Below are 72089 nucleotides of genomic sequence, written 5' to 3'. Positions count from 1 at the left end.
CCGGCTGGCGACTCTGGACGGTTGGGTAGCGCCGTCGTCTCCGGCTCCGCGGGATCTGTCTCCCTGTTCTTTGGGGGGTTCTTGTCGCCAGTCCGTCCATGTTTAAAAGTAAGGTGGGTCTCTAGATGCGTAATTTACGACTGCCACACAAGTTGCCAACGTAATAGCTTCGCATTTTAATATGAATATGCTACAAAACATAATTCCACCGCGCCGAAACTGCAAGAAAATGCCGTTTTCCAGCTGCACTTTGAGATCTGTCCGTCTCAGTGGCCGCGGGTGCTAGGTGGCTTTAGCAGTAGTGCGCCATACATCCTCATTCTTGTAGGTCTTCTGCCTAGCGCAAGTTCATTAATGGATTTACTCAATTCCTCAGAGTAAAATGCCTGAGAAAATAATTAAAACACGACTCACACACAACGTACAAATATGGTAGCATGGGATTGTAATTAGAATATAGCATAAAATATAATTCTGTTACGAGGATACTCAAACACAAACCCCCTTTCCATCTGTCATTCGAGGTTTGATTAGTTACGGCCGAGTGTTTTTTGAGTGAGCACACCACGCAAAATGCCGGCCAACTAGAGGCTAAAGCTTCGCTGTAAGAAGGGCGAAGAACTACTATAGGAACGTGTAGCGTTGCGCTAAACCTTCTCGGACGTTGTTCCAATGCAGACGCAATATACGCGGTTGCGCCAAAATTTGCGGCACCTGTAAAAGTGTTCCGACACTGCGTAGGCCGTGTAATGGCATCGCAGAGGCGCGGGCTCGCTGCGCGCAATGAGTTGCGCCAGTAAAATTACATCACGCGAACGTTTCACCCTTCATATTGTTTCGCAATTTTATTATTTAATAGTCTGAGAAAATTTAAGATAAAAGGTGCGTGCTGTGAGTCATGTTTCATGACATTTGTTTGTAGGATGTCATTCTCAAAGACCTGAAAAATGTTAAGGGAAGAATGTAAGATCCGTTATGAACACCTTTGGTGATGCAATAGTGTACCACAACCCACATATACAGCATGATATAGTATGGGATGGCATATAGCATTTTGCCAGGAATAAGGCCCGAAAAAGGCATGGCATAGAGCGTACCTATACCTATATATATGCGACGATGATAACAAAGAATTACTTGGAGCGGCCATATAATCGCTGTCGAAATTAAGGAACTGGTCACTGGCCCATGGGAACTAGTGAAATGAATATGGAAACAATGATCTTCGACAACTTCCTTGATTCCTGACAGCTGTGCCAGTAGTGTTACCAGCTCGGTGTAGCGGAGGCAAGTAATACATGTTTTGACAGGCTGAGACCCGACAGTCGACTGGCTTTATTTTAAAGTAAAAGCATGTTTACCGAGTGGCTGCGGTGGAGCCCCGTGCGGGCAGCAACCTCACTTCCAAGAAAGAGCACAGGGGAATGACCCCCATGTGGATGCAACGTGAGGTGAAATGCATTTCCCAGAATTGAGGACAATGTACAGTGACGGTTGGTCAGTACAATAGCAGTGCACTTTCTGTTTTTCATACTTTACTGTTTGTCAGTGTGCATTATTCAGTTAGTAAATTCTTCTTGTTGTACACTGCTCTTAGCTTCTTTGTTGAGCGTCTGATTGGGCAGAGCCCTAAAGCTGGTGATAACCCGCGCTACCTCCGTTTCCCATAAATAAGGAGCCATTCCTGGTGCTTCCGCAATGTCCGGTCTACACAGCAGAAGACGATAAGACGCAGACGTAATGAACACTTGTAAGATCATCCAAACCATTTATTTGAAGACTTCAGCATTAAATTGCCCTATCAAGCGTTCCTGTATACAGTTTAACATGTTCTGCATGGTCATAATAATGTTACGAAAAATGCAATGCCATTCCGCCCTGCCAAGGTAGATGACCAACAGTGCTGTGAACATCGTGGTAGCAAAACTTCTGGTGAAGATTTCATTGCATTACTCAATGTCACTTAGTAATGACGGTCCCAATGGCTTTGCGGTCGCTACGATATGCGTTGATCGACATGCATACTTGCAACTGCAGGCACATTAATTCATAATGTCAAATCGAGGCCCGTACGCGCTAGGTGGTGGTGTTGGCCGGAACGCTTTCGCAACCAAAGCGATATGTCTGCTACATGAAACGCGTAAACCACTCCCTTTTCTGTCCCGACGCATCCACACTGAAATCACCGGCAACGACCATAATGTGGGGTCATCGCAACTAACCCACGCAAAGTGGGTAGCCATGATCCTTACGGCGCTATGAACCAATGCAATTTTTGCTTGCTTAAGGGAGTACGATTCATTCCTTATGGGGTTATCAGCCAATGATTATTACAGTTTTCCACATGCTGTTTTGCGTGTTGTATGCTTCACTCAAAAGAATCTAAGCGTTCTTCGTTTAACTTTGCTGAATGCTTACTTACGGGGTTATGAGTTATTGCTGATGGAAATTTTCGACATGCTGTTCTGTATGTTTTATGCGTGATTCGAAAGAATTTAAGCACTTTTCGCTGCGCTTGGCCGGGCGCGTGTTGCCTCTGCCTTGTGGGGTTTCCAGCCAAAGCATTTTTTCAGTCACGGGGCAGGAGTGCTTATTCGGGTATGAGCCATTGATCATAACAGTTTTCGTGTGTGGACACAAACATTTTAAGATACCTTAGCCATGTATTGCTACGCTATAATAAAGAAATGCAGCAAGGACCGTGCCGCTGTACTTGCTGCACGTCGCATTACACAAATTTTGCGGCTCCAGATGACTACATCGCAAGAGTGGAGATTTGATCGCAAACATGACCTGCGCAGCAGCGACGATATACCGATTCTACTTTTTCAAGCCAAGCAAAACAATATTGGAAAACAAGAGTATTGTTATGTGCAAGTTGGTAACACGTGATTTAGAGCAAGTGGCGCATGAAAAATGGAGAAGAGGAAAGCAGTAACGCTTTATGTGTCGCATTTTTTTTTCTCCTCCATTGTGCTCGCTCTAGACCGACTTTGGACATGATAAATATAAGCAAAACACAAAATCCAAACAAAAAGTAAGAAAAGAACCTCGGCACATAAACCCGAGCCTTTATTTTTTTAAATCGAGGGGTGTTTTCAGCCTGTTCACTTCTGTTGAAGGAAATGCCCCAGAGCGACCCTGTGCTTTAGAATTTATAGGTGTCTCTGAACTGGAACGCATTCTTCTGAGAAAGTAAACCATGTTGCCGCCAGGATTCTAGCTGTTTGCAAGTAACCCATATTGTGGCTACTATATTTTGTGTACTTTGTTCGCCACAAATCAGCAGGATAGTCAATGGCGTTATTTCTTTCTGCACGTCGCAAGGTATGTAGAATTACTTTACCAGGAAAGGTGTGCGCTGTCTTTTTACTATTGCCCTGTCCAGCTATGCAAGCTCTTGGCGACTTAGCTTTCTTTATCAAGTCAGCATCCCTGGAATTATATGCTTTCCCTAAGTTTACTGTTTTGAGTGCGTATGTATAAGGACAGCTCCGCTCATTTCACGAGTGTTCACATTTAGTGGCAAAATTTAGTAGCCGTTCGCTTCAAATGCAGCTTTTTTATTGAATCACTTTAACGTTGCCACGCTGGAGTTTGTTCCACTGTCTGAGATCTATTTTGCGGTGAGGCCTCGTGTATGGCGGTAATATTTAACCATGCTTCTGGTTTAGGCAGCGATATTGCCGCTCTAGTCCCAAAAGTTGGAACATGATTACCAGCGTCCCCCTGCGTGCGGCTCACAATATCCAAATTATTTCAAAGTGAAGTTTTTTTTATTCCTCCTCGCTTTATACAGGTGCTCGAGCTGCTGTCATGAAGACTTGGGCCCCTGGCTATGTGTCATTCGGTGTGCGCGCGAATAGCGACGTAAGAAGACGGCAATAGAAAATGGAAGAAGTTGGTTCCAGAAAAGTGAAAAAGTCAGCAACAACCGCCGAGTTAGAAAAAAAAAGGATGCAAAGACAACATTGGATTAGTGCGTGCATTGAGCCAGGATCCCTTAATAAGGTGGAGACAGGAAAGTGAAAGGAAGTCACTTGTCTAAGCCCCGATGAGAGCCTTAGTTATCAGCTGCTCTCGCATCCGCGTCAGGTACACAAATTGTTTGTTATTTATCTGAGCGGAATACCACCTGTGACGGTATCAGATAACTGTCACGTTGCAGTGAATTGAACTTTTGGAACCTCGACGTCTTTTTGGATGTATTTCGCCAGCTATATTCTGAGGGAAGCAAAGAATGCTTGACCATACTGGCGAGGAAACTTCGTTTTCCCACCATGGGATTCACAAAGTTTCATGCGTGTTCCACTTTTTCACAATAACTGCGTTTATTTTTCCCCCTCTAAGAATGCTATATTTCTAATGCCCTTCAAAGAAGCCTTCGTACGGTCAAATGCTTCGAATTTTGTATTGCTATAGGCTTCAAGAGACATTCTTCTCATAGCAGAACTTTTTCGCTCCTGGAGAGATACAGAAAGAATGAACCACCGCTACAGCACCAACTAGAGCTCGCCTATCAACCCTTCTCTTTCTGTCTTCGGGTGAAAACATTCTGCTGCATAAATACATCCTTTGAGCCCAAACCAGCAAGTCCAGCTCATTGCATTTACTTCTTAGAGGCCCCATCCTGTCTCACCGTATGGGCTGTCGCACACCAAGAAATATTTCGATGTTTTTGAGAGAGAGAGAGAGAGAGAGAAAGGCAAAGCAAAGACAGGGAGGTTAACCAGAGATTATCTCCGGTTGGCTACCCTGTTCTGGGGGAAGGGAAAGGGGATGCAATAGGTGAGAAAGAAGGATAAAAATGGCTGTGGCTTAGGTAAGGTTAAGCCCAGGATGCGAAGCATACTAGCCTTTATTTTAGTTGTTGAACCACTGTTTAGCCTGGTGAACTGCTGTTGCTTGGCTATATTTGGTTCGGCTAGACGAAGAAACAACTCATGCATTACTGCTTCGCCTTCAAGAGTGGAACGCGACAGCGTTCCCGTCGACCCGCCAAGGGGTGTAAGACAATGGGCTACAGGGCAGCGACTACGCGCCCCGCATTGGACGCGGTGAGCGTCGAGCAAAGCAGCGTTCGGCCCGGCAACGAAATGTGCGCCTGAGCAAGAGACGCACGCCTTAGAAACAGCTCGTTTCTAAGGCAACACCGCATTCACTAGAGGCGCTTTTGTACCGCTATGAAGCATCGTACTCGTGGCTCAGTGGTAGCGTCTCCGTCCCACACTCCGGAGACCCTGGTTCGATTCCCACCCAGCCCGTCTTGCAAGAGTTGAGCCAAAGCCACTTCTCCTCTGTCGTGACGTCACGGTGTCACGTGGTTTCATGGCGACACCGCCGCGCCTGAGGAGCTGGGTTGAACTCTCGTAATATGCTTCGCATAAAAAAGGAGAAAAACAACCTAAGCACACACACGCACGTACACACGAACTATTTCTGTGGGCACTGTCACGCAACCCGCAAAGGCATTCCTAGTCTTACGCAGTGTCACCGTACAGTCCTGCGCCACACAGTGTATTGTCACAATTTGTCAGAAAGTCCCGTGTCTTTCAAGTATCGCAGCAGCGCCTTCATAGCGGATCGCGCTGATGTTCGCGTAGGCCAGGTTCCAAGGATCTTGTCTTCTGTCATTGGGCGCTTGTCCAGTTTGTCTAAGGTGGCTGAGAGGACAGTTCTTTGTAGGTTAAAACGAGAGCACTGACAAAGAAGATGCTCGATCGTTTTGTTGCACCCGCAGAAGTCACACAGTGGGCTGTTGGCCATTCCGATAAGGAAAGAGTAGGCATTTGAAAATGCTACTCCAAGCCATAGACGGATAAGAAGGGTGCAGTCACGTCGTGGAAGCTCGGACGGAATATGGAGCCGTAAATTAGGGTCCAGAGTATGGAGGCGTGCACTTGTGAAATCGGATGAATTCCACTGGGCTAATGTCAAGTCACGCGCAAGTGTGGCAAGTTTTTTCGCTGCGTCGGCTCTCGAAAGAGGAATGGCAACGCAGTTGACGCCGTCATGGGCAGATCGGGCAGCTGCGTCTGCTCGATCATTGCCATGTATGCCACAGTGACTAGGCAACCACTGATATATTATATCGTGTCCTTCGTCAACTAGTCGATGGTGGACTTCTCTGATCTCTGCGGCGAGCTGCTCATGTGATCCATGGCGCAGTGCTGAGAGTACACTCTGTAGGGCTGCCTTGGAATCACAGAAGATTGACCATGCCTGGGATGGTTCCTCCTTAATAAAATGAAGAGCCGCACGCAGGGCTACGAGTTCAGCAGCTGTCGTTGATGATACATGTGACGTCTTTAGCTGTATCTTGACGGATCTTCTTGGTATCAGCACAGCGGCAGCTGCGCTTGCAGATGTAACTGAACCGCCGATGTAAACGTGTACGCGGCCACTGTGCACCTCATTTAAATGTTCTAACGTGGCCTGCTTAAGGGCAAACGAGGACATGTTGGCTTTCTTCATGATTCCTGGGATGGTGAGGCGTATGTCAGGTCTGTGCAGGCACCATAAAGGTAAGGATGGTCTTGCTGCAGGCATGTAGTTCGATGGCAATGAGGGGCGATTGGCATCAATTAAACGACTGAAAGTTATGTGTGGCCTTTCTGTGGGTAGAGCGGCAAGATGGTGAGAAGGTAATCGGGCAACGTGCCGAATATGCGCCCTGAGAGCGTCGGTTGCCAAGTACGTTGATATTGGGTATTCTCGAGCTATGACGATCGTTGCCGCTGTAGACGCACACCTCGGAAGACCGAGACACGTCCTTAGGGCCTGAGCTTGTAGTCCCTGGAGTACACGCAGGTTTGTTTTGCAGGTGTTGCCAATCACAGGGAGGCTGTATCTTGCGAAGCCGAGGAACAAGGCGTTATACAGCTGCAGCATTGACCGCACCGAAGTGCCCCATGACTTTCCGCCGAGAAATTTGAGGAGATGTATTATTGTCAATAATCTCTTCTTCAGGTATGAAACATGCGGGCTCTCCATGATAGGTCTCGGTCAATAATTACCCATAAAAGCGGTGTTTTCGTGCATTTGCTACTGCTTGCCCATTGACCTTTACACTGTAACGCTTCATTTCCTTCCGAGTGAATGTAACAAGGCAGCATTTCTCTGAAGACAGCTCTAAGTTCTGTTTTCGCAAGTACAGAGATGTTATCGTAGCTGCCTTTTGCATCCGTGCTCGTACCTGCAGCCGTGTTACGGCAGACGCCCAAATGCAGATATCGTCGGCATATATTGATACCTGAACTGTGTTGGGCAAGGATCGGACTAGGCCAACGAGCACTAGGTTGAAAAGCGTCGGGCTTAACACTCCGCCTTGTGGTACTCCACGGCACGTTTGGTGTTGAGTCGTGGCGCCATCCTCGGTCATCACGAAGAAATGCCTGTCGGTCAGATAACTGCACAGCCACTGAAAAGTGCGGCCACCGATTCCGGCTTCAGTAATAGCATTTATAATGGCATAATGTGCTATATTATCATAGGCGCCTTTTATGTCTAGGAATAATGCAGCAGTGAGTCGTTTCCGGCGTTTTTGATGCTGAACGAATGTAACCAAATCGATGACATTATCTATGGATGAGCGCCCACGCCGGAAGCCAGCCATAGCATCTGGGTACACGTTGTAACTTTCCAGGTACCATTCCAGGTGAGTCAAAATCAGTCGTTCCATTATTTTCCCTATGCAGCTGGCCAGAGCGATGGGGCGGTACGATGACAAGTTTAACGGTGATTTGCCAGGCTTGAGAAGTGGAACCAAGCGGCTGCATTTCCAGTCACGTGGAACCAAACCGTTGCGCCAAGACTCGTTGTAATGGTTTAGTAGCATGAGTCGTGCTGTCTGGCCAAGATTGGCGAGCGCCGCATAGGTAACCCCGTCCGGGCCAGGTGACGAAGAGCGCCTGCAAGTCGCCAGTGCCGCTTCAAGCTCCTCCAGCGAAAAAATTACATCCATGCGGGAATCCCGTGGCACAGGAGTAGGACATGGTGTAATTGCGCGTTGGGACTGCAAGCTGGAAAGTCTTGAGCAAAATTCTTCAGCAATGTCAATTTCGCTGCGACCTTGGTGCAAAGCGAGGGCTTTGAAAGAGACACGCTGTTGTGGTGATACGCGAAGCCCACGCACGGTTCTCCATATTTGAGATAATCGCTGAGGTGGATCCAAGGACTCACAGAAACGTTTCCATCTTTGAGATTGTAGTGCATCGATGCTACGTTGAATCTTCTTTTGCATCCGCCTTGCCTCTCGGAGATCATGGATGGATTTAGTTCTCCTGTATCTTCGTTCAGCCCGCCGGCGAATTGCTCGTAGTCGCTGCAGTTCTGCTTCAAATTCTGCATATTTCGGGAAAGGCTGGAAACTACGCGTAGCCTCTTGCATGGCTTTTTGAATTTCGTGTTCCGGACTTGAAGGGTTCCCTTGCTGACATACTCCCTCCATGTGCGACCGAAACGCCGACCAGTCAATTCGCCGGAGCGTCATGGAGGAGTATTTCGATAGTCCCTTGATCTTCAGGTACGTCGGAATATGGTTGCTTCCATGTGTTTCAATGTCTGTAAACCATTGCACGTTTCTTTCAAAAAGCCGAGAAACCAGGGTCAAGTCTAGGCAGCTGCTGTAGGTAGACCCGCGTAAATATGTCGGACTACCATCGTTGAGGCAGTAAAGGTCGTGCTGTGTGGCAAAGGATGCTATTCGCCTTCCCCTGGAGTCCATCTTCAGGCTCCCCCAAAGCGGATGGTGAGCATTAAAATCTCCTGTGAGAATCGTAGGGCCGGGTGTCGCTGATAGCACGTCGTGTAGTCGTTTAGAGTCGAAGCCACTTGAAGGAGCAATGTACACAGCAACGAGTGTGAACGTAAGCTTATTCGATTTCACGATTAAACAAACGTACTGGTTGTCGTCGTGAGGCGGAACTGGGTGCAACACGTAAGTCAGATCACTTCTAATATATACAATTACCTTGCTTACATCACCACAGGTAGAGGACATGAATGCCTCATAGTCAGAAATATGTATAACATTCTGCACGTTCGGTTCGCAAATTACAAGGGTGGGAAAACGGTTTTCGAAGACAAAATGTCTAAAATCTGAAATTCTTGATTTGAGACCACGGGCATTCCACTGCAGTAAAGATGCTTTCTTGACTTCCTTGTGGAAGGGCAGCGAGGGGCGGGCCATGGTGCTATGCGATGCTTTCAAGTACTGGAGTCAGCGTGTCCAATAGTTGCAGTGCGCTACGAGCAGCTGGAGTGTCCATGTTCGTCAGTAGCAGACGCATGACATTCGTGAGCGATTTGAGCATGGCAATCACTTGTGAGTCCTTGTCTTGCATTTGGTCAAGTGTAGTGAGATTTGACTGTAAATGGCGAGTCATTTGCTGTGGCTCTGGCGCGTGGCATGTTCTCGGCAGTGCCGGCCACGCATCACTTGATGAAGCATGGCCACTTCTTTCGTTGACATTCGTGCTCTTACTCGAGACAGATGGAACAGCAGGTGGCGTTGCCGGACGAGACATTTCCCTTGAACCGGAAGAGGGTTTCATGGACTTTCGTTTCCGGGAGCGATGTCGCCTTATCGCTTCAGAAGCATCTCTGTGTGACGATCCGTCTCTGGCCATTTTTCTCAAGATTTTCTGCTCTTTCTTTAGGCGTGGACAGTCTTTTGAGCACGCAGCATGCGATCCTTGACAATTTGGGCACTTGAGCTCTGTTGCACGGCAAGTTTCGGTGTCGTGATGTTCGGAACATCGTGGGCATATCGTTGTATTTCGGCAGACAGCACTCACATGTCCAATTCTTTGACACCTTCTGCACTGAAGTGGTTTTGGTACGAAAGGTCGTACCACATGACGAAAGTGGCCGACCTTTACATGTGATGGTAGGCAGTCACCTTTAAACACGAGCCTTACACAGGTCGACTTGCCAAGGCGCCGAGCTTGTAGTAAGGCAACACCATGTGTCGCAGGTTTGATTAAAATTGGCAGGTCGCTGTCGTTAATGGATGTGTCAATGTCATAAACAACACCGGCCGTTGTTTCGTTGTCTTGGGGAATGAGGTAGTGGACATTAATGTTGCCCAGGAGCTTGACTACCATCAAAGCATTGATTGCGCTTCGGTTGTGGACGTCAATAGCCAGGATGTTCTTTCGAGTATTAATTCTGATATCTTTGATTTCTCCTGGGACAAGAGCCTCCAGAGAAACGGAAATCGCTTGTCGATTAAGGCGGTTGAGGTTGTCGGCGGGTGCGTCCGGCACAAAAAGAATTGTGTGCGCCGATGGCCTGCGCTGTGGAATGACGGTAGACTTACTTGACGAAGACCGTCCGCTGATGTTTCTTCTCTTGGCCTTCCGGTGTACCACTCTTTCGAAGCCTTCGTCATTTGAGGCGTCATCGCTTGAGTAGGAGTACAGCGCAGTGTCCTCGCTGTCAGCTTGACTCGGTGGGCAATTTCTCTTCCTCGGGCCGGTACCTGACGAAGCAGTCACGTCGCGTCGGCATTCTGCCGACTCCACTTCCATTGCCGTGGCAATGAGAGCGGCGTCTCCCAGTAAAACACGGGAAAAAGCCGAAAATACTGCAGCGCGAAGGAATAGTGGTCTCTACGAGAATCACTTCGTCTTCCTCCGTTTGAGGCTCTTCGAGGTGGCCTGCATGGTCTTCTGGTGGCAAAGAGCAGTAATAAAGAAGAGTGCGCTAATTGTACGTTTGAGTGAAACAATGCTTAAGAAGCGAATTTGCCTTGTGATGTATGCTCAAAAAATGCCCAAATTTAAGCCCTTGCTGTCTATTTGCTTTTTTTCTGCCTCTATGGTGGCCCATAATTGCTTGTCTGTAACTATCGTAAAGTGGCACAAGCAATTTCTTCTCTGTGAAAAATATGTGTAATTCTATAAAGAAGTAATAATAATAAAAAATACATTGCTCTAAAAGCAGTGTCAACAGTACCATCACTGTATCTGCGCCTCCTAATTTTTTTTTTTGCTCGCTCACAACTTTACAAATAGAAATACTCATACCTTGTGGCATTATTCTGAATTCTGGAGCTAGAACTGCGTAAGCTATGCTTTTTTAACTACCCGCCTCGCTCTTAGCAGGATAGATATTGCTTCTTTGTGTTATTATTCCATGCGAATAAAGCGAGTGCAGAAAATAATGCACTTCTCTTTTAGAAATACATATATACGCACTGGACTACATATAATGTTGCATGACAAGCTTTCCTGCGAACGACTATGGGCCTATTGCGGCATTTCCTGTATTCTAACTCGCATTAATTACGTGCGATAAGGGCTATGTCTTCTCAACAAATTGTAATATTCGTACGGTACATATAATAGCAATTTTCTGGAAAATGGATGTTCTGCGTAGTGAATGGATGATTCATTTATTGATAAGTCTGTCTGCGCGCCCACAACTGCTCCAAGAGAAGCTTTACAGCAACATTCTATTCGTCTAGTGGGATAGGAGTCATTGTGATAGAACAAGTAAGCAAAGACGACGAGAGAAAAAGGCATGCACCTACGACTATATAAATTTCAGAAGATCAACGCATATATCAAAGCGTGCTCAAATCAGGGAGCTCTCTCATCATCATCAGCATAATTATATTCCTCTATACTGATAGAGAGAAATAACATTGTCGCTATTACTCAGTCATCAAAAGAACATCAACAAAAGAACATTAAGAAATGTTGAGAAAACAGCTTGGTACGAAAGAAATAAAGACTCGAAGAAAATCAAGCACATGAATGAAACATTATCTTTCCGGTAGAGCTTGCTATATTAGATACATAGCTAAAGCGGGATGCATCGTCAAGTCCAAAATTTTCAGTCACAGCGTGTGTCACCAGGCAGTCACTACCTGTCGAGGAGATGCGCAAATAGCGTGAAAAGAATGCTTAGTAAGGTGAAGCAAAAAACGCATTATTAAACGCATTATTAGGATTGCTGCAGTCTACAATTAAGATATTTACAGTGCATTCGAAGAAAAAAGATGGTAAGAAATTGCTGAAAACAATAGGTGTAAGCTGACTTAAGCATGCATGAAGTCAGGCTATATTGGTTAGAATTAAGTTTTTATAATCCAAGCGTTGAAGAATAGAAGAATATACACAATGATTTAAACGTAGAAACAGCTCTGCTGAAGTTGGAACTACCTCTGAACGCCACCTTGAGAAGACAATCATCTTATGAACGCCAAAGACCAGTGCTTGATTAAGTTTCTGGCAGGCTAAAGCATTAAGCGGAAAGACAAATGAGTGCGTGAGCACAGAAGGCCCAATCTATCCACATAACAGTAGTATAGTCAGCATTGATGCTACGCCGTACAAATTAAATTCGCACGTGGGCTCCGCTTACACTGTGCTTTGTTCAATGATTTCTTCTCAACTCGGTGTATTTCTCGTTAGAGGCACTTGGCATTTTACGCTCCCCGTGTCCGGATTCCATTCTTTGTGCTTCGTTGCTCTCCCACTTAGCGCGGCTAGCCAATATAATGTGTAACAGGGTGGCGCTGATCAGAGGTACAGGTGTCAGGCGAGTCGGACAAGTAGTACGCGAAGTGCGGTGCATAATTATAAGGGGGCATCTCGCGTAGCTCAAGCGCACAGACGCATGGTACTTCCATTCGAACGGAGGCCCCCGGTGGTTGAAGAGCTAGTGTCGTCGTTTCGCTTGACGAAGGCCCGCGAGACCGAGCGCAACTGCTTGTGGCTGTATAATGGAAGCGGCGAGGACACAAAAAAGTAACCATGTCCGGAGCGAACCGAAAGGAGCAGCGACGCGTGAACGTGTTCAGGGCAAGCCTGTTACTTGTTGGCGCACTCTCTCAGTCGGTGCTTTGCCAGAGGCTTTTCTTGTCTGTTTATTTTTCTTTTCGACGTTCGCTACGTTGCAGTGACGAGCCGTAATGTTATACTCGAGATAACGCAGCGCCATATATCAGCGCTTAATGCTTCTCAAAGGTAGGACAGCAAGCAAGGACACAACAAGAACGAAAGGGCGTTTCTGTTGGCCCTTTTCGCTCTGTACTTGTCGCGGGGTTCGCACGCCTTCCTTTCCGTAGAATGGATGCTTACCAACTTGCTCTAGGCCTAACATTAGTTTTTTGTATTGTGATAGCATTGATACGAATTTCGGCGTTGGCATTGGCGTGCTGTTATGCTATTGATGTCGCTTGCGCAGATGGCGCGTGAACGATTACAAAGCCTCCAGAGACGCTGAGCAGTGTGATTGGCTGCAAAACCCACGAAGCTTATTGTACGCGCCCCCACGCTCCACTCAATCTGCTCTGCCTGGCCACGGCAGCATTCTGACTGCTGTCGGAATCGTCCTGTGCACACATGTTAGCGTTCGCGCTTGCGCATCTGTGTGCATACCACGCAACGGTGAACATCTAGGCGAATTTATGTGATTAATTCTTTGGAGGATGACGAACTTTGACGGTTTTTTATTGCCCTCATCTCGTGCATACCCGAGTATGGATGCATGGATGGATGATGTGAGCGTCACTTTTGAAATGGGGTGGTGGGTTGCGCCACCAAGCTTTTGTTCTTATTTGCCTAATGCCCCACCCATCTCATTGGAGAAAACACACCCACACACACACAAAAAATTTCCCCCATCAAACGTTATGAACCACTACTAGGAACTTAATTTTTGTACGCCTCCATTGTTTGTGATCTCCTTACTATTGAGCCACAAAATTTCCAATCACTTCTTACTAATCTCTCCGCGAATATGTTTACTTTATCCACGCTTTCACTGGACTTAGCGGCTTCAATGAGGCCAGAGGAGCCTAAATCTACAGCTGGACAGATATATTCACATCCTAATAAAACAGGTTTCATCATTTCCCTAGCTTTAGCGCAGGAAGCTCATGCTTCTTCCTTGGTGTACCTCGCTTAATAAATACGCGTTATAAGGCATCCTGATCTCCTTCCGAGAACTAAGGAGCTTCCCTTTGAGTTATCATGAGTTGTTTCTTTCCTAATTACACTTCTTCCTCTAGTTCCTCATAGCAGGTTTGTTTTTCATTAACACCCATGACATTGTTTCAGCCTGTCTGACTGTGCGTTAGCGTTCCTAGTTGTCATCTTGCTTACTCTATCGGTCGCATACTTGTTGGTAAGCTTCCTAGTTTATTTCCTGCACTGTGAGATTTTCCTGTACAAACACCTGAATGCACTCGCAATCCATTTACTTTCGTTGATATTACTCAGTTGTCCACAAAAATCAATTTCGCTCGCAACTTCCCTCACTTGAAAACTTGTCCGTCACATATCACTCTGCACTCATTTGTAGTCTTCCCGTTAGTGCCCCATGCGAGGCGTCCCATTAACCTTCATTTGCAATCGAGTCATGATTGTACCCTTGACTTCAGTCAAACAACTGCATTTCCGTATGTAAGTGGTGGAACCATTACATCTTTCTACATACTCCCGAGCACGCCGTACTAATTGTATCCTCATAACTCTCTATGTTGTATTGTGGCCGCATTCTTCTGCCCCTTTGTTATTACTCTTTTTTTCTGTGTTCCCATATAGGTTTCGCCTTCGTTTACGCGTGTACCAACGTATTTGTATTTGTTTACATGCGGCAATTCGTCGTCCTCTATTGTCACTGTCCGTTCGCTGTTTTCATTGAACAACGTAAAACCTGATGTTTTAGCGCTACATTTCAATCCTAGATAGTCACATTCCTGTCCACATATATTAACCAGACGCTACATATCACTTGTAAGCAAGCAACACAATGCCGTCCGCATAAAACAAACTCGGAAGCTGCTACTCTACTATTGTGCCAACCTGTTTGTATGAGAGAGTTAACCCGATATTCATATCACTTCCTTCTAGTGCTCTCTCCATCCTTACCATGTACATCAAAAACAACAAAGGGGATAAAGGCACCCTGCTCTAGTACATTAGTGATATCAACTTCTTCCTAGCTCTGCATCCCTTTCCATTGAATGCAAACGGTATTTTATGGGTAAATTTCCCTAAAAAGCTGTCTACAGCTGTTGCCTAAGTCCTGTCCTTCCAGAATATTCCAAAAAATGTTGTGGTTACGTCGTGTTCTCATATGGTTCGGTAATGTATGAAAACTTTACTAGTAACAGTCCCCTTCCTTGTCTGAATATTTTAATACACTAACTAAGAACAAATCAGTTATACAGATGTCCAACCATTGTCAATCTTTTTCTTCTTTACCTTTACAAATAAGCTTGCTCAATTTTATTGCCCCCACTCTGGTATTCGCGTATGTTGTGAGCCTTTTTCGACAGCTCTCAACAAAGCTTCCGCAGTTTTTGGTCCTTGTTAATGAATCAGCCTAACGGGAACCTCGTCTAACCATGTGTCTGTGCGTTAAGGACATTTATATTCAGCTTTCTTCCTGGTAAAATTTCTCAGCATCAGCTTTCTTTCCATGTGGCTCTCGTGCAAGCTTTCCTTGTTCTCAGAAACCACTTCGCGTTGCCTTGAAATGATTCGTCTTTCTTCGAATGTAATCTAATTCCGCGTCCCCTTCCAATTTGTGTCCATCTTTGTCTAGCATGTGTTGCCGTATTGTTTAAGACTTCCTGCCTAATGAGTTAATGTTATAGCAAAATATTGTAGGTGCGGCCTTCCTTTTCTCACGCATTTCTGACAACCAATGTTGACTTTCACCTTTAATTTTTCGTTGAAGCAGCAGTTGAGGAATAGTGTCTTCTCATGGTATAGTTCCCATTTTCTGCACTCGACTTCATCCTGCGGCAACTGCGTTTTTTTTTTACCTACCTATGCTTTAGTGATGCTTCCTGTAGTTCATGGATCTCTTCCCATATCTCGCTTTTCCACCAGCTTTCCAATTAACTTTTTTCCTTTTCTACAAACATGTTCTTTCTGTTACCTCATTTCTAACGTCATTACATTTAGAAGCTCACTATATTCCTAGTCCTTGTTTGGGCATTTGACAGGTTCTTTCTCGACTCTTGTTACTATAAATTGTTATTTGTTTAGCTTTCAAATTTGGACTGGCCATTGTTCGTTCCTTTTTCCCTTTCCCAACTGCATATCCCGTTTTCAAAACTATGCATTTATGGTCACTCCCTATTTTGCAATACCCTTCCTCTTCAATGACCATTTCTCTCAACTTATGATAATTTGCTGCTGTCATCATATTCGTTCTGTCGTCATAACTCCGAGTGGCGGCATGTGCACACCGTTCGCTCTCTGCACATTGCACCCACGTTCTTAAACACTGTGAGCGCTACACTAAACCTAGTTATCGCATTGAGTACTTCACCTTCGGGCAAAACGGAAAAAAAAATTTGCGTCCTTACTTAGTGTTCTTTACATTCGGCGCGCTAGTTGGGATTGAGGAGTGCGGGTTGTCAGAAAACACGCGTGCATACAAAACGTCCCACGAGCATTCGCGATAAAACGTCTTGGATTCGAAATGACACCCGGATGGTAAAAAATCTGTAGTACGTGAAAAAAAGGACAAAACGGTGCTGGAATAGTCGGTGGAAGTCTAGGAAGATGTACTTATTTTGTGTATCAAAGCACTCCAAAGGACACATTTGGACACTGGTTGTGATGCTATAAAGCAAAATTGTACGACGAAGTTTAACGCGGAACAATGAGAGGCGAGGAATAGCGGACTGAAGAGGCACTGGATGAGTGAAAGTGGGGATATCGTTGCTAGAAAGCAGAGTGTAAGAAATCGGGATGTTTTACTTGCCGAAACCACGATCTAATTAGGAGGCACGCCGTAGTAGGAGACTCTGGAAATTTGGACCGCCTGTGATTCTTTAACGTGAACCTAAATCTGAGTATAAGGGTGTTTTCGCATTGCGCCCCAATCGAAATGCGGCCGCCGTGGCCGGGATCGGATCCCGCGAACTCATGCAGAGGAAATTAATTTAATTTAGTGTTTATTATCATGTGTTGTACGTAAAGGCTGGCAGGATAAGCAGCTTCACAAAAGCAGTTTGACTAGCTCCCAATACCTAAATATGATCGGAAACATTGACATCTAGTAGTAAAAATAAGATATCAAACATGAGATGAGGTAATTATTACAATAATGCAGAATTACTGCAAAATTAAATTGGACAGGATACAATAGTTATTGCTCAAGTCTTTAAAAAACCTAGACGGTAAAATATACCCATACGTTGAAAAGACATAGAATTGGATTATTGTTGTTCAATTGGATAAACCACCCTTATAATGAATGGCTGCTGTAAATTACCACTAACATTATGAAAAACGATGCTATAACATCTGTTGAAGACACATTTTCTATGTTCACAGCGATACCAATAAGACAATCTAGCATCTTTGGAATAACATTGCATAGCATCTGGTCTACATACCTAGTGGGTGATGGAGGCACTAACCTGCGACTATGCTGGCGTGTATCATATTTATTTCCAGTGGGCTTTACGTTGGCCAGTTCAGAAATTATTGTTATTTTTTATTCCTCTTTTATCTCCTTACAAATTTGCAATTGTAAAAATCCTGCATACCTATTAATTTATCGCCCAAACAATGAAACGCTCCTTTCCTTTGACCGCTTCCTAACCTTACGTGAGGCCTCCTTACAGTGAAGGACCAATGGAGGAAGCAAGCGTACTCTGAAAACTGCCTTCGCTCGTCCTCACGTGTGGAATGGTTGCCCCCCGCCTGGATTCGAGAGTATCACTTAAAAGCTTTACGCGAACACCATTATTGAATAAAAAGAAGTATCGTTGCGCAAGCTTTTAATGGAAGTGCTAATATAGAGACGCGGTGGCACGTTCTTATACTTCTGTTTACTATGCGTGAAAAATTACCCCATTCTAGCGCAAAACTTGATGCGTTCTAATAACACTGGCACGCCGGCGCCGTGCAATGCCTATCAAATATATTCCTACAGAACTCACGAACGAAACCAACATGCCTGTCAAGACGTTCTTCACAGAAGAAGAGAAGGACCTTCTGCAGGACCTCATCAACAAGTATAAGGAAGTCATTGAGAACAAGCGCACGGACGCCGTGTCCTTAAGCGCGAAGGCCAAGGCGTGGGAAAAACTGTGCGCGGAATACAACAGCAGGCCCTTTGTGCGTGCCCGTGATGCCAAACAGCTCAAGAAGCTGTGGGATAACATGAAGCAAAGGTGGAAGCTTGAGAAAGCGAAACAAATTCATTACGTCATGATTACAGGTATGTTTCACTGCTTCGTGAAGAGCCACCGGTACATTGCGTATTGCATATTTACAGGAGGCGGCCCGCCCCCACAGCCTATGGACGATCGGCTTGCGCAGGTTGAAGCAGTCGTACCGCATCTGACCGTGCGAGTACCGAACCCCTTTGACAGCGACCGCCCGCTAGATGATCCACCAACGCAAAGCGCTTCGGAGATGCTGAACTGGATGTTGCACGACAGCGGACCGGCCGACAGTGATGAAGGTGCGGAGACTTGCGAGAGCAGGTCCCTCTCGGAAGACCTGGTACTGGCAGCATGGCCAGAAGTGGAAAGCTCTTCAGGCTTTGTTAGCGCTCCTTCCGCAGCACACATTTCCACTCACGATTTTGATTAGCCGTTATCGTGAGCCGTTTTCGTGATGTGGTTGCATATATTGCCATCTCTTTCCTGTCCACATGGTCACCCCACAAAACCCTCTTTCTTCTCTTCTCCTTTTTACACTGCAGAGTGGCCGACCTCCTTTCCTTTTCTCGTAAACGAACCCATCCCTATTCTGGGGGATCGGTTTCATCGCTTTCATTTACAAATATGTTGCTCGCGTTCTGCATGCACCCAAGTCACCTGCTGGGTGTCCAAGCTAACTTTAGCCAGAGTTTAAAAATATGCGAATGCTATGTAGCCGGACAGAACCAAGGTAATGTTATTTGTCGTCGCTAGGAGATGCTGTGATAGTATCTTTCAATCTATTTAATGACATAATTACCCCTAAATAATTATCAACTTGTGAAATGTTATAGTTACATGAAAAGTGGCAGTGAGAAAATTGTAAATCAGCATGAGACCTGCGATACAGCTTTCTGTTCCTCAATACGTGTTACATAGTAGTGTTTTTCCGAGCTAGAATGAAGCATGCAACTACACGCAAACTGCCTCGAGTGGCCACTCGCGCGACAATTTCGCATGCATTTGCGTGCTTCCTTCACACTCTGAAAAATACTTCTATGTAGCACGTATTGATTATCAGAAACCTGTATCGGGAGTTTTTCATATCACTCTACAATTTTCTCATTGACATTTGTGATGTAATTATAGCATTTGGGAAGTTTCATGATGACTTGTTTGAGACAAATTACCTAATTAGGTTGAATAACATAATTCGAGTGTCTCCAAGAGACGGTAAACATTACCTTGGTTATGTCCAGCTATGTGGCATTCGCATATTTCAAAGCTCTAGGTAAAGTTAGCTGGGGCATTGTTTGTGCAAGCTTGTTTAGGTGCAGAAAATTTCTTTAAAAAATTGCCTGTGGCAAGTAACGCAATTATAATCTTTGACGTACATTGCCCGATGCGGCGGCCATTAATTTGCAAGAAATAGAAATGATAATTTTAACAAGTAACGTAATTATGGTAATTAGCATATTAATCAATTACTTTGCATTTCAATGTACAAATTATAGCCACTGAATTTGCATGGCGCGCACACACTGTAGAGCAAGAGTTCCAAGATATCTTCAAAATGTCCGTTGAAATGCATTGGTGTCAAAGGCACTTCTGTGCTTCAACGCATGCAAGAGCGGTTTCTTAAAGCAGTACCTGCAATACGAGCACATTTCATTTGACACTTTGAAAATTATCTTGAAATTGGCGCAGTCCAGAGAATTAATTCCAAGCGCATATGCTGTGGAAATTATTCGTATGCTGAATTGTGTGGCAGAAAGCAATTAAATAAAATGGTAATTAGTGTAACTATGTTACCTAGTAAATCAACCCCTTTTTTCAAAGGAATGGCCACTGCATTGACTAATCTAGAGGAAGGGTTATACTGTGCAATCTGCCATAAGCAAAGGTAACAAAAGTTTGGTGCAGCTAAGAAAAAACCTGTATACCTGGAACTGTTTATTTATTTATTTTTATTTATTTAACAATACTGTAGGCCTTTGCACAGGCCTAAACAGGAAGTGGATTGTACAATATACACACACGAGCACCTGTTAAGTGGGGTACTGGTACAGGCGTGTTATCATTTGTAACTGCATAAATTCCATGACAGAGAATCTGAAAGCATTTAACAAATTCAGCTGTACTTTATTTCATGAACTACTTCCTCACAATTTATGCAAGTTGTTAAAATGGATGAAACCACTTCTTCTTTGCAGAACGAACACTCGAACTCAGCTCAAGTGACGGAGCAGCAATGGAGTCAATGGTGCACAGCGTTCGTACATCATGCATGTATGATGAAGACAATCGTTCTATAAATTAGCCTGGATTTGGCACAAACACACACAACAGTCAACGTGCAGATGAGCCAAGTATGCGGCATGTCCGTGGAGGTAGGCTAGGTCTCTTGCAGGAGACACTTCAGGCTGAACTTGAGGCTCGTCTCGATGCCATCAAAAGCGAGAAAAGAAACAAAGCGATTGAACACAACGAAAGAATGAGATGCATTGTAGAAGTACACGAGCTGAAAATTAGCCACCTGAAGGAGCAGCACGACGATGAAAGGAAAAAACGATATGTGCTGCATAAAATGAAAGTTCGCATTTTGAAAGAAAATGAAAAGGTAGAAAAACTGAAGCAGGAGCTCCTCAAAATACAGCTGCAGGCGGATGACTCTGATGAAAGTATATTTGTAATAGTAATTTGTTGAAGTGCAAAGGCAAGCAAACGTAGCTAAGATTTTCAATACATTATGCCGCAATCGATGGCAAGAATGCTCAGGTTCTTCTTGTTTGTTTTGTTTCACAGGTAACAACTAGTCATTGTGCATATGTACCTGTTGTATGTAAATTTAAATAAATTATGTCATTTTCAGTAGAAACAGTAGGTCTGAAATGCCGTTTTTTTAAACTACAACATGTCATGTTTACAAATAGCAATGTTTTGCTCACTGCACACAGCATTTTACTCAGTGCAAGGTCAGTGAGCCTCAACTGGTACTCTGCTTGTGACTTGAACATATTTGTCCAGCAGCTAGCAAACACTCTGAATGGTAACTGGAACATAGCTTTTCCAACCACCTAACATACTCACAATAGACACTGAGTAGCTGCATGTTTAAATCAAGTCCACTTCATCGTTCCTGTGCCCATAGGAAAAGCACCGACGGATGTAGCAGCTGCGTGCTTGCGTGCCCAGAAGCGTGTCTGGATCCCCTTGGGTAGTACTGTCAGGCAGACTCATGCCGAGGTGTTCCTCATTAGGAGGTGGACAAGGGTCTCGCAACATACAGGCAATGTTGTGCAGTGCTGCACGAGCTGTAATAATGGCTGCAGATCGTTCAGTCTTCGTCAGCAAGTTTACCCTCAGGCAAGCGAAGCGCCTCTTCCATACGCCAAATGCTCGTTCCACGCTGTTTCTCGTTCTTATATGATTGGAGTTGTACCTGCAGGAGAAAAGAATAAAATGTAAAATGAATTCATAAGCAACAAGCAATACATGTAGATGGAATTTTGAGCAGGCACAGTTACAGCCATACTTTACTGCGTCACAGAGAATGCGAACAATTAAGTTTTTTTGTTTAGCAGGCAGGTAGTAATATACATTTTTTTTATCTTTCAACTGTACTCGCTAGCTCCCTATGGGATTACCATTCAGACACTGTGAAGCCTATATGCCCTTCGAGATAACGAACCAAACATTAAATGGCCAGTGTGGCAGTGTGGACAGTAATACTGCTCAGAGACTGGAGTAAGGCACGTGGTGGCTTGTACATGAGGAGCCACAAAATTTCAGAGGTTTATCTTCCCATTTGTTTGCCTGCTCTGCTTCTGTAAGTTGTGCGTTCAATGTACATGTATCTCTGTCATTTGCAAATAAAATAGTACGCTTGCATTTTCTGTTTCTTCATATAACACTCAAGATTTGGGCAAAGTTCAATAGCATTAAACATGAAGAGTGCATGTATGATAACTGGTCATACCAAGTTACATGTGCCATTACCTCTTTTCTGGACCAGTGCGCGGATCTCTCAGCGGTGTCATGAGGAACGGTAGACAGGCGTATCCTTGGTCAACAAGGAGAACGCTAGGCACAGCTCTTTGCTCATACAGCGCCATGACTCTGCTGTCGGCGAATATTCTGCTGTCATGCACGGATCCAGGCCAACTTGCTACAAGGACGAAAAATTGCAGCTCTGGACCAGTAATAGCCTGTCAACAAAGGAGTTTGCATATATTTAAAATGGTCACGTATGACAAGAACTACCATGGATGAACATGCGTAGCTTGCATGCATCCTTTCTGATCAACCAACATGATACATCATATGTATTCTCTCTATATTTCACATCAGTGCACCATATTTGGTGGCACTTTCTTATGCATAAGCTATGTACGTGTGCGGGATCACTGCTTAGCACACTACCGTGTTCAATGTGAATTATTCCACTTCAAAATATTCAGTAAATACAAAAGTGGTGATCGCAAATGCAGCGAATTTTGTAAGACTCTATGTTTCACTAGTGATAGCAATTAGCACCACAAGGTGACGCTTCAAAGTTCGCCGCTATATGTGCCACAAAAAAGCAGCCATCATTCTATATGAAACGCAACGGCACATTTTTTCAAAGCACTTAGGTGTACTGCACGCCAAATAGTGACATCTTCGGTATGCGCTGAATTACATGTACGGCGCTTATGACAGGGAAATCTGTATCGCTACGCGTCTTTACTGAAGCGCAAACAGTGCCTACACACGCTACTGTCTAGGAATTGTCGCCTTCATTGTGCGAGGGGTCGGCGCACGAGTTAGGCAATCCGGCGGACGACCTCAATTCGCTGTATTGAAGATGCAAAGGTGTGCATACATGACATAGCTAGCAGCTACTAATGCGACAGTAAATTCACACGATAAAGCAGTAATCGGAGAATACACACAAATACGTAAGCTTACCTGCACGTTAATCGAGAAGAATCCCTTGCGGTTGCGGAGCACCTCGGCGTTCTCACCTCCAGGACTCACGATGGGGATGTTCGTACAGTCAATACACCTGGTGACACCGGGAAACCGGCCAATTTCGTAGAATCGCGCTATCACACCCTGCGCTTCAGCTGCCGTGGGGAGCCGCACATATTTCGGAAACAGGCGTACGCATATAGCTTGCGTAATTTCCCACACACAACGGGACACATACTGCTGGGAAACGTGCCCCAGGTCGCCCACGACGGTCTGAATGGCACCGGTGCCGTAAAAACGAAGCGTTATGAGAAGCTTCAGCAACGGTGGAAACGGCGCTCCCCTTTGGTCCGTGTTGTCTTTCAACTGCGTGATGGTCAGCATGGACGCCTTGGTGAAGCGGAACCTGAAGGCAAACTCTTCTTCACTGTACACTTCCACGGGGTTTACCGCGTCGCGATGTGACCTCACTATGGGTGAATACCGCTACACCTCTCCGAACATGAACTCAGAGCCACGCTTCACAAATTCCACGAAGTGAGCCGCACTGTCGTCTGACCACGACGCCATTTCTTCTTTAACTGCGTTGAATCAGCTCAAGGCGCTGACGATCACGCTTGCCACGACGCTCGCGCTACTCCGCAGGCGGGCGATAGCGCGCATGCGCAAGCAAACGTCACGTGGCCAAGCAATGAGGTGAAGCGCTCGTTCAGGGCCAGGATCAGCGTAAGGACGCATGAAGGTAGCGACAGCTTCCTAAGCTTACGTGAGGCCTCCTTACAGCGAAGGACTGATGGAGGGAGCAAGCGCACTCTGAAAGCTCCCTTGGCCCGTCCTCACGTAAGGAACGGTTGCCGCATGCCTGGGTTCGAGAGGATCTCTTAAAAGTTCTACGCGAACACCACTATTTAATAAAAAGATGTTGTGTCGTCACATCAATTTTAAATTGAAGTGCTAATATAGCGACGCATGCGCTCTTTTATCTACTATTGTTTACTAAACGTAAAAAAGTTCAATATTATAGCGCAATACCTGATGGTCACCAGCAACGCTGGCACGCCGGCGTCATGAAACGCCTAGCAACGCCTAGGAACGCCACTCATCCCGAAGGTGCGGCTGATACGAGCGCCTCTTCCTCTTTACAATCACACTCTCTCTCTCTCTCTCTGATATGAACATGCCTGCCAAGACGTCCCGCGCGTACCGCGCTCACATGGTGCTCGCGCTTCTCCGCAGGTCGGCGACAGCGCGCGTGAGCAACCAAGCGTCACGTGGCTAAGCAGCGAGGTGAAGCGCTCGTTCAGGGTCAGGAGCGGCGTAAGGACGCATGAAGGTAGCTTCGGACATACCTTACGCTGAGGAAGCACCAAGGAAACCTTCACTGAGGGCTCCTCAGTAAGGAAGCTTTCAGACTGGCATAAGGTGACCTCACCAGAATGAAGGCTTCCTTACTGAGGTAAGGCGCTCGGAGCTGCCTTACTCTGAGGAAGCACCAAGGAAGCCTTCACTGAGGGCCCCTCAATAAGGAGGCATTTAGAGTGACATAAGGCAGCCTCACCGCAATGAAGGCTTACTTACTGAGGTAAGGAAGGTTTCATTGTTTGGCCCTATATGGTTTTTGTATAGAACTAATGCAATGATTAGACGTTTTTTTAGCAAACAATCTTAAGAAATGTATTTTGAAGTCTTATAAGCTTATCAATGTTTGTTTCTGTTGTGTCACCCCATAATTGAAAGCAGTAGTGAGCATAAGATAGAAACAAAGAATGGTAGATGATAAGTATTCTTTTCAAGGGAAGTAGATAATAGTTGCGATAAAGTATGCCTATTGTACGGGCCGTTTTTCTTACCACCTACTCTGCTTGTGTGTCCCATAACATGTTATTTCAAAATATGACTCCTAAAGTTTCAACTTGATCGAATATTTTGATAATATATATGTTACATAGGAAGATATCTTACGTAGGAAAACACCGACGAAAAGCTATTTACCAGTATATTTATAAGGCAATACGCCGCAGTTGGCCAAGAGGCAACAGCCCGCGCTAGCTTCCAATCGTCGCCTTCGACTTCTTCCTGCTCGGCTCCTCGTCATTGGAAATACTGTCCCGTAGCAATATTATTATCGAGATATAGAGACCATGTTACATGCAACTCCTTGCCTTTTGCTAGAAAAGAAACCCCCTTGGTTTTCTTCTGCATTGATTACTAGCCCATTGGAGCAAGCCCAGTCGTATGTGTTCGGTGATATATGATTTCCCCTTTGAACTAACTAGTAAATATCTTCATGTCCAAAAAATACATTTGTGTTATCAGCATACACGATAAACTTTACTGAACACTCTATGTTTACAACATCATCTATGTACAAATCGAAAAGCGCCTAATATACTGCTGTGCGGAACACCGACAGAGTTTGATTTAATCGTCGAACCAAAATTATTCATACATACATATTGTTTCTTTTTGCTTACATATGAGCAAAATATATCTAAGGCATCACTGCGTATACCGTGTAAATGTAGCTTTTGTAGAAGCAAATTTCTGTTAAGAAACTCGAAAGCCTTCCTGAAATCAACGAAGACACCAAGAACTATTTGTTTAAACTCTATGCAACATAAAATAAACTCTTTTTGGTCAAGTAATGCAAGTTCAGTAGATGGATATTTTCTAAAGCCGCATTTTGCATCGCATGATAGGTTATGTTTATTAATTAATTCCACTAACTGCAAATGAAGAATGATTTTCTGTTGTTTTAGAAAATACCGAGAAAATCCATATCAGCCTGTAGTTTGCTAAGTTATCTTTACCTGCCTTACAAAATGCGCACTTTCGCACTCTGTAATATTGACGGAAAAGTTCCTGTTAACAGACAGAGGTTAATTAGATCAGAAAGAGGTTGTGCGGCAGTTTCATTTTGTAATATATAAACATAAACGCATACCACGAGTAGCAAGAAAAAAAAACATTTACTCAATCACCGTGTGAACCTTTCCTTCGCATAGCTCCATGTTGAAAAACACCCATATTTTTTTCTGTCAAATTCTAAGAGATATTAGTGTTTATCTTCTCGTGCAGGCAACGGCATAACCTGCTTCATATTTTTGTTGTTTTCATTTCCCTAGTACCTGTTGTCTTTTCGTGTCTGTCACCCGGCGGCCAAGCGCACATTTCGGGAATGTGCGAAACGTTGCTTCTTCAAGGACGCACCAAAATATTTCGTTTGGCAGCCCTGAACGTAATGCGAGTAGAGGATGCGTGGATGTACCATCGCTCGTTTCTAGTTCGAAGATTATCGGTACATGTTCCATGCGCATTCCTAATGGTAGCGGCAGTGCCCTTCGTTTACCCTCGCAAATGCCAGTGATGCGAAGCTTCTTTATATTAGCACAAGATGATGCGAGCTTTACGAACTATTCAGCTTTCGCTTACAAGTTCTAATCTAGAGAAAACAATCGAGTGTGATAGCGAACGTACAGACGCAAGACACTAACGGGCATGAACATTGCACTCTGTTCGGGTGCCTTTTCTTCGTCTTGACAGAATATGCGTCTGGTTCTCGTTCGTAAAGAATAACGTACTGGCCCAAATTTTCATCATATATAAAGGATGTGGCAACAAGTTTAGATCTACCGAAGTGAAACTATTTCTTTATGCACAGCTTGGATGAAAGGAATGGCTTCCTGGTCAAGCTTTAATTGTGTAGTTAGCCCAACAGCAACTCCATTTACAGCGCCACGTATTCTTCTTGATTTCCTGTATACATGATAGTCTAGTTGGTGAGTTTTTTTTTTTTATACTTCTGTGGAGACCTTACTCGATGGCTTTGTCAAATGCAAAATTTAATCACAAGAAATTGTCGTTGAAATGCACTAAGTTACAAAAATGTTAACGCCACCACTATAGTTACATATTAGTGACTGTGTTTTGCCCTACATACATTATTTCAGTTCGAGATATAAACACAATATAGATACCGCCGTTTCTATACGTGTGACCGAATCTAATGGAAAATTTTTGTCCAAGAGCAGGATGTGCCGTATTGTCTAGAATGTAGGCCGATACATTTCCCTTAAATAAGTTATTCTACAAAACACCACCATACACTTATTATTAACGCGCGGTCACAACATTCTACGCCATCCATTGTGGCATAGCTTCCTTGATGTGGAGGCGTGCCTCCCGGTCATAGCATAAGATTAAATTCCGACCGTGGTGCCCATACTGCGAGCCACGGATGAAGGTGCTAGCATTCCTACATTGCAGCGTCTCGAAGGCGGAAGCAAGGACAGTGCAGTGTGGGAACAAATCACTGCTAAAGAGGCCAGGAATGTCGGTTGAGACGATAACGAGTGAACTGTGAACATTGAGCGCCGAAGAGCGTAACGAAGTGAGTCTATTCTCGCAATCGAATGCCTTTTTTTGTGTGTGTGTGCGGGAAACTTCAGGTTCTTCATGTTCTCATTTCCAAATTTTCGGGTTCGGCCTAGAACTGATGCAGGCCTTTTTTCCAAGAACTACGTTACGATCTGGCGTTTTTTTTTCCGCATTCCGTACGTCACGGCGCCATAATCTTCTGCAAGTGCGTGTGGAAATTTGGGCCCTGATGCCCCCGGCAGAGAGAGGAGCCGCGTGACGCCTCATCATGTTGATAAAGCTCAGCGTTGTGAGAACACCTGTTGAACCATACCCGATACAGCATGAATATATGTATGAGATATTTTGGCGATATGCTTGGCAAACTCTCACAAGTGGGAGCTGGAAGCTATAGTACGTGTTTCTTCGAATAATACGCATTGTATGCTGTAGGGCTCCGTTTGTGTTAGTCAAGAATTGAACAACCTCCAAAACGTTGTTGATATAGCTAAATTTTATTACTTTGTGGGAAAAATTGTTCCTTCATACCATACTTCCAAATGGTTTTGGGAACTTACTCTCACCATAATAAACTCAGATAATACGTTTGAGCTCATTAATCATCTATATACTCTGTACAACGGGCAGACGTTATTGGCTTTCTCTTTCACTTGCCAGACACTTCTTCCTTTCTTCTCCCTGCGACCATGTGGTGTCTTTGGGAAGCAAATAGTAATTTAAAAACGGAGTTAACCCTTGATACAGTGTATGAATGTAATTTTCTAGAAGAAAGCCAGAAGTTCATCGAAGCGCTTAGGCTTCCTTATTGGCTTAATTGAAAAAGCCGACAATAAATCACGACGTTACAACCATGCAAGGCGGAATGTACTTCGTCACCCCGAGATTATATCTAAAGGCTGATGTTTGGGGATGATACTAGTTCACTAGGGCAACATTCATTTAGTTGCCCATCTGTTCACCAAAACTGATACCAAATTTGGCGGATTCTACTGCAGCAGATATTAGTCAGGGCGTGCCAACACCAAGGAAGGTGGGATCGACTTGGCTTTGCGCCTTCCCTTCAGAGAAGTCGTAATGTCTATGCAACCATGTTATCTTGGAGATTAGGCTGGCACGTAAAACCCCATAATTTTTTGGAGATTAGGAAGCGTAATTTATTTATTTGCTAAATATGGACCACTTAGTTTGGACATGATCTCCTGATACATTACACAAATCCTAACAAACCTTTCACGCTCTTTCTGATGACAATTCTAGAGCGCAATCTGGGGCAAAAACTATAATTATTTGAAAAAGTGACTGTTCGAGGTATTCTTCGCGCACCTAAGCTCCTCTAGTGAACTGGAGCAACAATTCATGAGGCGTACAAAGGAAACAGCATGATTCTGAGCAATTCCTGAAACAAAAGTGGTTTTTGGTAGTTTCTGTGTTTATATAAGATGAATTTAGACACAGGCAAATCATCTTCAATAAAAGACACATGCGCCATAGAAATTTGGAAAATATTGCCCTGAATGAAGAATGTAATTGTAGTTCTGCCAGTAGTTACCCGAGTAACCAAAAAATATCGTTTCTTTAAATGCATGGGTGCATGCCGAATTATTACATGAGCGACGAGGAGAGGGGAGGAAAAGCTGCATTACGGCTGCTTGACTGGTCCTAACAACCTTTCAAAACACCATGCCTTAAGAAAGTGTTTTTGGCGAAAATAGGTGCGCTGAATACTTGCAACAATGCTACCTTGCGCAGTTCTATTTGTGCCGTGAAAAACCATCCGAAGTGACAACAGCTAATTACATGCTCGGACGAACGAAACCATCTTTCACCAGCTCTGAAGCTCGTTCATCTGCCCGCAGTAACTATAATGCCGTCAGTAACTGATCGGTTTGAAGAGTGCTAGAACACTCAGAACACCTGGCCAATGCAGGGAGTTCTAGTCATGCCGAGCTCACCGTTTTCGAGAGAATGACCTTTGCTTTAGGATCTTCGAGCCACTCACAGGTGCACAATGGATAGGTAACAGCGCGCCTATAAGTGTTCACATGACAATACTTCAGCTGCTCGTGTCTACTCGTGGCCGCCCGAACTCTGTAAATGTAGTCCTTGTGAAGAGCTACACCAGTATTACTTTTGGTAATTTTGATTGTTTCTCTTTCCTTAGCGCAAACTTTTTGTCAGTGACCTGTAGCTGATAAGAGTATTAGGAGGCATCCAAACTGCTACGAACGTCATTTCATTTGTCCTTGCTCTTAACGTATCGACCCATGGAATGTACTTGACAAAACATTGAGAAATAAATGTTGAATAAACTGTGAGCCTCCAACATAAAAAGCACTTCACGCACATCACGTGTCAAAGTGATTTTTCGCATCACGTTTCAAATGCAAAGTTTTGGGTGTTACAGTGTTGTTCGATCTTTCTTGAGTACTTCCACAGAAACGAAACACTTTGTTTTCTGGGTGAAATTCACCTACAACAACTCGTAATGCTAGATGGAACATTATCCAACATAGTTGTGCTTTAGGGAAAGCCAACCCCCCAAAAAATCGTGCTATCTTCATATGGAAGCAAACATATGCCACTGTAGGCGCAGACAACGCCCCCACCTTCATCATCTATCTCTTCTTTTGAAACCGTTACCTTCAGTGGACAAATACTTACGCCGCTATGCACAATTTCTCCACTTTCATCACCAGTTTTTTTGTACTTTGCGGTATCTTAAGTCATTGATGATTTTTGGTATTATCGCCCGTGAACAACAATTAATGTTATCAACTGCTGCGATTAAGGACGTAATCGAATCAAATAGAAGAAATAGTTCTATTGTTGATAATAATGCGTACGCTTGCAGCGGTTAAATGAGGTTATTACCTAGTATTACGCGAAAGTCGCCCCTTCAGTGTGCCTTTTAGGTACATTCACCACTTTAAGTAGTGCACTTGCCTGACAACGATGCTCATATGTTCTCGTACGATTGAAACGTGCAGCGCTGTCGAACACGTTAGGATGTACTGCTATGTCATTACTAGGATTACGGCTAACAGATTCCTCATACTCCTCTACCCTTCCACGCACGCACGCACGCACGTACTTTAGAGTTTGTGTGACGTAGGACAAAGCACATGACAGTAGTAGAACGCCTGCTGGGGCAACGCAAAACACGTTTTTGTCGTGTTACATTTATTTATTCATTTTCTGTGAAGAATCCCTTTCTCCATTTTTACTACACCCCTAATCTCAGCAAGTTTTCCCGCGCGAGAAATATCCAACAGGGAAATCTCTCCGATGCTATTCACAGCGTGTTTTCCGGAGGTATTCAGAGACCTGCATTGGGAAGAATTGGGGATAACAGTTAATGGAGAATACCTTTGTAACTTACGATTCGCTGATGATATTGCCTTGCTTAGTTACTCAGGGGACCAATTGCAATGCATGCTCACTGACCTGGAGAGGCAAAGCAGAAGAGTGGGTCTAAAAATTAATCTGCAGAAAACTAAAGTAATGTTTAGCAGTCTCAGAAGAGAGCAGCAATTCACAATAGGCAGCGAGGCACTGGAAGTGGTAAGGGAATACATCTACTTAGGGCAGGTAGTGACCGCGGATCCGGATCATGGGACTGAAATGGGCTGGGGTGTGTTTGGCAGGCACTCACAGATCATGAAGAGCAGGTTGCCCTTATTCCTGAAGAGAAAAGTGCATTACAGCTATGTCTTACCCGTACTCACCTACGACGCAGAAACCTGGAGGCTTTCAAAAAGGGTTCTACTTAAATTGAAGACGACGCAACGAGCTATGGGAAGAAGAATGATGGGTGTAGCGTTAAGGAATACGAAAAGAGCAGATTTGGTGAGGGAACAAACGCGATTTAATGACATCTTAGTTGTAATCAAAAAACGAAATGAGCATGGGCAGGACATGTAATGAGGAGGGAAGATAACCGATGGTAATTAAAGCCTACGGACTAGATTCCAAGGGAAGGGAAGCGTAGCAGGGAGCGGCAGAGTGTTAGGAGGGCAGATGAAATTATGAAGTGTGCAGAGACAACATGGCCACAATTAGCACATGACCAGAGCAATTGGAGATGTATGGGAGAGGCCTTTTCCCTGCAATATGCCTAACCAGGCTGATGTTGATGACATGGATCTGTCTGTCACGTTTGTAAGCTGTTTTGCGGGCATATACGTACGTGAAAGGCTAACATGCGGCCTTTCTTTTTTCTTTACTTTGTATCCACGGAATGATTTGGCTGCTTGAATTTACCCAACCAACCACCTTATCACGCGTATTTGAAATAATGCTTTCGTTAGCTTGCTTGTTTCGACCTTTTCACTTGTCTTTAAACGCTACAACCGCGCACTTGAGAGCACATCTGGCAAACAACAGATATTAAGCGGGACACCGCAATGCTGTCTTTCGCAACACTTATGCTCCCCGACACGTACCGTGGACCTGCTTTTCATGAGAGAAGCCGTACTGCCAAGAAATACTCTGTGTTTGCAACTTCAATTTGAACACACAAAAACAACAGTACATTCCCTACACCAAGTTCAAATGTAAGCATCGAAGCCAGACTGAAGTTTCCAAAATTATATTTTCTAACAGTATATTATGCTTCCACCTATAATCTTTCTTTTCGAGCTATTGAGAACACTGTACTTCATGTCAAGCGCAATACGTATGCCAACTGTGCTAGACGGCCAGACATCAATGAGGGTGCTTCTCCATGTTTTTCTGCTGTTTGCTGTTTCAGTGCGTCTGTCTGTCCTCAACTAAACTGTTGAAATGAATGCTTTATTGGCGGTTTCACACTGCGTCAAGTGGCGCCGCACATCACTGTGGCATAGAACCAAAAGCGTGATTGCGTACCCTTGAATTCAAGAATATAATAGTAGAATACATCTCAATATTATAATTTCACAAGACTAAATAATTTGGTCAACACCTTGGCTTAGTGAGGTGTTGTTTAAACTGATGGCTTTATTATGCTCAGAAATGAAGCTTGAAAACCAAAACGGAGAATCGCTAACACGACGTAACCTCTAGCCGACTTTCATTGCTTCCTTCATTTACATTGAAAAATTTCTCTATGCTGCATTATCTGCACGCTAAGTTAGCCTAGAGAACAAGACCTATTCATTGGGTAAACTTTTGAAGGTGATTTTATATAACCTTCCCGCGGATATTAGCCAACTAATTGTTGGATAGATCATCCATGAATATATGTGATCATCATACTTGCACATGAAACAAGAGAAAATGATTCAGCATAATGCGTTGGTGGGCTAGTTGGTGGGAATCCATAATTTCTTTGTTTAGCGCAAAACAACGGGCACACGGGAGACGACAGGACACGGCGCTACTCTCAACTCTCTCAGTTGAGAGTAGCGCCACTCTCAGTTCAGAGCAGCACCTTGTACTGTCGTCTCTCTTGTGTCCGCTGTTTTGCGCTAAACAAAGTAATTAAGAGAAAATTAGTAACAGAAAAACTACGGAGAAACCGCAGGAGAAAGCACTCTGGGTAATGCAAAGCTTACGAACGGGGCAAAGTAATAGACGTGCTTAGGGAACAGTTCAATTGTGGCATTGTACCCTGCACACTTCCTGCGATTAGATGGAAGGTGAGCATTCATGTAGCAACGATACAACGTAGATTGCAATACCTTGGAAGAGCGAATGGCATTAGGGGTGCGGCAGGCAAACAGTTTTCTTTTGTTCGCGTTTTAGGTTCTCTAAGTTTGTCGGCACAACCTAAGAATAATTAAAAAAAGCTGCATATGATCTTCATTTATATATATATATATATATATAGGAAGCCCTTGTACGCATGACATTCTGTACGAAACCAGCAGTAAAAAAAAAGCGGGTTGTGGTGGAAGCATACCTTCGATACCATAGGTCAGAAGCGATACGGCCTTACATTTGCATCAGCTTGAATCTTTAATACCAGTGTGACCAAAGCTGACCGTATAACTAAATATCTCTCCTTTACTTCAAGAATTCTATGTAGGTCTGTTACCAATGGACAGCTGTTTGACAGTACCGAACATGAAATGCCCACTAAGGTATTTTTAACGCGCCTGCTTCCCTGTACACAGCGCCACGTGGACCCTCCTACAGGGAGGCTCCCACTTCTAATATGACATTGACTGCGTAGGTGCTTGGAAGTCAAATGCGGTAGAGCCATAGCGCAGGTAATGCACATATGAAAAGTTCAAGAATACGTGGGCAGCCTGAATTGAGAAACGCTTGCTCGTTTATTTTTTGCTCTGTTTAGGTGCCAAAAAGTTGTAACTTTCTGGTTTGGTTTCAGTTCGCCCCCAAATAGTGTTCATTTTCTTTGGTCCTCGGTTCAATTGAAATCAAACACACAGGATAGCATAACGTTCTCATTTACTTTTGTGATTACACGCCTATTAAATAGGCTTTCCTAATCCCCTGCTTACCTGGAAATTTAAATTCTGATCTCGTGGCCTCTCCCTCACCTTCATCGTGGGAGGAAGTGCGGCTTAACTGCAGCACGGACGTGCAGCTCCGAGCCGTGGAGCGAGCCGAAGAAATCGCCGTCACGCATCGCCAGGCGGCCATCTAGCCTGCCTGACGAGCCCATGAAGTAGCTCTCCACTTTGACGAATAAAGTTGTCTCTCTCTCTTCCGAGAAGGATGCCCAGACTCGCCGCATACACTCAGTTTAAACTTTTATTCTTAAAATCAGTTTCGTGCTTCTATTCAAAGATAGTTATCATAGCATAAAGCCCAGAAAGGCTTCAAGGCCCGGTTTAACGTAAAAAACGTTTAGCAGTCAGTCAGTAAAAGCCCTACCCAACAATCGGTGCATGTCTCAGGCAGACGTCGGTCATTTGCGTATGCCGTCTGATCCCTGGTTGGTCGGTTGAGTGGTTGGTGAAATAGTCTCCACTGGCAGTTTGGAGACCTAATTTCGTGGAGTCGTTAGATGAGACCATGGCTGCATGTCAGAGCCAGGTGCTATGCCATCACGCAAGAAAAAATGCGTTAGAGTTTCTGCGAGTTCCATGGGAAGGTTTGCATTTTGTTCATGAGGTATCCTCTGGGTGCGAGGTTGATCGTTCTTTCTCAGAATTCTTTCTTCTCTGGTTCCTGCGGAATAAGAGATGTCTTGGCTATATATATATATATATATATATATATATATATATATATATATATATATATATATATATATATATATATATATATATATATATATATATATATATATATATATATATATATATCAGGGGAAAAAGAAAGGTCTGGCAACCAGCACACGGAAACCTTTCCTCCTGTCTTGTTTGTGCGAGCCAGTGCGGTGTGGCTTGTATGTTGGAATCGCGGGATGTGGGACGATTTGGATATGTTTTAACTCGCTCTGCGATATGAATTGGAGATCTCGACTCACAGAAGGTCATCGAAGAATAATTGTCTAGTCTTTGGCTGCAGCACCAAATACAGAAAGCGGAAGCTCTTGTCCGCGCAAAGATTTGACGTGCATCACCAATAACTGTGTGGGGGTTGTTGTGCACTTTCTTGGGCTGCATTGTTTTTCACTCGACGAAGAGCGTCGGCGTCTGTGGATTGCCGTCGTGAGTAGGAGAACCTCTCTATCAGCCCGCTTGGCACGAGAACTTAATCATAAGAGAGTTTGTGTACGGCCGCTCCAATGCTGCCCCGAAACATGCAACATACGCCGCCAAACGTAAGAATATTTGCGTGAGCCAGCGATATCGTTCACATATGTTCTCGTAGGTACCATCTGCTATGTTTATTAGCTCTTTATTGCTGCTAACTAGAAGCTTTGACAAACAATCGGGCCAATGTTGCAAAAAGGGACACAATCGTGAGACAAACAGAAGAACTACAAAACCGATCTTCGTGTATGACGGTAGGTTCTAGCAAAGGTGCACACATCGCCCAAGGTGCTCCGTTCGACTTCACTGCAGCCGTGGCTCCGACCACGTGACAGTGAAAAATTACACCAATACATTTGATAAAATGATTTCAAACGTAAAAGGTGTCACATTATACTAAGTAGACCTTGGAATTCCCAACACAACCACCTGCAACAGCCACCATGCCTATATCTGGCCTGCAAAAAGTATTTGCCCAAGCCAGCATGGCGGCGAGATGAGCATGCTCACTGATGGCCCCACTTCCTAGGCAACAGGGCTGTGCTTTTGAAGAAACAGCCTACAGTATGGTGTATTGTGTACCATTCGTTGCGCAACATTCCCGTCTCAGTCAAGTCGTGTTAGTGAATTCTGATACTCACGGAAATATAATTCAGGATCACCAGGTAATTAAGCTTTGCACTTCTAGTACAGGGGTAAATGCCGGACCTAGCGCTGCACACATCTTTGAAAAAGTTACTTTCTTTTTTACTGGCATTTTACGCTGGAAATCTTTTGATGCTTCTGCCGTGGCAAACATAGATGTTGATGCCCTGTACAGCAGTGAGTTTCTTTTGCTCCGCGAACAAACTTCACTCGAGAAGTCGACATTGAAGCCAGAACCGCGGCACATAAACAACATGACCTCGCTTCTATCGAGCAGCCGGAAATATTTACTTAAGCATAGCGAAGACTTTACTGGAGCGTTTCATCATCATAAGCTAGCACTAAATATGAAATCCGTTGAGCGTGCTCCGTTTCTAAAGGACATCGCACTTGGCTCTTTATATGCCATTGAAGCCATAACAACACCTTGAAGTTGCATGAAAGTGCCTGACAAACAGAGCGGATCGAACCATATAGTGAACGGTTGTTGTTCATGTAATGCCATTACGTGTGTTATAGATCATACTAAAGAAAGGAAGTATAATTAACTTTTTTCTAAAACATTCCTTTAATATATAACCCAACAGGTTGGTCAGGCGGGTCGTTAATTAGTCTAAGAAAAAGGCTCTTCATAAGATCGCCACACCTGAGTGCGTCAGGAGATAAATTCAATTAGCGAATTACACGTGCGTAACTTCGCAATGCTATAAAGACGATGCAATATCTCTATCTAAAGCAAATGTCATATGAGGCTCAGCTGTGGAAACTTGAAACGACCCCATCGAATTCGCAAAATCTGTGCTTGACATTAGCGCTACTCCCTAGGATCCGACGTAAAACTTATTTTCAATGGCGGCCAAATAGTAAAGGGAACTTCCGATTATACGTATATATATAGTGAAAGAAGTGAACGCCCACGTAGAAAAGCAAAAATAAACATTTTACTGCGACATTTTGGCTCGGCTCAGGTATTTACCAAGATGACGATTGGAAGCACCCAGAGATGCGATTATATATTTTCTCTGTAAGGATCAGGAATATGAAAAAACAGTAGGCCGCCATGAATACCAACAGGCGTACATTCACTAAATAAAAAAGCGTACGTGCCCTACGAGTACAAATACGCGTACATTCACTAGGCATCTACGAAGAAGGAAGGTGAAAAATGTAAGATGGAAAGATGCAGCCAGTGGAATGCAGGGGCCCTTCGGTTTTGCTTCTCTCATTCAATCATAGTGGGGGTCTGGTATCTGGCAGGCTTGGCATAATTACGTAGAATACAAGGGCTTTTTTGCCACGTGCCCACTCTCTTAGGTCGGGTCTTACGTGACGCACATCCGCCCATCGTGGCTTTGAGTGGCGCTGGTCAACAGTCCCAGGGCGAAGCCTAGGAAACATGAATACCGGTGAATGGATCGATAGCCGTCGTCGTAGGACAATTGCTAGTGCGACGCACGTGTTACGCGGTGGTTGTGGGTTCGGCTCCCACCGGCGACAAGGTCTCTTTTCGTCGACTTTAAGTTCCCCTTTCTTTATTATTTGCTACGATTCTAATTCAAGCACACACAATGTCCTAGATGCTTTCCCTGGCCTCATCGTCCGTTGGCTTCATGTGATCATGATTACGAAAATCCAGCCTCCCTGATACCAACCGTGAAATTCAATGACCACGTGTCGCTATACCTATCCGGCATTTACAAGATATAGGATGCAGGTTGCATTTCATCTTGAGATGTTCGTGGCGTATCTGTGCCCGCCAGCATTAGCCTAAATATTGTATAGCTTATGAATCACAATAAATCATAATCAATATAAAGCACAATCATAAGTAAATTTCGATAATTTCACAAGGCTAAAGTCGAACAGCGCGCATTTTAAGATGCGAAAGTCGCGTGCTTGTGGTCGCAGAGAGCTACAAGTGGCAGCTGCAAAAGCCATATATCAATATCAGACCGATTGCACTGCCATGAGTTTCAGAGAATGATTACAAAGTGAAGGGTGGTCAACTTCATTGACCTAAGCAGCGCGTACACCATTTCATGAGAAGCGATAGAAGACATTACAATAATAAACACTAGCGGAAAAGGGGTGTGGCCGAAGCTGTGCACAACAGAAGAACTGGACGTCGATGGTGAGCCAAGCACTTTGAGGGTGGGGGGGGGGGGGGCATTTTGACGGATAAAGATCACAAATATTCATTGTGCTACCAGATACAGTTCAGACCTCACCAAGGTATTCATACACAGGCATTTCATACGCCTACTAGTGTTAACCTCGAGATGACTTCACTGCATCAAAGCACCTTGGTAAATTATACCGAAGTATTTGAAAGTCCTAATTTTAGGGAGCAACGACTTAATAACAAGTGGACAATACAGAAGTATCGCTAGTAAGCAGCGATGAGCCTATTTCCTTTATTTATTTATTTTTTAATTCCTATATTCTGACGGCCTGAACATGTTAGAGAAAGCAGGGGGTGCAAAGAACAAACACAAAATTAGTAAGATTATTGCTAAAGGACATTCTGTACAGCGTTATTTTTGCGTGACAATTTCTTTCAATTTAATAGTACCTTCCGTGATTGCGACTGATGCTGAATTTGACTCCTATCCCCAGATGTCTTAGGGATGAATGAGCCATTGTAAAGGCTTGTATGGCGCATTGACTCCCAGACTTTAAGGCTGTTGTATGTGAGAGATAAAGTATAAGTTAAAGGGCTGAGAAGGGTTTGTTCTAAACGGGTACAAATCGAGAAAGTTTGAGAAACACGTGGAGCCGGGAACATTTGGCTCATGATGAACGATGAGGTAGGTTCATGGTTCCTTTCATAGATGCAACACTAACTTAGCGAAAATAATTTTACAATACAAAACTGCCGAATGAATTCGTAAAGTAATATAATTGATAATTAGTTAAGAGAGGGCTGTTCGCATGCTGCGACGGGAACGACAAAAATCGTTGCAGTCCCACGCGTGGTGATGCGATTTTCTGGAGATCTATTTCACATGATGGCGATGTCAACAATGCTACTGGTGCGACGCCCAGGGTTCCTTGCTGGCAGGTTTTGTTGCACACGCCCCAAATTTCTTTTATTTTATTCAAGAAAACTTGTACATGACAATTTTGCTGACCTGTGTTTGTTAGGAGCAAATAATACGCGTATTTTGTAATTTAAAAGCATCTTGAAGGTCAAATTTCTTTTGGGGTGTGAAACGGTGGTTTCTGTAGTTCATTGCGATGAGACACGGCGCACGTAAACAGCTGTTCGCAGCTGGTTTTTCAGCGCAGTTTATTGTCTTGTGTGCCTTGTATGTTCGTGTCGTTCTGCCTGCGTTACAGCCTACACAATGACCTATTAACAAGTTCATATAGCTACCCTCAGCGCATATACAGCATTCGGAATTCGGCTGCAGTGAGTTGAAGAGTCAGCCCAACAAGCTCCTCGCTCTACCTGTGCTCAGAGTCAACTTCTGCAGAGATCATGTGTGTATTGCTCGTGATTGCGCATAAGCGGTTCGTGCTCTTAGCCATATCCTTGCACCACACGCAACAGCAAACACCAACCCACAGGCCCACGTCTACTCCGGAACGAAGCCGCAAATGATCTGTGCGAGATTACTGAACGTGGACTGAAAATTTTGTGGCGAAATTCAAGCTTAGCTTTAGCCTGCTTCAATCATCACGGTGCATGTGCTGTCAACATATATGTAGGAGTCCTCTCTGAATAATTCTAAAGGTGCACTAGCCAACATATCAATTTTCTTAAGAAGCTACCGTCACTTCTGTAGAAACCTGTACGTGGCATCATAGCGTTCTAAATGATACGAATGTAGTCCAGTTTGTTGTCCTGTGATTGCCGCTGTAATTATGCTGTGAACCGCGAACAAGAACATATAAATTCGTGCTATGCATAATCCAGGAACGTAGGCCCAGGGTAGGCGCACTTGTCGTAACGTTTTTCACCTTTGTGCTCAGCCTCGCACGCCACTCATGGTTAGCCTGCTTTCTGGATTTAAATATTATTGTTGTTATATTAATAAAGCTATTCGATCTTGGAGTTGCTTCACTGTTTTTTCTAGCAATCATCCAGATATTTTTAGGTAGTCAAGTATTTAACCGGCATTACATAAACATTGTTACGACATAATAATGGGAGTCATTTCAATGTAGACGACTCAGCCAAAGAAAGTACAAAGGAAAGTCTCAATGTTCATTTTTGTATTCCTTATGCATTTCATTTGCTGAATTTTATGCTGCCTTAAATTGCATATAGTTCAATGCCCGAACCTGGAAAAACCGATTCCCTTCCTTGATGTTGAAAGACTGCTTCGGATTCGATAGCAAGCTATAATTATTCATTTCGAAAGTGTTAAGCTATGGATTTTTCTCTAGGCTTATCAATGCGATTAACACAATTAGGTTTTCTTTGTCCCTCTCCCTCTAACACTGCTAATTTCTTCCTCTACAATGCACGCTCAGATATCTCGACGTCTGAGCGTACATTATAGAAGAAGAAGCTAGCATTCAGTGCAGATCTGCTGATCAGCTGCCTAGAGATATTATGGAAGCTGCAGATCTAAAAACGTTGACAGAATCTTTTGTCACCATGCCCTCCGTTAGAGATGGATGCATTTCTTGTAAGGAAACACACATTAGTCCTTGCTTCTTCTATTTGTGTATGTTCCGTTTATTGCTTCTCAGCCAGCATTTACTCGGCGTGTACTTTAAACTTTCGGTTTTTAGATAATTTCCGTTTTTTTCTTCGTCGTGTATGTTCTTTGGTGCAGTTTGCAGTCAGGATATTCTTAATTTTTTTGAACCTACAAGTCACTTTAATGGCCCTTACGACACTTCTGTGTACCGTGTACATTATTTTGGCGAGTGGGGGGGATGGCGCAATTTGGAAGAGCGTATTGTCTGAAGCAGTAAGCATAGGGTACGCTAACTTCAAAATAATAAAGTGATTTGTTGTGAAAATGCGGTTATTTATAGAAGTTACCAAAAAGCAGTTCAGCAGAACTTAGAACTGAGGTGAAACAGCACGAAAAGGACGAGAACACACGGAAACAAATACCACAGACAAGCGCTGAGACAAGCATTGTTTCCTTGTGTCCTCGTCCTTTTCGCGCTGTTTCACCTCAGTTCTAAGAATGAACCAACTAGCCCTCATCAAGATCTTACTAATGCAGTTCAGCAGGAACAGCTGATAAAAAACAGTGCTTGATAAAACGAAACATAATAAAAAACAGGAAACAGAGAGAGTACAAATAAATATGTAAGCCCACGAAAAAAAGCATTGAGGTGAACTGCACATGCAACTATCTTCCAAGACACTAGTTTTTTTTTTTCTAGTAGCATGAAACTGGTAGAGTGCGCTTGCATAAGCAAGCTCATTGTCTGTCTATTGGAAAAAGCACCGCGTTTCTTTTGCTGGCATGCACGATTGTTGGTTGTAATTATGTTTTTTCCTCCACAAGAAATCTTTCTGTATTTTCTTTCTGCAAAATTTGTATTTGCGTGGTTGCATCGAGGACCAGCTTCGCTGTATTCTTTTTTCTGGTACACTGTATAAATGCCTTATTTTCACAATAAACCTGAGATGGAAGTTAGCCCTCATCTCTCTACTGCCCTCCTTTTGATATTGCTATATGTATATATATATATATATATATATATATATATATATATATATATATATATATATATATATATATATATGTTGGGGGGGGGTGGATTGCGATGTGAAATCGCAACCTTGGGTGAGGGCATCGTTGTTCTGTGCAGCCGCACGAATTCATTAACTACAATGCAACAGAAAGGCAATGGACAAGAACGAAGTGAACACACAGAGTGCCCTGTTTTTGTCCGTTGTCTATCTGCTGCGCAGTAGTTAACAATGAATACACGCCAACTCGACCAGTTTTCAGCTCTTATGTCGGGCTCATGAGCTCGCTTGTGACCCGGAATATCTGCGTGGCTATCCGTCCTGTAATTTAATTTCTTGGCCATGTACTTGGAAGTCGCATGTCAATCTTCAGATTTCCCTGACAAACTTCTGTGTTGTGCAGGCCCTGACCGTTTCTGGTGAACCCTTGCAGGCATGCGGACTGTTGTATGCAAATTTGCGCTGCATGTGCTCCTTTGATTGCTTTCAGTTCCGCTTTTTTTGGGTTAAGCATGTCCTTGAATTTTCCCCACATGTATTGCATTGACTTTTATGCAGTGTTATACTAATGTTACACTGTTATTGCCAAATGAGTGTCGTATATTTTCCTGGTGTTTGTGTCCATGATTCGCGACCTCCTCTCTTTGGCAGTCTATATAGCCTCCAGGCCAATTATTTACTCACACATTGCATAGTACGAGCATGTTCGGTATCAAGTTCAGGTGCTCCACAGTTTATGTTTCAGAAGGAACAGATTGTCGTCTTTGCATTTCGTACCCTAGCTGGCATAATATCTTGCGACAAGGTTCCGGCATCTTGAAAGAATTGGTGCCGCAGGCTGCAACTCTACTCTGCTTAGGTGTTTGTTCATTTGATCTTTCTCGTAGAGGTCTTCAAGCATGATAAAGTTCGAAAAACCTGTCAGTACCCGACGCCTGTATTTGATTGGCGGTCTTTTTTCTGCGCTGCTAGTAATTCATACCGTACAGTACTTTGGACGCAAATACAGCATCTGCAATTTTCATATTATCCGCCAATTCATCTCCATAATTTTGAGGTTATTCTTTTCACCAGGTGCAGAATTTGTCTCCAGGCATGTCATAATTGTTTCATACACGCGTTGGCTCTGCCATCTTAGTCTTACACTAGAGGAGGATTGTGGGATGTTGACGTGGGAGTATTGACACGTGTACTTATCTTTATCGGGCAACCACGTTTCACCGCTTAACAACTGTAATCGCACAGCGAGGGACGCGCCTGCATGTATCCGACGTTTCTGGAAAGATATCGACGCTTCTATCCGCGTGTCTGTTGTCGCCGAACCTTGTGTTATCAGATTTCATCGCGTGACACGAATGGTGTAGAACTTTGTGGAAGTCACGCGGGTCCCATCAGGTAATCTGGAACATTCGACGACTGATCTATAAAAGCCGACGCGCTTGACCCGCTGATCAGATTTTCGACGATCGCCGACTGTGTTCGCCGCTATCGTTGTGCTATAAGTGTAGCCTGTTTTGTGGGCACAGGTTCGCCCAATAAAAGTTGGTTTTGTTGTTCACAGTATTGCTACTGTGTTATTCAACGTCACCACCACGTGACAGTATATTCGTCCAGCTTTGTGAAGCACAACGTGCAATCTAGGGTAGTTCTTGATTATACTCTTATTTCTGTCGTGGATGCAAGCGCATTCATCAGAAAGCGAGAGGTCGGACTGGCTAAGAAAGTCTGCAGTCTTGTCAAGAGCTTGCAGCATCATTTTTAATTTCCGCATAAGATAGCTTTCCCGTAGACTGTAGTACTTCTTGTAGTATGCCTGTGTTGTTGGGGTGGGTGGGCCAAATGTACCTCCAACTCTTACCTGGAATTATCTGTATTTCAAAAAGTTATGGTTCAAGGTAAGCGCTCTACCACAAATTTCTTTCCCCATCGTTCTTCCTATTAAAGTGGTACGAGGAACTGTATTAAAACTTAAACACTCTTTTCATTCTTTCATAAGTGGTATTGCACTATGCCCGCTTTTTCAGGCATAACTGAAAAAGGTTTTCCTTGTGCTGTGTGCATGCTGTAGCATGAGCATTCATGTCTTTTGACATTTATACATCTGTAGAATCAGCTGCCTGATAGTGTACTTGCTATGCTCGATCGTACATGAGCAGTTCTGTTGAACAATAGATGTTGATGCAATGAATGTTTACTTATTCGAAGCATCAGGAAGGATGGTTGTTTTACATTTGTGCCCTTTCCATTCGACTGGTGTTAGTATTTATTGTTGGATTTTACATATGCGTGCCCCTATTATGCGATAGTCTGGAAGTTTAAGCCTTCAATAAATAATAATGAACTGAATCTAAGTGCGAGAGCTTTTTTTACCTGTGGCTCCTATCAAAATGCGACTACCATGGCTGGCCTTCAACCTGTCACCTTCTGTTAGCAGCAGAATGTTATAGCAATAGTGGCAGGTGAATAAATAGAATAATTTCATCATCAACATATCTTGTTCTTGCCTGTATGTAAGTAAACCTAGCAATAAGTATATCATTGCAAAAAAAGCAGTTTAATGCGCTTTATTGAATAAACTGCATATTTTGTTAAGTTGAAATGAAGAAATTTCTTTTAACATTAACATCCAAGGGTGATATGTTCTTGCAAGTAGCATGGCACTCCACTACTTATAAAGGTAGTAATCACAGAGGATATCGTCATGTGGGTTTAAAAACTAATAATAATGAATGAGATCGCAAACTTATAAGAAACTGTAATGAAAATAATATGAGGCATGGATGTTTCTGCACACCTGATTAGCTGTGGACGTTCAAGAACGGTCTATACTTAACAGGTTCAAAATTCACACAAAGAGCTGCAACTGGCTGACTACACTGCACAGTTCTAATTTACTTTTCTTTAACGTGTCGTTTTCTACTGTTTCATCCACATAAGAACAAGCTATGTGCCGGCTTTTCGTGTTGTTTCAATAATTACATGATGGGGGAGGAGGGTGCGTCGTCGCTCTGCCACTATAGCGAGCAAAAGTTTTAATAACTGTAGAGTTAAATACACTTCAAAGCAAATGGTAACACAGGTAAACTAAGGATACAAAGTCTGCAATATATTCAAGGTTTATTGATTTCTGTACAAGGGAATAAATTCGCATCAGAGGAGAGATGCAAGTTAACGTGCTCGAAATATTCGAAAACAAATTCTCGATGCTGTTTCTTCAAGCCACGGAGTTAATGCCATTGTAGAAAATTCATTACGATGGCCTGCACGTTTGGCATGTAAAATTTAATAAGTAAGTGAGGTAAGGCCACCTATCAAGATGCATCGCGAATTTCGCGCTTGAAAACTGAGATCAAAAGAATGCAACTAAACGGCCCCGCGTTCAGCACAGCGTTGAAACTTCGTGTACTTTGCTGACTTGTCATTTGCCCTTGCCGAGGTTGAAATTACTTAAACTGCTCCGCACGCACCATTTTTCTAGGCTACGCAAAAAAAAAATATAATTGTGACAACCCCAACCGGGCATGTCGTCTCGTGGCGATAGAACAACTGGTAGTATTGACAACTCGCAAAGTCGTGCAAAGCAAACGTGAAAATGCACTGCATTTGCTACGTAAGGTGTCAACGAACGCATAGAAATGGGAGAATAGAATCTGGGGTACAAGTTTTGTTATTCTCCCTTCGCGTAAGTACCGAATTCGGCAATCCACGTCTCCGTCCATTGTTCCAGCAGAGCGAAACGCCATTTGCGAACACAAACCATGAAAGAGGTCTAGGCCATGTTTTCGGCAAAATTGCTAAGGGGAATCGCAGCGATTGCTGCGAGGTTGCGATGCTGTGACCAACCGATCGGTCGCAGTTGAAAAAGAAAAGGAGGGGGGGGAGGCACTACGGCACTACTCGAGGGGTTTTCGTGGCTTGCGACGGAAATCACGCTTCCGCTGTGATGAATACCGCATCACGTGAAACAGGATTTAGACTTATCCGAGATGGCTGAGGCGTGCTGAGGCTGAGAGATGGCTGAGGCGTTATCTTCAGGGAGGAAGACCGACAGCTAAAGTTACGGCGCAAGCGTCCACCCTTGAGGTTAGCAATCTATATATTCCTTTTTTACTTAAAAGATCTAGTGTTCACTTTTTTGTGCTTGCTCTGTGTCAGAGAAATAACGGGAGTGAATATTGTATGACATCATTGTCATCATCTCTCTATTTTTATGTCCACTGCTGTACGTAGACCTCTCGCACATGTGACCGATTATCCGTGTCTTGCACTGATTCCAACTTGGGCTACAAATTTTCTCATCTCATTGCTCCAACTAATTTGCTGCCACCCTCCACTGCGCTTCCCTTCCATTGACACGCATGATGTAACTCACGCATTAGATGGCCTACCCAGCTCCATTTCTTTCTCTTAGTATAAACTAAGGTACGCGATATCCCATTTGCTCTCTGATGAGCACCGCTCTCTGCCTGCCTCTTAATGCTACGGCTAAAACTTTCGTGCCGTCGCTCTTTGCGCGATGGTTAACTTGATCTGAAACTTCTTTGTTAACCTTCAAGCTTCTGCCACATATGATGGCACTGGTAGAATGCAATGAGTGTATAATATTTTTTTTCAATAACAGTGGTAAGCTACCAATTAGGATTTTGTAATGCTTGAAATATGCACTCCAGTTAATTTTCATTTTTCTTCAATAGAGGACTGTAAACAGGCTACGCTGATTCAGAAACATACTTGAACAACGTCACCGAGCACCGCAGCAGCATTCCGAGCACATATCCAATATGTGGAATGTTTCTTCGTTGGTGCATAAGCAGCCGAGTACATTTAATTATGCTCAAGTCCGATCGGGAACGAATTTCCCGATGGCATTTGACCGTGTTGCACAAGCCAAATCGCGACCAAAATTTCGATTGTGAGAGGGCTCTCCAGTGAACGAAAGTACCCACTCTAATGCCGCATTTTACGTAACTGCTCCCAAAAGCTGACTCCCCACGCTGATCGCTTAGCTTGGAAAATGTGGACAGTTCATCGCTGATGAGTAAGAAAATTCCTTTGACTAAAGTTATCAGAATACGGCTTCAGAAAGTCGCAGAAAAAAACCCATAAATACCATTACTTGAACAAAAACGATAAAAATATTCTAACCCCACCTTAACTCCCTTTAACACTTGTGGAACCACTGGGCAGTACCACCACCGTACGGTAATACTGCACAGTTGTTCCACCTTTACTGCTGGTGCATAATCGACCACTATCGCATAGTGGTACTTATGGTACACTGACCGCATGGTGGTACCACATGTGCCGATACCAGTGCGAGCACAAGTAGCACAAAGAGTATCAGATCTATCTTTCAGATCGGCACACAAATGGTGCCAGTAGTGCTACCGGTCACCCATACTGATATTACTGAAGGCATGAGTAACACCAGTACCACTTGTATCCTCAGACTCGGTAGATCGGCAGCGTTGCTACCACACCATGCTCACCGGACGGTAGTTCTACTGGTATTGATACTCGTGGCAGCACCAGTTCCGCAGGGACCTTATCTGTCTCTAAGTTCAACGCACCACTGGTATCAAAGTTACGGGCAGTACCCAACAGTAAAGAAAGCCTTGGGAGCTATGCAAATGGGGAAGGCAACTGGGCAGGATTAGGTAACAGCAGATTTGTTGAAGGATGGCGGGCAGATTGTTCTAAAAAAAACTGGCCAACCTGTATACGCAATGCCTCATGACTTCTAGCGTACCGGAATCTTGGAGGAACGCTAACATAATCCTAATCCATAACAAAGGGGATGTCAAAGACCTGAAAAATTATAGACCGATCAGCTTATTGTCCGTTGCCTGCAAAGTATTTATTAAGGTAATCGCAAATCGAATCAAGAACACCTTAGACTTCTGTCAACCAAAGGACCAGGCAGGATTCCGTAAAGGCTAGTCAGCAATAGATCATATTCACACTATCAATCAGGTGATAGAGAAATCTGCGGAATATAACGAACCCTTATATATAGCTTTCATTGATTACGAGAAAGCGTTTGATTCTGCCGAAACCTCAGCACTCATGGAGGCATTACGGAATCAGGGTGTAGACGAGCCGTACGTAAAAATACCGAGAGATATCTATAGCGGCTGTACAGCCACCGTAGTCCTCCATAAAGAAAGCAACAAAATCTCAATAAAAAAAGGAGTCAGGCAGGGAGATACGATCTCTCCAATGCTTTTGACAGCGTGTTTACCCGAGGTATTCAGAGACCAAGATTGGGAAGAATTGGGGATAAGATTTAATGGAGAATGCCTTAGTAACTTGCGATTCGCGGATGATATTGCCTTGCTTAGTAACTCAGGAGACCATTTTCAATGTATGCTCACTGATTTGGAAAGGCTAAGGAGAAGGGTGGGTCTAAAATTAACCTGCAGAAAACTAATGTTCAACAGTATCGGAAGAGAACAGCAGTTTACGATAGGTAGCGAAGCACTAGAAGTGGTAAGGGAATACACCAACTTAGGGCAGGTAGTGACCGCGGATCCGGATCACGAGACTGAAATAATCAGAAGAATAAGAATGGGCTGGGGTGCGTTTGGCAGGCATTCTCAGATCATGAACAGCAGGCTGCCATTATTCCTCAAGAGAAAAGTGTATAAGAGCTGTGTATTACCACTACTCACGTACGAGGCAGAAACCTGGAGCACTACGAAAAGGGTTCTGCATAAATTGAGGACGACGCAACAAGCTATGGAAAGAATGATGGGTGTAACGTTAGGGGATAAAAATAGAGCAGATTGGGTAAGGGAACAAACGTGAGTTAATGACATCTTAGTTGAAATCAAGAAAAATAAATGGGCATGGGCAGGACATGTAATGAGGAGGGAAGATAACCGATGGTCTTTAAGGGTTACGGACTGGATTCCAAGGGAAGGAAAGCGTAGCAGGGGGCGGCATTAAGTTAGGTTGGCGGATGAGATAAGAAGTTTGCAGGGACGACAAGGCCACAATTAGTACATGACCGGGGTAGTTGGAGAAGTATGGGAGAGGGCTTTGCTGTGGAGTGGGTGAAACCATGATGATGATGATGATGATGATAATGACGCACCAGTGGTACGCGATCTTCTAGAATGGCGTACCGCTACCAATATTACCTTTAAAGTGCGGCGCTAACACCGGCCATGGTCCAACGTAGAGCACTGTAATATAGGTACCAATGCCACCGGGAGCGTTGGTGCCAACGGTACCTGTTCTATCTTCGGGATGCTAACGCAAACTTGTGGACTGCACTACATTCGCGATTGGCCCAGAAAAAGACGGAATCTCAGAACTAATACGTAAAGGTGTCGGTTACTCGCAAAGAAAGTAATTGTCTTTAATACTTAGGTTAGTTTCCTGTGTTCTTACTGTGAACGAATTTGACGCAATCGGCTTCGTTGTTAGACTTCGATTTAGGCTGTCGCCGGAGTTCGGGTTTTGACGGACGCTAGTGTCTGGACGGTGGCGGGACGGGACGAATGTGTGACTCGTGCCGATTGCAGCGCCACTAGAGTCAACCAGAATACGTTATGACGAACTGCGACCGCTCCTCTGTTAACGCACTACGCTCCACTGACAAAGTCTAACCAGCGGCAATAGCAAACAGCAAACACTAGCTACTAGAAGCGCATTAGACCATTCGCAGTATAACTATACCAAAGTGAACCTGACCTTTCTTTCGTCAGCACTTGCTCGAGAAATTACGATCGTAAGCACTGTTATTTTACGGATAATGTATAACTTTGACCCATGGGAGCAACTTACCGATGCTGGATGTTCTGCTTTGCACACTATGAGCTATGGCGGCAGCATTAATGATCGACGGTTCTTCCACGCCATCATGCCTGACTGGCACATGGCTGTGCAATGGTCGCTGTCTTAATACGAATCTTTTCAGTGCTGCTAAGACTACCACACATGCCTTTGTTGCGTCCGTGCGTGGACACAAAAGAAATTTTGTAACGTACGAGAAAATAGACGGTGTAAAGCAAGAGCAAAAATGACGCCCACGCACTGCGAGTGTGACCTGCATGTGTTCCCCACGTGGACCTCCTCCAGGTCTCCACCTCATTCTGCCGGTACAGTTTACACGGCTGCTTCCACTTTGTCACATATAACTAACATAATACTATAACACCGAATTGGATGTTGCCTTGTTAAAGTTATACTGGACCAAGGTCCTCAGTTATATGTTGCCCCGGTAACATTATTGTTCCTATAGCGTTAAATTCAAACACTACAAAGAGACAATCATAATATCCCAACTGTAAGAATATTACTTGCGTTCAAACGTAGTAGCGTGCCATTGCATTTAAATTTGAAAAGTACGCTTTTACAAAGTTAACCGTGGAAAGAGTGTACGAAAAGACACTCACACAAATGGTGTACGATAATGTGGATAGGATACAACAAACAATTTAAGAAAAATCGACCGCTCGCCTCCCGTACAGAACAGACTGCTCTGTTTCTGACAAGCTCCTGCACGCAACATGTATCCAATTCAACCCTGTTTGCATGGCACCGGCTACGTAAAGTATTATCATCCAAATTAAACCTCTTTCTATGACACAGTGTACTGGAAGAATTGAACGGGCGTGAAAGTAAAACGAGCGACAACAGTAAACACACTCGCGAGCACAAATGCACGACGTCAAGGTCAACAAGCGTCGCTTTTCTCAAGGAATGCAAATTGATTGCGCTGTGTCAATGCACTTACCCTCTTAATTGCATGCTTTGTTCATTCCTTAGTTCCGGACATCCGTACAGCCACAGGCCACGTTTGGCTAACAATATTTTTGTTATTATTACTTTTGTACACAACTTAATCTCTGTTACGCACAAGACTTAGGTGCTACTAGCATATATTTTCTATTTAGGAAAAAGAAGAAATATTTATGATTGAAGGTTCTTGTTCCATCTAGTTATTTCCCATTACCTCTGCCATTAGGCTGTCACGCTATAGCTTAGTCCTCCGCACATTTGAATAACCGTGTTTCTTACAGCTCATCAACGTTTCGGCGAATTAAAGGAAATCCGGTTTTGTAGTAATTTTTTATTCAATGTACGCGAAATGAAAATTGTGGCTGTTTTGCTTTTGTGGCTGATAATCATGTAGCATTATGTGGACCTAACCTAAAGTATATGGAAGAGAAAAATGTCCACGGTCACTTGCGCATACGCCAAAGAGGATGGAGGCGGGTAACCTGTGCGCTAACGAGACACTAACTCAATTTCTTTGCTATTCTCAATTGAACGCGTTGATATACTTTAGTTTTCTCTGGTTGTTTTTTTCTTGTTCTATTTTTCGGTAGCCTAGACATCGCCACTGGTCCTGCGTGGCTAATGACGCATTAGAGCTGTCGTGCAAGTGATTGACACACACGCGCAGGTGCACTGAATAATGTTTTTTTAACACTTTAATAGGCGAGGGCAACTAAGTGAACTCGTACATTTATATGGTACCTTCTACTTTCATGTAGCGAAGGCAGAATATCAGGAACACGAAAAGGCCTATTAGACAAACACACATCGCTAACTTTCAACAACAGATTTATTTCCTGTTCTCGCAGCTGCACTTACACTCCTCAAAACGTCATCCGACACGTCTGTATTGGTCGGCCAAGAACAAAACAGGGAAAACCACACATAGGTACTTTTGTGGCTACAATGATTGTTCAGAAAAGTGTCCGTCCAACAGGAAGCGAGATAATCGAGCACTTCTTTTTTTATTGATATAGAAGTACAGGTGCATGAGCTTGATTTGTCGAGCTATAACGGCGGGCGGTGAATATTTCGACCCACAGAATCATCTAAGGCTTTTGCCTTAAAGTGCGAACAACGCGTACAAAAAAGAAGCGAGACATGGCGTCCCTCCGGAAGAAAATTTAGTGGCGCTCAATAGAATATCGGGTGCTCTTATTTTCTACCTCGTGACAACCTTTACATATTCCTGATTTTCATTATTGATGAAATTCAATAAAGCCCGAACAAATGTGCGAAACCACAAGGTTCCGCTGCATCCTTCGGTGCTACACACGATGTCAGCGTGCTTTGGACATTCGTCCGCGCTCAATTTATCGCATTTATACAAACAATGAAAATGGAGCATAACGTGCTCACAAATGACACAAAGAAACTGTTAGCGAAAGCTACGCCTGTCAACTCGTGGGCCCCCTGCGTGCCTGCCGCTTCGTCGTTGTACAAGTATGGTAAAATGCTGCAGAATATTAATGTCAGCGAACGCAATCAGTGCCACCCGACAGTGAGCCTGTCACACAATATTGTTGCGGGAAGAAAGCAGGCCCATGAGTGTCAAATAACGTATATCTACAAATGGTGGTTGTTGTTGTTGTTGTTGTAGCATGTGGCACGTGTGGCTCCTACCCACGATGGGGGATTGGCCAAGAAATGGATGGATTATTCCAAAATAGTTTATAGCATAAATTTCCTATTATCTATGGGAATAGCATTGAATAGGGTTCAATAACCGGCTAAAATAAAATCAGGAAGGTGCTGTTGAATGAGAAATAATTAATTTAAAAGTAATAATAAAAAATAGAATTTAGCAGGGCATTCGTTTAGATTCTGTAAGGAATGTTTGGACAGCGAAGCATGCATCCCTGTGGCTGAAACCCAAAGTGGACGCCCCGAACGAAAGAATTGGAGGTTCTGTCAAGTCCAGGCCAATTCTTCTAAATGGCATCTCCAACAATCTTCTTCTTAACGCAGTAAAGCGGCGACAAGATAGAAGATAGTGCTGTATCGTCTCCTCCTCCTCACAAAAAGAACAAAGGGGAGAGGGAACCAAACCCGACCTGTGTAAATAGAAATTTAGGGAGGGAATGCGGCAGCGTAATTTGGTGAGGCAGACCTCAAGCATCTTTGTATAACAAGAATCGCTATGCCAGGGAAATGCCAGGTGTTTATACTCTGGAGAAGCTGTCAAATGTGGGTTTGATAAGGCTGATCTAATTGATCTCATCCGAAATCTTGCCGCCGTGATCTGTGCTGTCACTGGTAGAATAGGAAGAATAGGGCCGGCTAGTGATGCATGTGCCAGTGAATCGGCAGTTTCATTAAAAAACAAACCTTTATGACCAGGCACCCAAATCAAATGAATACATAGCACATGGGCAGGAACTAGTAAGTGGAAGAGTTTTAGCATGGGTGACTCCTTAGTAGCGGTAAGGCAAGAGCAAACAGAAAGGGAGTCAGTAAGAATAGCAGCCGTTGTAATCATTGGGTCTAATTTACGTAAAGCTAGGATTACTGCTAACAACTCGGCCAGAAAAATAGGCACAAAATCAGGCAATCTTAAAGAAAAAGACCAGTCGAGCGCAGGACAAAATATTCCAATGCCAGCTTTTTCCTCTCACTGTGAGGCATCTGTTGCAATGATGATGTTGTTTCTAGGGTGCTTAGGTGGTCTTGCAACATGGCGTTTAAGATGCCGTAAGGGAGTAGTTTCGCGTGGTTCGGGAAAATGTCGTCGAACCTGATCTCTGGGTAATTTGAATGCGTATTATTAGGAAGCACATCACGAATTTGTAAATTTAGTGGGTCAAGTAATGTTTGCACAAATATAATCTGTGGTCTATGAAACCTGGGCCAATGAACAGGAAAAAATAATTCTGGATCGGAGATGAAAATAATTTGAGGACGGTTTAATGGTGATTCATATAGTCTTAAGAAGGTCTGAACAGTCAGAAGGCGAAATCGGCATAATATGGGTGGGATTCTTGCTTCCATGTATAATACGGCATTTGCAACGTATTTTGGAAGGCCTAAGCACAGACGTAGTGCCTCTCGTTCTAACAAAACTAGTGGCCGAAGCTTGTATGATGGAACACCTGAGAATAAAACACATCCAAATTCTAACACCGGACGAACGTACATTTTATATACCATCAAGAGGGATTTTCTGCGCATACCTGTTCTTCGATTGCTTAACTTGCGCAAAATGCCCATTGTACGAGCTCCTTTTGTCGCAATATATTCAATATGTGGCCGCCAGTTAAGATTTCCGTTGTAAATAACTCCAAGGTACTTTAGTGACTCTACTTGTGGAATATCTTCGAGATGGTAGTTCAGCGATTTGTATACTGGGTCTCTAACTGGAAAAAACAAGTATAGCACATTTATTAGCATTCAGGTTTAAGTGTAAGCTATCCAGCCAGTGTTCCAGTTCCCTTAGATACGACTGCAAAATTTCGTAAAGAGAGTATATGTCACTAGCCATACCAAAAAAGGCAATGTCGTCAGCATAAACGTAGGTACTGACTCCTGGGTGAACGGGGATTGTGCTCATTAAAATATTGAATAATACTGGTGAGAGTACCGATCCCTGAGGCACACCTCTTGTTTGCTTATGTTTTCTAGAATAGCCGCTTCTAAAACAAAAGAATTCCCTGGCTTTTAAAAATTCATGCACCCATGCTACAATATAGCCTGGAAAACAATGGCTCTTTAACCGATCTGTTAAAATTGTGTGTTCAATGCTGTCATAGGCTTTACATATATCTAATGTAACTAAAGCCGCGTACTGCTTTTTCTGTCTGGCGATGTTAATTCGACTTTCAAGGTCTACATGCGCGTGCCATATCGAATAGCCAGATCGAAATCCAATTTGGCAAGGACTCAACAATTGATTTCCGACAATAAACTCCAATATGTGTCCGAGAAGCACTCTTTCAATAAGCTTCACTATGTTTGATGTCAACGCAATTGGTCTGATGTTGTCGATGGTGTAGCCTGCCCCTTGCTTTTTAAGTAACGGAATGATTTTGGCGATCTTTCATTCTTGTGGAATCCATGCATTGCTAACAGAGTAGTTTACCAAGTTCAGAAGCTCATGTGGCGCTTCTTGAAAGAAAATCTTTAACATTGCATTTGTTATTCCGTCCGGGCCAGGCGCTGTAGTTGGCAATTGCAACATAACTTGTGCTACTTCCGAATAGGAGATCTCTTTGTAGTCCGATAATACAGGAGTAAAAACAGAAGCTTGAAGGCGCGTTGCGAACCGGCTCTCCAATCCTTTAGCCAATAGCTCTAAGGACTCCTGCATTTCCTGCGAGGTATAGACGATTGAGTCTACATTAACGCTCATTGGGAGTCTGTTTCGAAACCGAAGGTAATTAAATAAAGCACGTTTGTTTTTGGATTTAGATAGGTAATCGAAATGGTTTTTATCGTACTCATCTTTTGCGTGTTTAATAGAACGTTTGAAGGTTGCAGAAATAAATTGATAATCTTTCCGATTTTGTGGGCTCTGATTATGTAGAAGTTTTTTCCAAGCAGCTTTCCTGCGTCGATAAACTCCTGTGCATTCACTATTCCACCAAGGACTAGATGGGGAACGCTTAGCGGTCTGAATTACAAATTCAGACTTTTGTATGGTGGTCATGGCGTTCAGGCAACTGCCAGACTTCGTCTTCCTCTAGTCTAATTCAACTTCTTCCTTCACTTCACCGTAACATCACCCTCCCGGCGGGGTAGCTCCATCCCAAGGCAAGTTATACAGCCTTACTTAATGGAGGGACATAGGGCTTGAGCCTGGTGACGTGAACAACATCGCTGGTTACGTTGGGAGGCAATGAAGGCACTGTTCTGTAGAACAGGAGCGGAGCAGATCATCGACGAACTTCGATAGAAAATAGCGTCTGCGATCCGTCAGGAACTGGCGAGGGGCGCCGTGGTGCAGGATGACGTCTTTTATTAAGAAGTTGGCGACATCTGTAGCACAGCTGGTTGGCAGCGCTCGTGCGATGGGATATCTCCTGGCATAACCGGTTGCTACAGCAATCCATTTGTTTCCTTTGATGGAAATTGTTAAGCGGCCAAGGAGGTCGAGGCCCACACGGAAGGAGGACTCTGTAGGTATATCATTTGGTTGAAGCAAACCAGCGGGAGGCATAGCAGGCGTCTTCCCGCGCTGACACAGGTCGCAAGAAGCGACATAATGGCCCCCAGAGCGATAAATGCCGGGCCAGAAGAAGCGGTGGCGCATGCGGTCGTATGTACGAGCGATGCCCAGATGTCCAGCAGTAGGAGCGTAGTGAAGTTGCTGGAGCACGGCGAGCTGAAGGTGCTTGGGGACGACTAGGAGGATCTCCAGGCTGTCAGACGAACGCTGCGACGGTATAAGGTTCCATCGCGCAAGGTGAACATCCGAAGGGACGGGTCATTGGGCGAGGAGCTTAGGCGTTCCATAAGTGTTCGAAGAACAGGATCCTTGCGCTGCTCGTCGCCAATATGGAGGAAGTCGGAGAGGGATAGAACACTGATGTCCGAGTCTGCATCGGTATCGTCCGGTTGATCCACGGGATTGCGGGAAAGGCAGTCAGCGTCTCTATGCAGGCGCCCTGATTTATATATAATAGAAAATGTATATTCTTGTAGACGCAATGCCCAACGTTCAAGTCGTCCACTTGGGTCCTTCAAGGAGGAGAGCCAGCAGAGGGCGTGATGATCGGTTACGACACAGAATCTCCGACCGAAAAGGTACGGTCGAAATTTCACGACCGCCCATACGAGCGCGAGACATTCTCTCTCAGTAATGGAGTAATTTCGCTCAGGCGTGGAAAGAAGGCGGCTAGCGTGAGCGATGACATGGTGTTGACCCTGTTGACGCTGAGCGAGGACAGCGCCGATGCCATGACCACTCGCGTCAGTTCTTACTTCAATGGGCGCAGAAGGGTCAAAGTGTGAGAGAATCGGGGAAGTTGTAAGCCGCTCAATCAGGGTAGAGAAGGCTTTCTCCTGTAGTGGTCCAAAAGAGAAAGAGGCGTCTTTCATAAGAAGGTCAGTGAGAGGGTGAGCGATGTCGGCAAAAATTTTCACATATCGCCGGAAATAAGAGCATAAGCCCAGAAAACTACAGACATCCTTCGTTGAAAAAGGTAGAGGAAAATTTCGCATGGCGTGAATTTTCTGTGGATCAGGTTGGATTCCGGTGGCGTTTACGAGATGACCAAGCATGTCAATTTCACGGCGACCGAAGTGGCACTTGGAGGAGTTTAGCTGAAGGCCAGCCCTGCGAAACACGGAGAGTACGGTTGTGAGGCGTCGCAGGTGGCTCTCAAACTTCGGCGAAAACACAATCACACCGTGGAAATAACACGGGCATGTAAACCACTTCAAGCCGTGCAAGAGAGAGTCAATGATGCGCTCGAATGTAGCTGGCGCATTGCATAATCCAAAGGGCATGTTTTTAAATTGGTACAGACCGTCCGGTGTGACGAAGGTGGTTTTTCGCGGTCCATCTCATCGACGCTGATCTGCCAATAGCCGGAGCGGAGGTCAATTGATGAAAAATATTGGGATCCGTGAAGGCAGTCAAGAGCGTGACCAATGCGAGGCAGGGGATAAACATCCTTCTTTGTTATCCGGTTGAGGTGATGGTAGTCAACGCAGAAGCGCCACGAATTGTCTTTTTTCTTTAATAAGACAACCGGTGATGCCCACGGGCTAATGGAACACTCAATGATGACCTTGTCCATTATCCTGTCTACCTCTTTCTGTATGATGGCACCTTCTGTTGCGGAGACACGATATAGCCGTCTATGAATGGGGCTGGCGTCACCGGTGTTGATGCGATGCGTGACAACAGATGTCTGGCCAAGTGGACGGTCATCCAACTCAAAGATGTCCCGATAAGATGACAGGAGGTGACGAAGAGCTGTTGTTTGCTCGGAAGGAAGGTCAGGGGCGATCATCTTAGAAACATCGTCCGTAGGCGTCGAGTATGAAGGAGTGGGTGACAACGGTCCGTTCGTACTGAGGAAGGATTCAGAGGTCAAAAAAGAAGTCTGAAATTCTTACAAAGGAGTGATATGCGCTATGGCGATACCATGTGGCAGCACATGTGACGAAAACCCAAAATTGAGGATGGGCGCGCGAGCGCAGTTTTCGCGGATCCGAGTTAAGGTGCTCGGTAGGGCAATATTACGCGACAAAACCACGTCAGTAAGCGGCGACACGACGTACTCGCCATCAGGTACGGGAGGACAGGGCGTCAAGAGGACATTTGTAGCCGCCTAAAGAGACAGCCTTGCAAACTCAGCAGAACATAAGCGGTGTGAAGCACAAGTGGTTGCGTCGGCAGGAAGCGGCAGATCCAACTGGGCAGAGTGTTTCGAAAGGAAGTCGAGGCCGAGAATTAAGTCGTGTGGACAGTGTTCAAGGACGATGAACAGAACAACGGTATAATGGCTCCCAATGGTCACACGTGCTGTGCACATTCCGAGGACAGGTGACGTACTCCCATCGGCGACTCGCACAGTGCACGGTACGGCTGGTCTCAAAACTTTTTTGAGCCTTCGGCGTAGAGCAGCGCTCATAACTGAAAGCTGCACTCCTGTATCAACGAGAGATCTAACAGGAACGCCATCGACTTCAATGTCCAGTAGGTTTCCGCATGTAGGCATGGTCAACAGAGGATTTGTGGGCCGGATCGGAGTTGCAGCTTCAATTCCGGGAGCTGCACCGCCTAGTTTCCCGAAGCGAAGCGACCGGTTGCCGGAGGGGACGAAGAGCGGTACGGGATCTACGACCTTCCGGAGACGGGGAGCGGCTGGATCTTCGTGGAGCACTGTCGGTGTTGATGTTCCTAGTCCGCTTATAGTGCGAGAAAGTACGATTGTCTGGTACTTGGCGGTAGTGACTCGGAGATGACCACCGAGGAGGCGACGACCAGTGGTTGCGGCAATGAGCGACGATGTGTCCAATACCGGAACAATTAAAACAGATGGGTTTATCATCCGCTGTGCGCCATTCAGCTTGGTTGCGACGGAGTGGCGGAAAGCTTTGCGTCTGGGAGCTAGCGGTCGGAGAAATTTGGTAGGTGTTTGTATGCCGGACCGAGCAGAAAGATGGAATGCCAAAACTTGCTATTTCCTCCCGAACACCCGCTTCTATAAGGGAGATAGTGGGTACGCTTTCCCCACAGTTTAAACGAACTGGAGCCGGGGCCATGGCCTCAAGCTCACGGCGAACGATGCGGGTTATTTCTTCCGGTCCTGTGGTCTGAACGAACCGCGGCGAGTCTTCGCAAGATGATGTCGCGGCAGTATTGGGCAATCGGTGGAAAGTTTGAGCGACGCGGTGGCCCTTCGCTTGTTCGAGGCGCCGGCCCTCCTTTATAATTGCATTCACAGTGGCACAATCCTTACATATCAGGTGATTGAAGGCATCGTCTGCAATACCTTTCAATATATGACCAATCTTGTCTGTCTGGGTCATGTTGACATCAGCCTTGCGACAGAGGGCCCGCACATCCTGTATGTACACGACATACAATTCTGTGGATGTCTGAGCGCGGCACGCAAGTTCTTTTTTTGCTGCCAGATGAAGACCGACAGGTCTGCCAAAGAGGTCTCGCATTTTTTCTCTGTAGACATCCCAGCTCGTTAGGTCAGCTTCATATGTGTCATGCCACTGCTTCACAGTTCCCTTCAGATAAAAATTGGAGGACGCTTAAGCTTCGCCTTCAAGAGTGGGACGCGACAGCGTTCCCGTCGACCCGCCAAGGGGTATAAGACAATGCGCTACGGCACAGCAATCACTTACGATGCGCCCCGCATCGGACTTAGCGCCCACCTATCACGCGGTAAGCGTCGAGCAACGCAGCGTTTGGCGCGGCAACGAAACGTGCGCCTGAGCGAACGAAACGAACCAAAGAACTCGGTGTCTCGGAGGGGAAACGATCTACGCCAGCCAAACGTCGTGATCGGCACGGGCAGAGAGATAGATAGTAATCTAAACCGGAAGCACGGCGAAGCGTCGTCAGGGGAGAGGGAGTCCCGCGACGCGCCTGGCAGCGGTCCCAATGCGCGCGCGGCGCGCCTCCTGTCGGGGCAGCGCCGTACATTGAGAGGAGGGGGTCTTCTGTGTTTGCCGCAAGATGGCTCTGCGTGTGCGGAAAGCGCAGAAGAAATGCAGCGGAAACGCACTTCGCAACTCGTGTAATTGTGACTTCTGTACGTTACATGTTCATAATTACCGATATACACCGCAGTATAACTTTCCACGGCTCGTTTCGAAGGCAACACCGCATTCACTAGAGGCGCGTTTGCACCGCTTGGAAGCATCGAACTCGTGGCTGAGTGGTAGCGTCTCCGTCTCACACTCCGGAGACCTGGGTTCGATTCCCACCGGGCCAATCTTGGAAGTTGCTTTTTATTTATGAAGCGCCTGCCGTGATTTATCGCTCACGGTCAACGCCGCCGACGCCGACACCCGACGCCGACGACACCGGCTTTTCTGCGACACGAGCTCCTTAACGCTATCGCGTTAAAATATCACGTTTGCTAGCATCATTGTAGGATCCCACCTGCTGTTGTCGCACACTCGCTCGTACATCGTAAGCCAGTCCTCGACGTCGGCGTTGTCCGTGCCACAAAATGTCCCCGGGTATCGCGGATGAGTCAGGATGACCGTTGGCACGGGCTGCCGAGGCGTTGTCGCTTGTGTCGGTTGATTTGCCATTGTGGCGGCAGGTAGATGACTTTCGCTGCGAAGTTCCGTGGTTGTACCAGGCAGGCCCACGAGTGTAAAATAACGTATATTTAGGAATGGTGGTTATGGCGTTCAGGCAACTGCCAGACTTCGTCTTACTCTAGTCCAATTCAACTTCTTACGGCACTTCACCGTAACAATTCATATATATATATATATATATATATATATATATATATATATACATACATGTATATATATATATGTGTATGTAATGATTAGCGAGGTGTCGTTTATCACTGCCTTTCACGAACGCAATAAACATTTTGCGACAGTCTGCAATTTCACCATGCAAAACTTTTGTTGTCTCTCTTGGAACCAATGGCAGCACACAAGGCGTACTCTCGCGTGTATTTGTTGCTTCATTCTAATAGATTGAAGCTACACTAAAGTAATGGTGAAGATGCTTTTATTCAAATTGTTGATTCACAAACTGTGAAAAGCAAAGATGACTCTTATTTTCCGATTTAGCCTTCCAGTAGTAAAGAGTAAAATTCATGCATGAATGAAGCAAACACTTGCGCATTCCATCGCAATTGCCTCCAATAAGCTTTTCTTGCGACATGGTTAATGCTGGTTGCGACATATGGACGGATATAGAGAGTGCGGATTTTAACTGAGCGAACGCATGCAATTATTTATTTCGTCATCACGCTGGCACGCACGACACGCGTGCGTGCTCAGATTGTTGCGCTCATCATGCGCAGATCGAAGACTAGTTGAAGCGCTTGTCGTCGCACACATGCAATGGTTCCATGTGATGCTCAATACAACCCGCTGTAGAATCTCGCAATTTTTTTTAATAATATCGCGCGAGCACCGACTGCATAGCATGTGAGCGCCTTACAGAGGCTAGAAGCGCCGAATTTGGGACAGAATGCCTAAGTGAGCAAAGCAATACCCAGTCCGAAAGTCGTACGCTACCCAGTTTGTTTCAGCAGTACGCACCCCTACCTCTGTTATCCGTCAGGCCTCATAATGCCCCTGAAAACTAAATTAGAGCGCTTCCCGGATGTGTGCGGCTCCTCCTCTCATATGCGTTTTACGGTTCGCTAAACAAATCAGTTGACGGGCGAAGCCAACGGGGCTGGTACCTTGGCAGAGTAGATCGCCTTGCGTGATTCTCCAGCTAGGGCATTTCAGGACGCTCGGGTTAGGAGCGGCCAGCGGGAGCAGCCTGACAGGTGCAAAAACTAAGAAAATTCCCGTTAAATCGTCAATGAAATATACATACAGCCGAGTTCACTTACTGTCGTCTTATCGAAACGTGCAAGAGTCGGCGCTACCATATCCATGCATTTGAAAATATGGTCGCTGTGTGTTTAGATACATACATTCACCTGCACTTCAACTGACAAGTTCATACCGATCGCCGCGGTTAGTAGTTGCTCAGTAATTCGGAGAGCACCACAGAATGGCAATGCCTTTACTGTACAGTACAGTCAATTCAACGCTTGCGCCATACTAAGCAAGCGTTCTAAGCAAAAAATTCGCAGTTCCGCCGGGAAGGCGAAGCACCGATTGCGATAGCAAATTAGTATAGCTATACCAAGTAAGGATAGTAGTTCTACCGGCTGTATAAACTTGTAAACATTCGCTTACTAACCAAATGAAGAGTGATAGAATATGTAAGCGTGACTCAACGACGACGTATAGAAAGAAACAGACACACAGAGACAGCGCTGTCTTGGTGTGTCTGGTTCTTTCCACGTTCTTGTTCAGTCGTGCTTACGTATCCTGAGATGGATTCAAACTAACCAGCCGTTAACGTGTTGTACCTAAATTACCCAGCACGTTGTCACGCATGCACAGGTCAACATGAACGCGCATCGCTCGATGACAGCGCAAACTGTCTGAAAGCGCTGGAGTTAGGAATCGTGACAGCAGCCGCGACCCATTGACCTCCGTGCATCTGTCGCTTCAACGCGTACGAAACGTAAAAAAAAAGTACAGCGCATACGAAGCTACTTGCACTACGCGCACTCTTTAAACATCGCAGATAGCTTTGAAGTTGAGGCCCACTGGGCACGCTCTTTGGCCACGTCGCAGACAGCTTTCAAGCCACACGAGCGCCCGCAATACGTCCCTACGACGTCCGCGATTCGCGTGACCAACGCCGCCGTAGACGTCGAAGTTGGCTTCACTCAGTACGGAGCGGCGGCCGAGTAGGACATAGAGGCACAGTAGCTGACCATAGCAGCCGCCGGAGAAGAACGCCCTCCTCTCTCGCCTTACTCCCCTGCCTCCCTGCCTCGCGCGCCACAGGAGTGGGCATGCATCCTGGCCGCGTTCCTCACTCGCGCAGGCGAGATTGAATCGCGTTCGCCGGCTCACCCTCACAAGTTTTCACTCATATGGAACCTCACGGTAACGGTTACGGCGACGCTGGCGCTGACTTCGAAAGCAGAAATGTGGCTGAAGTGTCCATAAAGTTGCCGTCGGAATAATAAGCAAGCCCCAACGAGAGTGCAAGCTCTGCCCTGCGTTGACAAGCCGACGCGCACAGCGTGGACGCTCCCTTACTATCATTACTGCCAGCTAGCTCCCTCCGAGGAGGGTTCGAACGAGCTGCTGACAAGAGCTGACAAGAAAACACAACTGGCACTCGTCTCGTTGGCCCAAGACGTCGCCCCCACCTGGGTCCCACATTAGGCCTACCAATCCTAGCTTCCAACCCTACAGTGGCAAACAAAGTTGTTTCTCTCCCTCTGAATGCACCCACGAGAGAGCTCACGGGTGAACTAGAGCCGCTTATAACATAGAGTTTCATACAGTTGTAGGAAACTCTACGGCTTAAATGTGGTAGGTTTGTGCTTAGCAATAACTATGTCATTATCAATTCTAGCAAGCGCTATCTTGAATGTCCACATGTGCCTCGATGACTGTGCTTGAACGCTAGCACTATAACATTCCAGCGCTGTCGCGGCGAGTGGAACTGCTTATCGGTACAGACCGTTTCTTCGGCCGTACTTGATTCTGTTTGCCCCGTGGGTCGGCACGTTTCGCAATGCCATCCTGCTGAGCTATAGCGAGTGAAAACGTTTTTACAGCCGCGGCAAGAAGCTGTTTGCGATTCGGCTCCGCATAAGTAAAAGTTTGGAGAATGCTTAAGCTTTGCCTTTAAAAGGCCCCTCACCAGTCCCCATAGCAAATTTTGGTTATACGCTAGAAATTGTTACCTGTCCGCTAAAGAACGTTTTGCCGCAAACATTCTTCAAATCGGCTCATTAATAGCCGAGATAGAAATATTTGAGTGCCGCGAACCCATGATTTCAGTAGGCGGGCTCCACTGACAAGGAAGGCGCTGTCTACACTCGCCCCCTCTAGAGATGGCAAGCGAAATTCCTTCTCTGCGTTCTCCCATACCAGAACCCGTGGATCGCGTAACGCTTACGTCACAGGCCTCGTCTTCATTTTTTATGCGAAGCATACTAGCCGCACAACCACGCTCTTCCTTGCTGCACCGCGCGCGGCCGCGTAGCTACCATATGACGTCATAACAGCTGCAAAAGCGGAGGCTCAACTCGTGCGCTCGCTTGCGGCTGCGTAGCTACATAGCCGGGTCTCAGCTCGTGTGCTCGCCTGCATGAGTTGTTTCTTCGTCCAGCCGAACCAAATATAGCCAAGCAACAGCAGTTCGCCAGGCTAAACAGTGGTTCAACAACTAAAATAAAGGCTAGTATGCTTCGCATCCTGGGCTTAACCTTAGCTAAGCCACAGCCATTTTTTATGCGAAGCATATTACTAGAGCTCAACCCAGCTCCTCAGGCGCGGCGGTGTCGCCTTCAATACCACGTGACACGGTGACGTCACGACAGAGGAGAAACGGGGCTCCAACTCGCGCCGTCGCTCGCGGCGTCCCGGCGGTATATAAGCAGCTGCGCTTGCCTCTGCTAGACACTCACGAGGTGAGATGCCTCGTGGCTCGTGGAGACAGAGCTGCTCGTTGGAATGAGAAGCGAAGGTTGCGGCGTGCTACAGAGACTGTTTCTAGGTGGCTTTGCTATGGCGCAGTGACTACGCGCCCCGCATCGGACGCGGTGAGCGTCGAGCAACGCAGCGTTCGGCGCGACAACGAAATGTGCACCTGAGCAAGCGCCGCAGGCCTGAGCCGACGCCGACGACATCGGCTTTTCTGCGACACGAGCTCCTTAACGCAGTCGCGTTAAAATAAAGGCTAGTATGCTTCGCATCCTGGGCTTAACCTTAGGTAAGCCACAGCCATTTTTTATGCGAAGCATATTACGAGGGCTCAACCCAGCTCCTCAGGCGCGGCGGTGACCATGAAATCACGTGACACCGTGACGTCACGACAGAGGAGAAGTGGCTTTGGCTCAACTCTTGCAAGACGGGCTGGGTGGGAATCGAACCAGGGTCTCCGGAGTGTGGGACGGAGACGCTACCACTGAGCCACGAGTACAACGCTTCAAAGCGGTACAAAAGCGCCTCTAGTGAATGCGGTGTTGCCTTAGAAACGCGCTGTTTCTAAGGCGTGCGTCTCTTGCTCAGGCGCACATTTCGTTGCCGCGCCGAACGCTGCTTTGCTCGACGCTCACCGCGTCCAATGCGGGGCGCGTAGTCGCTGCCCTGTAGCCCATTGTCTTACACCCCTTGGCGGGTCGACGGGAACGCTGTCGCGTTCCACTCTTGAAGGCGAAGAAGTAATGCATGAGTTGTTTCTTCGTCTAGCCGAACCAAATATAGCCAAGCAACAGCAGTTCACCAGGCTAAACAGTGGTTCAACAACTAAAATAAAGGCTAGTATGCTTCGCATCCTGGGCTTAACCTTACCTAAGCCACAGCCATTTTTTTTAAAGCGAAAGCTTTACTACGCCAGCCAGCGAGCCATTTCGGCTCGTCCCGCCGTATGCCGTATGCCCTATGCCGTGGCTGACGAACGACGAACGACTTTGAGCCACCGTTGCTTAGCAACGCAGCAGCTACGCTCCAACAGATGGCGCCGCCGTCGACACCACGGCCGCCTCTGCTCGCTCTACCCGTTGCTCTACCGTATGTGCTCCGCTGGAGTAGAGGGAGAGGAGGTGTCACCTGGCGAGGTATATATATATATATATATATATGCGCTTCGCCTCAATGTATTTAGTCGTTCCAAGCGTCCTTCCTGTCCTTAGATCACTATCTCTTAGTCGTTATGGAGAGCGCGAAAGAGACGCAGCAACGACCGAACGAAGCGAGGAAAAGAAAAAGCGCTCAAGGGACGCCAGAAGAACGCGCCGCACGACTCGAGAAGCGTCGTAACGAAGATGCGAAGTGACTCTTCAACTCTTGCTTTCCGAATTCAACTAGGGTTAACCAGAGCTAAACCACAGGCAATTCTTTCTCCTCGCTGTTTATTTTTCGGCACTACGCACTTCCGCTGACGGCGTCGCGCGCGAGCTGTTGTCGCGTTCGCGCAGCGCATGATTTTGCGCACTGTGCACGAACAAGACTCGCTGTATAATTCAGTGCTACAGGAATACTGAGGCAGAACAAGTGGATCGCATAGCATGATCACGCGCTGTAGCACGGTAAAAAATTGCATGGTTTCGGTACCTAAGCACGTGACCGCACGACCGTGGGAACAAGCAGACGAACCGTAAGTGCACCTTTCTTGCTTCGGTGAGAAGTAAAAAAAACACGCACATTCCGTTTGTGTGTTTTATTATTTCTATAAACTTCAATCCGTCAATTCAAGCAAGATCGCACAGATAACTGATGTTCTCTTAAATATTTCTCAAAGTCACGTGTCACCACGAGCGACGTCAACCTGCAGACACCAGTACGTAGGCGCTGGCACGCGAGTACGTTATCCTCCGGCTTGAAGGGCGGCAGCCGCGATGAGGAGAAACGGCGTTCGGTTTAAAATTTCAGATCTTTCCTCGGCGCGTAGCGATGCAGTACTTTGCAGACACCCTCGTTATGGTGTTCTTCCCAGCGACTGCAGCGTATGTCCCCTAATGTTTATCGGGAAACGCTCGAAGCAAACGCTATGCATGAAGGCGGGCTTTCGGTTCGAAACGCGGCCAGTTGCATGTGTCGCGATGCGGCGGAGGCGAGCGCCATCTGTAGCGTTTCAAGGAAGCAGGCGCACTGCTCCGTGGGCTAAGATATTTACGTGCCGGCGCGCGGAAATGGCGGACGCCGTCCCCGGTATGTGCATTTTAGTAACCCTGGAAAACGGGTTTGTTTGAGTTTTTGCGAAACAGAAGTGTGGTTTGTCGTATATTCAAATTACAATGCGAGAGCTGTCATGTCTGTAGGTTATGCGTATGTAGGCGTAAGTCGTAGTTTAAAATTTTCCACGTATTTTAGCTTGAAAAATTCAATTAGCTCAGTCAATTCCTTGTGTCACATGAATGACTTGAGTATGTGCGGTTGAAAAAAGAAACCATGTGCCGGTACGACATCTAACGCCGGACGCCGGACGCCGCCACCAACAGTTTTTGGCGACACGGGCTACTTAACGCTGCCGCGTTCAAATCCGAGGGCACCTAAGCACTTCTTATCAGTCTCCTTGGCATGTCTCATGCAAGCGCCGCCGCAAAACGGAAGGGGCTGCTAGTGGAACCTGAGAATGACAAATCGCACACAATTGTCCATCTGGCCAATGCAAAACAAAAACGAGAAAAGCATAAATGATCTCGTTATTACCAGTGTTTACTTGCTGGTAGTTGAACTAAAGTTTTGTCACACAAAATGGCGAATACCTCTTTAGATGTGGGCGAGGTCTACAGCATGAAACTTCCGCTTCATAAACAGTTGCAAGGTAATTCCGCCTCCGCTTCAAGTCGATGAACTTCGTGGGTGAGTTAGGGGTGACACAGAGGGGGAGTCACTGCGCACGGCACTATCTCGCGTCATCCCATGCGGGAGAGGACTAGGAGGAGTCTCGGATCTTAAACTCATGACGTCAGTGCGCACCTGATCAGTCAATATATGCCTTATATTACAGATACTTTCAAAACACAAAACGCAGCTAAGAAACTTCCAGCGTTTAAAAAATTGTTTTATAAAGGTGACTCTTTTTCGAGCCTAACGCATAAATATGTGGCTCTAAGCAACGACAACGTAACTTTATACCTGCTGCTTTCTATGTGTAGCGTATCACTGAAAAGGTCATTCGGCCGTGATCGGCAACGGCCTGCGGCCTAGACTGCTTATTTGTTTTATTTATCTTTTTGCGAAATGATGTCTTACCTCGTAAACACGTGAAGATGGTGGATGCTGGAGCTTTCCGATTCGCCAGCCGGTCTGTCTTCCTGCTGCGTGTGTTTTCTTTCCTTTTTGCACGTTTGGTGGGAGCGGGCGAGCAGGGATCTCCCATGGTCTCCATCACCCCCTCCCCTCGCGCTTATCGGGACCGACATAAACTGTTTCCACGTCAGTAAGCCCACTCGGCCCTCGGCAGATCTATTACCGGAACCTGGGCCACTCCGAGATTGAGAAACATCATGGCCGGGATGCCGACTCGAGTGAAAGAAGTGGATAGCTCCTCATCTATCCAAGTGGCGAGTGATTAGCGCACGATGACAGACTGTTTTAGTGAAAGGCACTTTATGGAGGACGCAGCGGAGATGCTCATTCACGACGTCCTCACAAGCACCAGCAGGTTTTGTGAATTTGTATGCTGCTTAGAAGATAGCAATATGGCACATCATCAATGTTAAATAAATTAGTTAGCCTTCCGGTACTGCGTGTTCTACTAAACTAAATTATCGCTAAGGGTAATAAAATCGGAAAATATCAATATTCAGAAGTGTCGATTGCTATTTCTATTTGCAACACAAATTACAAACGACGGGGTGCGTAATATTTCCGGAGAAACTAAAAATAGGTTGCTTTTTACATATGTGGGGGTGTTTCTTTAGCTGCACCAGGTTTTCGATAAATTGTCGGGGCAGACATCACAATTTTCACCCTTAAACTATATTACTCGATGATGCGGTCATTAATTCTACGAGAGATCAAAATCCTGAATTGAATAAGTTATATATTGTTATGCGGAGATAGTATCGCCCGTGAGATTCTAATTTCGCTAATGATCTTTTTCATTTACTTGAAGGCACATATTTCAGTTTACTAATAGTAGCCAGTGAGTATTCGAGGCGTATCTGCTAAGAGTGAATTTTGGGTACTACTGCAGTTTCGAGGTATTAAATTCCAACCTGTCCGACCAAATACACTTGCGTTCCAGTTAATTTCGTGCTTCAATGCATCCATTAGCTCTCTTTTTATAAAATAAGTGGAAGAAAAGTGCATTTGTAACGCATATTCCATGACACATATCTCAAAACCAGTGCAATCCTATAAATTCGTTCTAATTTGATATGCCTTCCATGCTCACTAGTTACCATTAGTATATAGATATGTGTGGTGTGGAGTAATAATTAATTTATTATCAAATTGCCGTAATTATAGTGATAATTCAGTGAAGCATATTGATTTTTCGTTGTAGTGATGGTAACCTTATTTAGTATTTTAGGTGAAGGGTTGGAATTATGTTATCTATCACGGGAAATATTTTTCGAAGTTTGGTACAGCTAAAAAAAAACTGCCTTTATAATACTCCCAGTGGCATATATTCGAATTGCTAAGAAATGGCGGCAAATGATAAAAGCGTCTCCACTCAGTAGAAATATTTTAGAAAGCACACATTCAGAGGAATTCGTTCCAAGAGCTGCCCCAAAACACGCAGAATTTACCATATCTAGAAAGAAATTCTTCCAGAAAATCGCCACTGGAAGACCAACGCACCCCGCCGCAGTTCTGAGTATATACAACACGAAGATACTCTGTGCAAGAAACTAAAAGTTATCACCACGTCTGGTCCCTAAATGTGACCTAATTGATGTATACAATTGAACCAGTTACTGTAAGTGATTAAAAAATTCATTTGTTTGCTTAAAGTTTCTGAGCCATCAATTTCTTTTTATCCCTTAAAACCACGTGGCCAGGGCCATGAACAGACATGTTGAAGTGTCTTGTCTTACTTTGGAATGTAAGATTCTTTATCTTTGATGGAAAAGTTGTCAGAATGCCCATGAAAATCCACTTTGTTTTCTCTGATGGTCAGCGTAAAAACACGATAATGCGTGGCGTATTGACACTTGTGCTACAAATATTGAATGCACCAAGGCACCTATCAAATCGTCTTCACCTCTGTAACTGCGCCAAATAAATCCATATTATATGCAATGCTCAAAGCTACTAGGAAATTCAAAGTAATTTTTTTAATCAGCGGTGAAATGGCAAAGTCAGCTCGGTTTCCCACCGAGCTGACTCGGTGGGAAACGCTGGCTACCGCGAAATCCTAATATTAGGCACCTGAAGACAACATGTACATTGCCATGGCAAGTGGTTATAAGTAAAAGGTTCACAAGAAGGTTAAAAATATGCTCGACGATTACGTTACTCTCTTATCTGAAATTTGAGCGCAGCTTTATAAGTGTTTTCATTTGGCCATATATTAAGCCTAAGAATCTGAGACCAAAATCTCCGCACCGCCTGGCAGTGGGCCAGTGCCGTCAGTGACTTCGCATAGGATGGGGTAGTATGGGAACACTGGCATGATGAGCGCCATCGAGCCCAGTTATGGCAGACGACTACAGTGAAGGCGCGAGCAATGTATTGAGGCTGTACGGACCGCCCGTGACTTCTCCGTACCTCGCCGTGCGTGTCATTTCCCCTTGCTCCGGAAATCGAATTTGCCTCACCGTGTGAGCAGGGGGGGGGGGAGGCATTCCCCGAAGCTCTTCTTTAAAACCGAGGTGGCTTCCCGACTGGGGCGCCGCCACAGCCACACGGCGAACTTGCTTTTACTTTTAAATGAGGCCCGTCGACTTTCCGCTCTCAAGCTGTCAAAACGTGTATTGCTTGCCTCCGCCAAACCGAGCTCCCAACAAGTGGTGACACAGGATATTTACATTTCTTTTTTCGAACACTAGCCATGGACGACGTTGCACCTATTCCTGCAGACAGAGACGACACCATCAATACGTCTCTTGTCATCGCCCCAGAGTTTCGGCTTCCCAGCTTTTGGCAGAAGAATATCTACGTTTGGTTTATGCAAATAGAGGCCCATTTTCAACCCCGGCACATCACTTCACACAAAGCGAATTGCCTGCACGTCGTCGCCGCGCTACCCTTCGACATCGCCTATGCCATAGACGATTTACCAACGGTTACTCCTTCGGCCACAGCATACAATGAGCTGAAACGGGCGGTCCTCCAGCGCCTCGAGCCCTCACAACAGAGCAGGCTTCAACAGCTCCTTTCCAAGGAACTCAGAGAGCAACGACCGTCACAACTAATGCACCGGTTGCGTCAGTTACTGGGTGAACACTCCGAAAACGAGAGCCAGCTTCCAGTTTTGCGCGAGCTGTCCTTGCAACACCTCCCACAGTCCACACGCATAGCACTGGCAGATTCCGACGAGATGAGTCTCGCTCGGCTAGATGCGCTTGCTGACCGCATATGCGACTGCTCGTCTTCGGCACAGCTACTTATTACCACTGCAAGAGTCTCCGAGCCAGCCTTTCCGACTCTTACGCCTAAAGAAAACAGTCGACTGCCTTACCAGTGCACTGGAGAAGCTGACGACGGGTGGCAACATTGGCGACCAACTTCGTCATAACCATTCCCCTTGACTGTCTCGCAGCGCACCTACACACTCGCCGAAGCAGCTGTGCTGGTACCACCGTCGTTTTCACGAACAAGGAAGTCGCTGCACCCAACCCCGTTCGAGGCCGCGAAATGCACCGCCCAGTCGGCAACGGCGGCACGCGAAATCGGCTCTCGTGCAAGTAGGCTATTCTTCGTAGCGGACCGCATCACCGGCTGGCGCCTCCTCGTCGACACTGGTGCTGAGCTGTCTATGGTTCCCGCCATGGCCACAGATAACCAGCGCGGCCAGTCCCAACCCACGCTCCACGAGGTGAACAACACAGCCGTCCCGACGTACGGGCTCCGGTCAACGACGCTATACACATCGGGCCCCTGCGCTTGCTCAGACGGGTGTTTGTGATCCTCGACGTAATCTTTGTGATACTGGGAGCGGACTTCCTCAGCAATTTCAAGTTAGATATGAGCGTTCGCGATTGCCATCTAAAGGATAACGTTACATCCCTCGATGTACTTGGCTTGCAGCCCAACCTCACCTGATGTGGCATCCGTACGTTTCGACTGATCTCAAGATGCTTGCTCTGTACCCGCAACCTACGAAACTCTGATACGATGCGCTGCCCGTCAAACACAAGGTGTTGCATCATATCACCACAACCGATCCACCTGTTGCTGTCCGGCCATGGAGGCTCGCTGGACTGAGGCTGGAAGTCGCCGGCCACGAGTTCGAACACATGCTTCAGCTCGGTGTTATTCGTCTTTCCTCCAACTGTTACTCTTCACCTCTCCATCTGGTTTCAAAGCAGGACAGTGGCAACTGGCGGTACATTGCCCCGCTGTGGATGCCGTCACTATTTCGGATGAATATCCCCTTCCCCACATACAACACTTTAGAACTCGTCACGGAGGAACCAAAACATACACAAAAATTGGTTTGATGAGCGCGTACAACCAGATTTCTGTTGAATCTGTCAACACTCCGCAGAAACAAATCACAACTCCATTTGCCCCATTTGAGTTTGTCCGTATGCTTTACAGTTTGATGAATGCGGCGCAAACTTTTCAAACGTTCGTGGACGAGGTTGCGCGTGTACTCCCGTTAATTTTCGTCTACCTTGACTACATTGTCATAGAAAGTTGCACAGACGAAGGCAACAAAGAGATCCTTTGCCCTGTATTTGAGCTACTGTATGAACATGGCCTGGACCTAAAGCACCAGAAATGCAGTTTCGGAGGTGAAGCCCTCGATTTGCTCAGCCATCGCATTTCACCACAAGGCACGAAGCCACTCAAATCATGGTTGCGGGCAATTGGGGAGTTTCCCTCTCCAACCTCCTTCCGTAATTTGCGCGAGTTACTGCGACTCATTAATTTTCACAGGCGCTTTATACCATCCTGTGCGCAAGTTCATCAGCCGGTTACAGATCTGCTACGCAACTCAAAAGAATGCCTACTTTCCACTGGTCCTCGGAGCAGGAACACTCCTTCCAGTAAACAAAACGCTGTTGGCGCC

General features: G+C 45.3%; 3 protein-coding genes across 3 annotated transcripts; 2 read left to right on the top strand and 1 right to left on the bottom strand.

The window, feature by feature from the left end:
• Positions 1 to 17936: 17936 nt before the first annotated feature.
• LOC139049228 (myb/SANT-like DNA-binding domain-containing protein 3) lies at positions 17937 to 18581 on the top strand. Its single transcript, XM_070524597.1, has 2 exons — positions 17937 to 18204; positions 18262 to 18581. The coding sequence occupies exons 1-2, from the start codon at positions 17937 to 17939 to the stop codon at positions 18579 to 18581; spliced, it is 588 nt and encodes a 195-aa protein (XP_070380698.1).
• Positions 18582 to 21244: 2663 nt separating this feature from the next.
• LOC139049227 (putative nuclease HARBI1) lies at positions 21245 to 57156 on the bottom strand. Its single transcript, XM_070524596.1, has 5 exons — positions 56906 to 57156; positions 31113 to 31141; positions 23081 to 23553; positions 22130 to 22338; positions 21245 to 21572 (listed from the first exon to the last, which is right to left on the bottom strand). The coding sequence occupies exons 1-5, from the start codon at positions 57154 to 57156 to the stop codon at positions 21245 to 21247; spliced, it is 1290 nt and encodes a 429-aa protein (XP_070380697.1).
• A 12746-nt stretch (positions 57157 to 69902) lies between these two features.
• LOC139049226 (uncharacterized) lies at positions 69903 to 70979 on the top strand. The gene is made up of 2 exons (XM_070524595.1): positions 69903 to 70475; positions 70614 to 70979. The coding sequence occupies exons 1-2, from the start codon at positions 69903 to 69905 to the stop codon at positions 70977 to 70979; spliced, it is 939 nt and encodes a 312-aa protein (XP_070380696.1).
• The last annotated feature ends 1110 nt before the right edge of the window (positions 70980 to 72089 follow it).

The sequence above is a fragment of the Dermacentor albipictus genome, chromosome 8 (assembly GCF_038994185.2).
Source record: "Dermacentor albipictus isolate Rhodes 1998 colony chromosome 8, USDA_Dalb.pri_finalv2, whole genome shotgun sequence".
In the NCBI taxonomy this organism is placed as follows: Eukaryota; Metazoa; Arthropoda; class Arachnida; order Ixodida; family Ixodidae; genus Dermacentor; species Dermacentor albipictus.
Note: the sequence above shows the minus strand (reverse complement) of the source record. Positions and strands in the feature narration are given on the sequence as shown.

Coding starts and splice junctions, on each gene's coding strand:
- LOC139049228 (XM_070524597.1), top strand. CDS start 17,937: ATGCCTGTCAAGACGTTCTTCACAGAAGAAGAGAAGGACCTTCTGCAG. Junction 18,205..18,261: donor TCATTACGTCATGATTACAG/GTATGTTTCACT, acceptor GCATATTTACAG/GAGGCGGCCCGCCCCCACAG.
- LOC139049227 (XM_070524596.1), bottom strand. CDS start 57,156: ATGATCGCCCCTGACCTTCCTTCCGAGCAAACAACAGCTCTTCGTCAC. Junction 31,142..56,905: donor ATTGAGTGTTCCATTAGCCC/GTGGGCATCACC, acceptor TTTTCTCTTCAG/GAATAAGGGCAACCTGCTCT. Junction 21,573..22,129: donor CGCACTGGTCCAGAAAAGAG/GTAATGGCACAT, acceptor TTTCTCCTGCAG/GTACAACTCCAATCATATAA.
- LOC139049226 (XM_070524595.1), top strand. CDS start 69,903: ATGGACGACGTTGCACCTATTCCTGCAGACAGAGACGACACCATCAAT. Junction 70,476..70,613: donor TACTTATTACCACTGCAAGA/GTCTCCGAGCCA, acceptor ACTGTCTCGCAG/CGCACCTACACACTCGCCGA.